General features: G+C 45.4%; 1 protein-coding gene and 1 long non-coding RNA gene across 6 annotated transcripts; one reads left to right on the forward strand and one right to left on the reverse strand.

Annotated features, from left to right (window-relative positions):
- Positions 1 to 48504: 48504 nt before the first annotated feature.
- Positions 48505 to 52600, reverse strand: LOC125555509 (uncharacterized). Of its 5 annotated transcripts, XR_015600098.1 has the most exons (5): positions 51651 to 52597; positions 51498 to 51569; positions 49398 to 49497; positions 49048 to 49156; positions 48505 to 48922 (listed from the first exon to the last, which is right to left on the reverse strand). It is a non-coding gene; the product is annotated as an uncharacterized LOC125555509 (long non-coding RNA). The 5 variants fall into 5 exon arrangements; XR_007304745.2 differs by having other exon boundaries at positions 49398 to 51569; positions 51651 to 52600; XR_007304742.2 differs by having other exon boundaries at positions 49048 to 51569; positions 51651 to 51759; positions 51899 to 52599.
- A 15026-nt stretch (positions 52601 to 67626) lies between these two features.
- LOC147990658 (uncharacterized) lies at positions 67627 to 68989 on the forward strand. The gene is made up of 4 exons (XM_087538338.1): positions 67627 to 68118; positions 68205 to 68572; positions 68666 to 68748; positions 68829 to 68989. Exons 1-4 carry the CDS (start codon positions 67633 to 67635, stop codon positions 68987 to 68989), a joined length of 1098 nt encoding a protein of 365 aa, XP_087394464.1. The 5' UTR covers positions 67627 to 67632.
- Positions 68990 to 72089: the final 3100 nt, after the last annotated feature.

Genomic DNA, 72089 nt, shown 5'->3' on the forward strand with positions numbered 1-72089 from the left:
TTACTTCAAAAATTGCAGCGCTTAAGACAGGGAAAAAATTCTGTAGAAGAATATTATCAGGAATTACAAACTGGCATGATTAGATGTGGTATTGTTGAGGAGAATGAAGCTATGCTTGCACATTTTATGGGTGGATTAAATAGAGAGATTCAGACGATTCTAGAGTATAAGGAGTATACTAATATCACTCGTTTATTCCATCTTGCTTGTAAAGCTGAACGTGAAGTGCAGGATCGACAGGCATTGGCGCGGACTAACTTTTCTGCAGGTCGACCTTCTTCATGGACACCACGTGCATCATCTACTTCCACACGTTCTGCTACACCGGCGCCTCCGTCGGCTGCCACCTCCAACCGTGATACAATTAAGCAGGCACAATCACCACTATCTGCCAAGAGCACACCTTCTGGGCCTGCAAAGAGCTCTTCTTCATCCATGGCATCAACAGGGCAAACACATGATATTATTTGTCGACGTTGCAAGGGTGGAGGTCATTATGCGAGAGAATGCCCATCTAAGCGTGTGATGATTGTTACTGAGGATGGTGGGTATGAGTCCGCTAGTGACTATGATGAGGAGACTTTGGCTCTTATTACACGTGACGAACACGGTGGAGACGATTCTGATCATGAGACGCAATACATGGCTCCTGAAGATGCTGACAGGTATGAATGTTTAGTTGCTCAACGTGTTTTGAGTGTGCAGGTTACACAAGCTGAGCAAAATCAGAGGCATAATTTGTTCCATACAAAGGGAGTTGTGAAGGAACGTTCTGTTCGCGTGATCATAGATGGAGGGAGTTGCAACAACTTGGCTAGCATCGAGATGGTGGAGAAGCTATCTCTCACCACAAGACCACATCCACATCCTTACTACATCCAATGGTTCAACAACAGCGGCAAGGTTAAGGTAACACGTACTGTTCGTGTGCATTTTAGTATCTCTACATATGCTGATTATGTTGATTGTGATGTGGTACCTATGCAAGCATGTTCCTTATTACTTGGTAGACCATGGCAATTTGATAAAAATTCTATTCACCATGGTAGAAACAATCAGTATACTCTTGTTCATAAGGATAAAAATATTACTTTGCTTCCTATGACTCCTGATTCCATTTTGAAAGATGATATTAATAGAGCTAATAAAGCAAAACAGGAGAAAACTAAGAGTGAAAATCAGATTGTGGCAAAAGAATTTGAGCAACAAATGCAGCCTAATAATAATAAACAATCTAGTGTTGCTTCTGAAATTAAATTGAAAAGTGCATGTTTACTTGCCACCAAATCTGATATTGATGATCTAGATTTTAGCAAATCTGTTTGCTATGCTTTTGTGTGCAAAGCGGCATTATTTTCATTCGAGGACGTGCCTTCCTCTTTGCCTCCTGCTGTCACTAACATTTTGCAGGAGTTCGCCGACGTCTTTCCACAAGACGTGCCACCGGGATTACCACCTATTCGCGGGATTGAGCATCAAATTGACTTAATTCCCGGTGCATCATTACCCAACCGTGCACCATACCGTACCAATCCAGAGGAGACGAAGGAGATTATGCGTCAAGTACAAGAACTGCTCGACAAAGGTTATATACGCGAATCCCTTAGTCCTTGTGCTGTTCCTATCATTTTAGTGCCGAAAAAGGATGGTACGTCGCGTATGTGCGTTGATTGTAGAGGCATTAATAATATTACTATTCATTATCGTCATCCTATTCCTAGGCTAGATGATATGCTTGATGAATTGAGTGGCTCTACAATATTCTCCAAAGTTGATTTGCGTAGTGGTTACCATCAAATTCGTATGAAATTGGGAGATGAATGGAAAACAACATTTAAAACTAAGTTTGGATTATATGAGTGGTTAGTCATGCCTTTTGGGTTAACTAATGCACCTAGTACTTTCATGAGGTTAATGAACGAAGTTTTACGTGCTTTCATTGGACGATTTGTGGTAGTTTACTTTGATGACATATTGATTTATAGCAAATCTTTGGAGGAACATTTGGAACATTTACGTGCTGTTTTTATTGCTCTACGTGATGCACGTTTGTTTGGTAACCTTGGAAAGTGCACCTTTTGCACCGACCGAGTATCTTTTCTTGGCTATGTTGTTACTCCACAGGGAATTGAAGTTGATAAAGCCAAGATTGAAGCTATTGAGAGTTGGCCGCTGCCCAAAACGGTCACACAAGTGAGGAGTTTCCTTGGCCTCGCTGGTTTCTATAGGCGTTTTGTGAGAGATTTCAGCACCATTGCTGCACCTCTCAACGAGCTTACAAAGAAGGATGTACCTTTTGTTTGGGGTACCGCACAGGAAGAAGCCTTCACGGTATTGAAAGATAAGTTGACACATGCTCCTTTACTCCAACTTCCTAATTTCAGTAAGACTTTTGAGCTTGAATGTGATGCTAGTGGAATTGGATTAGGAGGTGTGTTATTACAAGATGGAAAACCTGTTGCATACTTTTCTGAAAAATTGAGTGGGCCTAGTCTGAACTATTCTACTTATGATAAAGAATTATATGCTCTTGTTCGGACCTTAGAAACATGGCAACATTATTTATGGCCCAAGGAATTTGTTATACATTCTGATCATGAATCTTTGAAACACATTAAAAGTCAAGCAAAACTGAACCGTAGACATGCTAAATGGGTTGAATTCATTGAGACTTTCCCTTATGTCATTAAACACAAGAAGGGTAAAGAAAATGTTATTGCTGATGCCTTGTCTCGTCGTTATACTATGCTTTCACAACTTGACTTTAAAATATTTGGTTTGGAGACCATCAAAGATCAACATGTTAATGATGCTGAATTTAAAGATGTATTGCAGAATTGTAAGGAAGGGAGAACTTGGAACAAGTTCGTTCTTAACGATGGATTTGTGTTTCGTGCTAACAAGCTATGCATTCCAGCTAGCTCCGTTCGTCTTTTGTTGTTGCAGGAGGCGCATGGAGGAGGATTAATGGGACACTTTGGCGTCAAGAAGACGGAGGATATACTTGCTACACATTTCTTTTGGCCAAAGATGAGACGGGATGTTGAGCGTTTTGTTGCTCGCTGCACTACATGTCAAAGAGCTAAGTCACGACTCAATCCTCATGGTTTATATATGCCTTTGCCTGTACCTAGTGTTCCTTGGGAGGATATATCTATGGACTTTGTTTTAGGTTTACCTAGAACAAAGAAGGGGAGGGATAGCATATTTGTTGTCGTGGATAGGTTCTCGAAAATGGCACACTTTATACCATGTCATAAAAGCGATGATGCTGTTAATGTTGCTGATTTGTTCTTTCGTGAAATTATTCGCTTACATGGTGTGCCAAATACTATTGTTTCAGATCGTGATACTAAATTTCTTAGCCACTTTTGGAGATGTTTATGGGCTAAGTTGGGGACTAAGCTACTTTTTAGTACTACTTGTCACCCCCAAACTGATGGACAAACTGAAGTAGTCAATAGAACATTGTCTACTATGCTTAGGGCTGTTTTGAAGAATAACAACAAAATGTGGGAAGAATGCTTGCCTCATATTGAATTTGCTTATAATCGTTCATTGCATTCTACTACTAAGATGTGCCCTTTTGAAATTGTGTATGGTTTTCTACCTCGTGCACCTATTGATTTGTTGCCTCTTCCATCTTCGGAGAAGGTTAATTTTGATGCTAAAGAACATTCTGAATTGATTTTAAAAATGCATGAGTTAACTAAGGAAAACATTGAGCGTATGAATGCTAAATATAAACTTGCTAGAGATAAGGGTAGAAAACATGTTGTGTTTGCACCTGGTGATCTTGTTTGGTTACATTTGCGTAAAGATAGATTTCCTAATCTGCGCAAATCAAAGCTAATGCCACGTGCTGATGGTCCTTTTAAGGTTTTAGAGAAAATAAATGATAATGCATATAAACTTGAGCTACCTGCAGATTTTGGGGTTAGTCCCACTTTTAACATTGCAGATTTGAAGCCTTATTTGGGTGAGGAAGATGAGCTTTCGTCGAGGACGACTTCAATTCAAGAAGGGGAGGATGATGAGGACATCAATACCATTGTTACACCCACAGCCCCTACTGTTACATATACTGGACCAATTACTAGAGCTCGCGCACGCCAATTAAATTACCAGGTACTTTCGTTTCTTGGTAATGATTCTAATGTTCATGAGATTATGATGCTGCCTAAATTGGATACATTTGTTTTGCTTTCAAATGAAGGGCCTAGCTTGGACAAGGATGAACATTGGAGCAAGAACACGCATGGAGTTGATGGCATGCGCAAGGGGATCAAGAATGGAGTTACAAGTGATGATTTTAGGACTTTGAAGCCGCCATAAGGAGTGCATGAAGCCATGGATGAAATATACAAGATGCCACTTCATAATATTCGTCCATAGGCTATTCTAGGTGCTGCGTCACCTTATTAATGGGCCAGGCCCATGTAATTTCGAAATACTTAAGTATAGGCTATTTTTAGAGTCCGTATGTGTGGGGAAACAAGAGTTAGGGTTGGTTTCGGACCCCACCCTCAAGGGCCACGAAATTCCCCTCTCTTCCTCCATATATACAGCCCTTAGGGCGTCGTTTAGACTTTGGGTTTTGTTTAGAATAAAAGTTCGCCATAGCTGCAACTTCTCGTACTTCGTTTGTGTCCAACGACCAGACCAAGACGTCACAGAACCCCACCTTGATCAATAAAGCTTTCATCTTATATTCGCAATATCCAGATTGCAATCTCAGTTCTTGCTGGTTCTTCATTTGCTCGCAGGAAACAGGCCCTCGTGGTCAGGTTGATCGTGCTCTGGCGTGGTCAATAACCCCTCGGAAGTTGGTTTAGCGATTGCTAAGGCGCGACGTCTCGCACGTTCGTAGTCGGATCGTCAAGGTCGACTCCCACAGAAAACGATAGCCACCATCTCATCGAAGCATCGGGACACCTTTGCCTCTATCAGAAAGGAGTGTACAAAAGCCTTGCCGGGAGTAAGCAATTCGAGGAAATTGTGCGCAAGCAAGGAATGCACCGGAAGAATCAAGGTGTTGGTTTTGAGCGAAAGTTCAATGCCAATGGAGTTGCATGGGAAGAAGATCAATACCCCAAGACAAAGTTTGTCCCTCAACAAGAGAAGTATACTTCTTTCAAGGGGACACAAGCTCAAGATGATCTTCCACCACAAGACTACGAGCAAAAAGGGAAGGACAAGCTTCAAGAGGAAATTGATGCATTTGAAGAAGCTCCAAAGACCTTAGTCAAGTGGATTCCCAAGACTACTTCAAGTTCCACTTCATCAAGTACGACTACAACTCCAAGGATTCCCATCAAGATGATGTGGATCCAAAAGAAGAAGAACTAGAGAGTTCTTGAGGGTGACTCCGCCAACATACTTCACTCTTATCATTTTGGCAAGAACAAGTGCAATCAACTTCCACATCTTGCACTAGTTCAAGGAGTCACAAACCCTCTTGTTGGTAAGACAAGGGACAAGGTAACCTAAAAGTTTTCATGGACATCATCTTTTGTGTGCATCACTCTATGTCTATGGATATCCTTGCTTGTTCCTTGTGGGACTAACCCATGTAGGTATTGAAAGTGCAATTCACTCAAATGGATAGCTCCAAGAGATCTACATCAACATTGAGCATCCACATCTTCAATATCTACATGAAGTCATCATCGACAAAACCCAAGGTTAGTTCATCCCTCTTAGGGGGGATATCACATCTAGGGGGAGCTTTACTCTAAGACTTGAGCTAAAGCAACTCTAAAGATGTGAACACAACAATGCTTTATGTAAAAGTGGTAACCCCACTTGAGCTTAAACGATGAGTATGACCTATGATCAAGTGTTCTCACTTGACTCCTAAGTCAATATACTCATATATAGATGACCTAGTCATCGCAAATTGCTTGATAGATGCTAGAATTGGTTGTGCATGCCTTGTCACATATTTCATTTGCCATCTTATTGTGTGAGCATGCTGGTTGCATATTTTACTCATTCGAGGACATCCACTTGTTGTTTTGATCATTTGGTCTTATTCTTCTTTTGCCAAGTGGATGGACAAGAATGCCTAAGAACCTCCTCTAGCTATCTATGCTTTTCTCGTCTCAAACTCTATTCATGTTGCATCACAAAATTTGATCAAGTCAGATTCGAACCACTCTGTGTGAGGAGCGCTCGGAGTCCCCGATTCGTCATAGACTTAAACTTCCAAAACCTCTTTATGATTCTCGGTCTGACCGATACTCCACTTTCGGTCCTATCGAGATCATTAAGTTGATCTAGGTTTTCGATCTCGGTGCAACTGATTTGAACCTTTTGGTCACACCGAGTTTCAGTAACTGCACGCAGTTATGAATCTCAGTGCCACCGAGTCGTTCCACTCGGTCACACCGACAGGGTCGGGCTATATATAGTCACGGGCAAAATTTGGAAATTTCTCCGAACCCCTTCGCCCGTGCGATAGCCTGCTCTGCCCTCGTGGTCTCCGGATCGTCTTCTCGCCGCCAGCAGCCTCCAGTCGCTGGTCTCCGTCGCCGTCAACGGGAATTCTGCCCCGCCGTTGCCGCCGTAGCAAGTCCCCGCCGAACTAGGGTATGGACTTGATCTTTGTGCTATTCCTCAATCTGATTCCTAGCACATTGTGATCATATTGATTCTAGCCACGTTTGATAAACTTCTATCCAGTCAAAACGCCCGTAGATTAGGTTTGATTCGAAAATTCTAGGTTTAGGTTTTCGCCGAAACCATCTCAGACCCACCGAGTTGAAAAACTCGGTCCCACCTATTTGGCTTATGCCATTGCACAAGTGAGACTCGGTCTGACCGAGAATTACTTATCGGTGTGACCGATTTTGGAACTCTGTGAAACCCTAGCAGTCTCGGTGCCACCGAACTACGACTCGGTCCTACCGAGTTCACTAGTTTAGGTTCCAAAACTGCTTCGGTGTCACCGAGTTTGAAAATCGGTAGATCCGAGATGATTTCAGTGGGAAACTAAAACTAAGTTTTTGGATCATTCTTTTTGCAAAAATCTCTACATTTTGTGATGCTCATCCTTTTCTATCTCATCTATAATCTGTTCACAGGGTCAGCAGTCAGAGCTTGCAGCATGTCTGATCAAAGTGATAGCCAAAATATGTCAGAGCAGCAAGTGGTGATGAGTGAGGGCACTAGTCCCTCCAGCTCATCTGATGAAGGCAGCAGGAGCACTCCTAGCAATTTGCCAAAGGCTGCCACGAGACAAAGGAAGAAGAGGACTTCTGATTCTGAAGATGAAGACTATGTGGCAGAGGAAGAGGCCACTTCTAAGAGAGTTGAGCCAGCTCAAGGCACTAAGCCAGGTCTGAAAATCAAAAGGCCAGCAGGCAGGCAACCAATGTCAAAGGCCAGAATGTCAACTGAGAAGCCCATAGAGCCAGTTGCAGCTGAGAGCAAGAAAAGAAAGGAAAGGGTGAAGAAGACTGTGGCTAGAGTGCTTGGCAAAGCTTCCATCATGGAAGAGGAAGAAGAAGAAGAAGTGGCTGCACCAGCACCCAAGGCACCCAAGCTAATGGGAGATGCCATAAAATCAGGGGGAGCTGCTTCCAAGGCCAAGCCAGCTCCAAAGCCAAAGCCCAAGAGAAATACAAGGAGCATTCTTGCAGCTGAAAAGAACAAGGCTCCAGTGCCTGAGACTGTTGCTGAAGAAGAGGAAGAGAATGTTCTGAGAAAGCTAAAGCCCAAGATCCCACACCACAACGATGCTCATCCTGTGGCTGAGGACATGAAGCTCAGGAGAGATTCAGGGCTGAGGAAGTGGAGAGAAGCAGATCCATATGCTTCAAGGAGAAGGACTGCCGTGGACTACAGGTTTCACACCAAGGAGCAGCAGGATTTTTATGAGACAGTGCTGCTAGATAAGAAGCCCATTGTCTGTGATATGCGATGGGTTGATTGGACATACATCAAGGACAATGAGGAGCACTATCCTGGAGTGCAAGACAGCTTCATAGCTTGTGGAGTAGCTGACTTTGTTGGGCAGAAGCTCACAAAGTGGAACGAGGAACTTATCATGCAGTTCTACTCCACAGCTCACTTTTATCCAGATGGGAGGATCACATGGATGTCTGAGGGTACAAGGTACCAATCCACAGTTGCTGAGTGGGCACAAATCATTAATGCCCCAGAGGAGCAAGATGATGACCTGGATATCTATGCCAAGAAGAAGATGGACCACAACTCAATGTCAAATATGTACAAGGAGATCCCAAATGAAGCACTTGATACCTTCAAGTTTGGCTCAGTACATTACCTTCTGTCAGGACTGCCTACGATCAATTGGATACTAAGGCACACCTTACTGCCCAAGTCTGGAGATCACAAGATGATCAGAGGCCATGCTATCAACTTGCTACATGTGTTTGATGTGCCTCAGAAGTTCAAGGTGATGAGCCTCATAGTGGGAACAATCAAGAGGACTGCAGCAGACCAGAAGAGGAGCTGCGGATATGCCCCTCAGATTCAGGAGCTCATCAACTCAAAGATGGGCACGGGCATATATTTATTGGACAAGGAACATTTGCCCATCCGTCCAGATTTTGAGAACAATGAAGTTGTGATGACTGAGAACGAGCCATCATCTGCCCAAGCATATGCAAAGAAGGAGAAGGCGAGGAAGGAGAAAGCTGCCAAGATGCCTACTCAAGAGGAGGCATCTGAGTATTTCTTGAAGACTAAACAAGAGCAGCTTGGTTACTTGATTGCATCCACGCTGAGGATTGAGCAAAGTCTGGCCACCCTCACTCAAAATCAGCAGAGCCTAGAGAGAATCATGGAACAGAAGTTCTATGACTTGGATGTCAAAGTAACGGAAGTTCAGTCTGCAGTGGAGCAGCTCCAAGAGGACATGCAGGAGAGGAGAGGCAGGACTACTACTCATGCCTTTGCCAGAGTGCCAAGAGGTCCAAGGTCGTCTGCCGTGCCAGTTGCTGACACAAGAGCCACCACCTCAGCACCAGCCACAGCCTCAGTTCCACCAGCTCCAGCATCTACTTCAGCTCCAACTCCAGCGTCTACTTCAGCATCTACCGAAGCCTTCGTCCTTGGAGTGATCCGGACTCCACCACCACCTGAAGATCAAGCCTGAGCGTCGATCTAGTGCTATGCATTTTCTAGGAACTTTTTGGTAACTTGTTGCCAAAGGGGGAGAAGATGTATAGATCATAGGCTTCGAGAGAGAGAGTGTTGCTTTTCTCTCTTGCTTTATTTGGTGGTTTTTCAAACTTGTTTTCTTTTGAGTGCTTGAGATACTATGCTTGTGAGACATTGATGATCATGTGTTTGATCATAAGCTACAGTTAATGCTTGCTTAATGCTATTATCTTATCTATCTTATGTGATCTTTCACTTTTCTTGGTGATGAGTGCATGTATTTCATTCTTATCATTTTAAGCGCTCCACCAAGATGTATGTGACATGGAAGAGTAACCCATGACTCTAACTCCTTGTGCATTTGCAGTCCAAAGCAAATTTTTAAATATGCACAAATTTAGGGGGAGCTCTTACTTATCACATACTTCTCAAAGCGACGATATATTTCATGCTTATTATCATTTGTCGAAGCTTTGATCTATATGTTGTCATCAATTACCAAAAAAGGGGAGATTGAAAGTGCAACTATCCCTAGGTGGTTTTGGTAATTCATAACAACATATAGCTCATTGAGCTAATGCTATTCCAAGATGATTATTTCAGGAAAGCTCAATGATTGGCATGGCATGGATGTGAAAGTGGAACCCTCAAAATGCTAAGGACAAAGCATTGGCTCAAGCTCAAAAGTTCAAGACTCTTCATTTTATATTTTGGTGATCCAAGATCACATTGAGTCTTTAGGAAAAGCCAATACTATCAAGGAGGGATGAGGTGTTGCTTAATGAGCCTCTTGCTTCATGTGCTTAGTGATATGCTCCAAAACCCTCAACTACTTTCCCATATCCACATATGACCTAAACCCCAAGCCAAACTCGGTCCTACCGATTCTTCCTATCCGGCGCCACCGAGTTTCACTTGTCATTAGCCACTGCCAAACCCTAGCAATTCGGTCCTACCGATAGGGATCTCGGTCTCACCGAGATGGGGTTGCAAACTCTCTGTTTCCCTTTCGTAACTTTTCGGTCTCACCGAAAGAGCGAATCGGTCCCACCGAGATTGCAATGTAAACTCAGTGTTTCCCCTTTGTAACTTTTCGGTCTCACCGAGTTCCACTCGGTCCCACCGAAAGAGCAAATCGGTCCCACCGAGTTTGCCTGACCAACTCCCTGGTTAGCTAATTACCAAATTCGGTCTCACCGAGTTTGTGTAATCGGTCTCACCGAGATTACGTTATGCCCAAACCCTAACCATATCGGTCCTACCGAGTTGCATGTCAGTCCCACCGGAAATCACTAACGGTCACTAGGTTTACATTTTCGGTCCGACCGAGCTTATTGATTCGGTCCCACCGAGATTGGAAAACTGTGTAACGGTTGGATTTTGTGTGGAGGCTATATATACCCCTCCACCTCCTTCTCATTTGACGAGAGAGCCATCAGAACACACACACCATTCCAACTCATATGTTCTGAGAGAGAACCACCTACTCATGTGTTGAGACCAAGATATTCCATTCCTACCATATGAATCTTGATCTCTAGCCTTCCCAAGTTGCTTTCCACTCAAATCTTCTTTCCACCAAATCCAAATCCTATGAGAGAGAGTTGGGTATTGGGGAGACTATCATTTGAAGCACAAGAGCAAGGAGTTCATTACCTACACACCATTTGTTACTTCTTGGAGAGTGGTGTCTCCTAGATTGGCTGGGTGTCACTTGGGAGCCTCCGACAAGATTGTGGAGTTGAACCAAGGAGTTTGTAAGGGCAAGGAGATCGCCTACTTCGTGAAGATCTACCGCTAGTGAGGCAAGTCCTGTGTGGGCGATGGCCATGGTGGGATAGACAAGGTTGCTTCTTCGTGGACCCTTTGTGGGTGGTTGCTTCTTCGTGGACCCTTCGTGGGTGGAGCCCTGTGTGGACTCGCGCAACCGTTACCCTTGGGTGGAGCCCTGTGTGGACTCGCGAAACCGTTACCCTTCGTGGGTTGAAGTCTCCATCAACGTGGATGTAGGATAGCACCACCTATCCGAACCACGGGAAAAACATCCGTGTCTCCAATAGCGTTTGAATTCTCCAAACCCTTCCCTTTACATTCTTGCAAGTTGCATGATTTACTTTCCGCTGCCAATATACTCTTTGCATGCTTGCTTGAATTGTGTGATGATTGCTTGACTTGTCCTAAAATAGCTAAAATCTGCCAAGAACTAAAATTAGGAAAAGGTTAAGTTTTTATTTGGTCAAGTAGTCTAATCACCCCCCCCTCTAGACATACTTTCGATCCTACACCCTTCTCCTCCTCCCCTCCATTATATATGGGGGAGGGGGCACCCCATAGACACACAAGTTGATCTTTAGCCGTGTGCAGTGCCCCCTCCACAGTTTTACACCTCGGTCATATTGTCGTAGTGCTTAGGCGAAGCCCTGCGTCGGTAACTTCATCATCACCGTCGACACGCTGTCATGCTGATGGAACTCACCCTCGGCCTCAGCTAGATCAAGAGTACGAGGGACGTCACCGAGTTGAACGTGTGCATATCGCAGAGGTGCCGTGCGTTCGGTACTTGATCGGTTGGATCACGAAGACGTTCGACTACATCAACCGCGTTACTAAACGCTTCCGCTTTCGGTCTACGAGGGTACGTAGACACACTCTCCCCTCTCGTTGCTATGCATCTCCTAGATAGATCTTGCGTGATCATAGGAATTTTTTTGAAATACTGCATTCCCCAATAGTGGCATCCGAGCCAGGTCTATGCGTAGATCTTATATGCACGAGTAGACCACAAAGAGTTGCAGCGATAATAGTCATACTGCTTACCAGCATGTCATACTTTGATTCGGCGGTATTGTTGGATGAAGCGGTCCAGACCGACATTACATGACCGCGTTCACGAGACTGGTTCTACCGACGTGCTTCGCACACAGGTGGCTAGTGGGTGTCTGTTTCTCCAACTTTAGTTGAATCGAGTGTGACTACGCCCGGTCCTTGTTGAAGGTTAAAACATCACACTTGACGAAAAATCGTTGTGGTTTTTGATGCGTAGGTAAGAATGGTTCTTGCTAAGCCCGTAGCAGCCACATAAAACTTGCAACAAGAAAGTAGAGGACATCTGACTTGTTTTTGTAGGGCATGTTGTGATGTGATATGGTCAAGATGTGATTATATAAATTTTTGTATGAGATGATCATGTTTTAAAACAAAGTTATCGGCAACTGGCAAGAGCCATATGGTTGTCGCTTTATTGTATGAAATGCAATCACCATGTAATTGCTTTACTTTATCACTAAGCGATAGCGATAGTCGTGGAAGCAATAGTTGGCGAGACGACAATGATGCTACGATGGAGATCAAGGTGTCAAGCCGGTGAAGATGGTGATCATGACGGTGCTTTGGAGATGGAGATCAAAGGCACAAGATGATGATGGCCATATCATATCACTTATATTGATTGCATGTGATGTTTATCTTTTATGCATCTTATTTTGCTTAGTACGGCGGTAGCATTATAAGATGATCTCTCACTAAATTTCAAGGTATAAGTGTTCTCCCTGAGTATGCACCGTTGCTATAGTTCGTCGCACCGAGACACCACGTGATGATCGGGTGTGATAAGCTCTACATTCACATACAACTGGTGCAAGCTAGTTTTGCACAAGCAGAATACTCAGGTTAAACTTGACGAGCCTAGCATATGCAGATATAGCCTCGGAACACTGAGACTGAAAGGTCGAGCACGAATCACATAGTAGATATGATCAACATAGTGATGTTCACCATTGAGAACTTCTCCATCTCACGTGATGATTGGACATGGTTTAGTTGATATGGATCACGTGATCATTTAGATGACTAGAGGGATGTCTATCTAAGTGGGAGTTCTTAAGTAATATGATTAATTGAACTTTAATTTATCATGAACTTAGTACCTGATAGTATTTTGCATGTCTATGTTGTTGTAGATAAATGGCCCGTGCTACTGTTCCTTTGAATCTTAACGCGTCCCTAGAGAAAGCTAAGTTGAAAGATGATGGTAGCAACTACACGGACTGGGTCCGTAACTTGAGGATTATCCTCATTGCTGCACAGAAGAATTACGTCCTGGAAGCACCGCTAGGTGCAAAGCCCGCTGCAGGAGCAACACCAGAAGTTATGAATGTGTGGCAGAGCAAAGCTGATGACTACTTGATAGTTCAGTGTGCCATGCTTTACGGCTTAGATTCGGGACTTCAACAATGTTTTGAACGTCATGGAGCAGATGAGATGTTCCAGAAGTTGAAGTTGATATTTCAAGCAAATGCCCGAATTGAGAGATATGAAATCTCCAATAAGTTCAGCACACTATATAAATGTTTCCTTACCAAATTCCACTTACCAAAGGCACTTCACTCCCAGGCAATGGCGCCAGAAAATAGCCTTGATGACCCACAAGTATAGGGGATCAATTGTAGCTCTTTTTTATAAGAGTGTCGAACCCAACGAGGAGCAGAAGGAAATGGCAAGTAGTTTTCAGTAAGTTAGTGTCTGCAAGTGCTAAAATTGTAAGTAGCGAGTAGTTTGGTAGCAAGATAATCTGTAACGAGCAAGTAACAATAATTGTAACAAGTATGCAACAACGTAGCCCAATCCTTTTGAGGCAAAGGACAGGCCAAAACGATCTCTTATGATAAGCAAAGCGTTCTTGAGGGTACACGGGAATTTCATCTAGTCAATTTCATCATATTGGTTTGATTTGTGTTCGCTACTTTGATATGTGGGTGGACCGGTGCTTAGGTGATGTTCTTACTTGAAAAAACCTCCTACTTATGATTAACCCTCCCGCAAGCATCCACAACTACGAGAGAAGTATTAAGGATAAATCCTAACCATAGCATTAAATTCTATGATCCAATCAGCCCCTTACGGATAGTGCATAAACTTGGGTTTAAGTTTCTGTCACTCTCGCAACCCACCATCTATTTACTACTCCATAATGCATTCCCTTAGGCCCAAATATGGTGAAGTGTCATGTAATCGACGTTCAAATGACACCACTAAGGGAATCACAACATACATACTATCAAAATATCGAACACATATCAAATTCGCATGATTACTTGCAACATGATTTATCCTGTGACCTCAAGAACAAAGGTAACTACTCACAAACAACAAACATGCTCATGATCAGAGGGGTATTAATATGCATAATGGATCTGAACATATAATCTTCCACCAAATAAACCATATAGTAATCAACTACAAGATGTAATCAACACTACTAGTCACTGTGATGCCCGGATAATTAAGCTACAGTAACTCCCTGCTAACGAAACCATGTCATCATGATTACTGTTGTTAAACTCGTGTTTGTTTGAATCCGGTCCAAATTCAAATTTAAATTAAAGTCAAGTTTCAAAATTAGCAAACGTGCAAACAAAAATGTTCAAGTTGTTGTAAATAATCTTTTGGTAATATTAGTGGGAAATCAGCTTTTTACAAAATGGCTAAATGCTCTAAAAATTATAAAACAGAAAAGTTTAAGAAAAACAAAATACAAAAGAGAAATCAAAAAGAAGGAGAAACCCCCCCCCCTCACTGGGCTCCGGCCCAGCAGGCGACCGACCCAACTGGGCACAGGCCAACCGGCCAGCCCACCCCCGCTCCCTTATCCATCCCACTCCCTCCCCAAACCCTAACCACGCCCACTCTCCTCGTTCCCCCACTCTCTCTCGCCCCCTCCCCCCGCTCGATCTGGACGCTCGCTCGCGCCCAGGGGGCCGGACCTTGCTGCCCCCGACCCCGGCACGTCGACGCCGCCGTCGCCCGTCACCGCCAAGAGCCCTCGCCGCCATCACCGGAGCCCCTCCCCATCGGCCTGCTCCCACATCGCTTGTTGTCCCCGTCGCCCTCCTCGACACACGCTGCCCCATCCCTGCTCCTCGATGTGAGCCTCGCCTCCTCCCCTCTCCCTTGGGCGAAGCCTCGCCATAGCCGCTCCCGCTCCGCAGCACGTCGCCCTCGCGCGTGCCCCCTCCTCGCCCGCGGCCCTCTGCTCTTCCTGCTGCCCGGCCAGCCGCGCGCGCCCGCATCCGCAGCTCCCCGCACGCGCTGCTCGCCATCCCCGCCGCGCCTGCCACCACCGCGCCTCCCCCCGCTGCTGGACGCGCGTCCCGCGCCACGCGCCTCGCCTTGCCGCTCCCCTGCCTGCGCCGCTGGCCTCGCCCCGGCCTCTCGCAGCCCTCCTCGCTCCGCCGCCTCCCACCGCCCGCTCGCGCCGTCCACTGGCGCTGCCGGACGCAGCTCCGTCCGGCCGGCCTAGCAACGGTCGGACCTCCCGCACTGGGCTGCGCCTCCCTGCTACGCTGTCGCCTCTGCCACTTCGCCCGCGGCCACGCTGACCTCCCTCCCGCGCCCCTTTTCGTGTGCGCCGCCCACTCCCTTGGCCGCACCCGCCGGCGGCCACCCCTGTCGCGCCCGTCTTGCCAACACCGGCGCCCGCAGCGCCCTGTCGGGCGGGCTGGCGCTTGTCGCCTGGCCGCGCCCGATGCCCATGGCCCGTTTGCCCGATAAGGCCTTCGTGCCACTGACAAGTGGGGTCCATCCCCAAAATGTTTTTTTAATAAAAAATAAAACAAAATAAATTTAATTAATTAATTAACTGAATCAATTAAGTTAATTAATCCTATTTAATTAATCTAATTAACATGTTAGTTTAATTAAACATTAATTAATTAACCTAACCCTAATTAACCTAATCAGAGAATGACAGGTGGGTCCCACGGGGCCCACACGTCAGGTTGACCAGGTCAACGGTCAACGTTGACTGCTGGCGTCATGTTGACGTCAGCATGCACTATTCTGGATAATGTTGGTTTTAAATAATTAAATAAATCCTAAAAATGATTTAGATCTTTTAAAATTAATATAAAATAAACCGTAGCTCGGATGGAAAAACTTTGTAAATGAAAGTTGCTCAGAACGACGAGACGAACCCGGATACGCAGCCCGTTTATCTGACACGCATCCCTAGCATAGCGAACACACAACTTTCCCCCTCCGGTTCATCTGTCCGAAAACGCGAAACACCGGGGATACTTTCCCGGATGTCCCCCCCCCCTTTGTCGGTATCACCTCCTACCGTGTTAGGTCACAACCGGCACATCTTATTGCCATGTTATGCTTTGTGGTGCTATGTTTGCTTTAGATTTACTATTTCTTCCCCCTCTTCTCTCTGGTAGACCCCGAGACCGATGCTGCCCTTGTGATCGACTACGTCGATGACGACCCCCCCTCCTTGCCAGAGCAACCAGGCAAGCAAACCCTCCTTGAGCATTCCGATATCGCCCATTTCTTTCCCTCTCATGCTTGCATTAGAACTGCTACTGCTTTATGTATGATCCTACTCTGATGCATAGCCTGTTCTTGTTACCTGCTTTCATACCTTACCTGCTTATCCTAAACTGCTTAGCATAGGTTGGTTAGTGATCCATCAGTGACCCCCACCTTGACCCAGTTGCCTCGCTTTATGTTCGATGACTCGATCAACGTGATCGACGTCCAGGCCCCGACACCACACATCACTTTCCCCTTTTGTTGCTCGGACTGGTAAGCACGACTGGTAAGTCAGAGTTACCATCGAGTGCTGAGGGTGGAACCTCATACATCACTCCTGATGAGATCTCTGTAGTGTAGCTATACGGTCGTGGTCATCGAGGGTGATTTCCTCCTTAACCACTTCCGTTACCGCTCTGTCGTGCAACCCCTCAAGTGTGAACCTCGAGGGTGGATCCTCTTACGTTCACCTTGATGATAACATCGAGTGGGATTCACCGGGGGTGATTCCTCGGGTTTTTCCCTTGGTGTTAGACACACAGTTACTATGGTTACTATGACTTTACACTGAGCCATGTTACTAAAGACGGGTCGACCCTGAGGGGTACCCGCGCGAGCTTATTAGCAAGTGATGTGGAGTCGGGTTGACCTAGAAGGTGCCCGCGAGATACTTACGAGGTGTGGCCGGGCATTCTTAGCCCTTGCGGCAAGTACTCGAGACGGGGTGACGGGGTCACATCAATCGTGAGTCTCTGCTCGTTACCGCGTGCTCCTAATCCACTACGATTTGGATATTTGATCTGAGGGGCCTCTGGCCCGATAGCACTAACCATCACGTGGGCATAGTATGGGCGTTCTGCGTCATATACATCAGCCGAAGCTTAATAGACGTCAGCGACTGAGCAGCGCGCGCCGGGTTGGACTGGTAAGCACCTACCTTGTTGAAGGAGGTAGCTAGGTCTGCTCACCGGCCGCGTACGCAACGTGCGGGAGTTCCCGGGGAGATGGCCCATGACCCCTGGGGGCATAGGTTTAGTCCGGTGTGCTGGCGTCTCTATTAAGCCTAGGTCGGGTTGCGACGTATTGTTTGGCCGAGGCCGGGCATGACCCAGGAAAGTGTGTCCAGCCGGAGTTAATCGAGCGTGGTGGGTAAGTTGGTGACACTTGGAGTTGTATCCCGATCGATACAACTAGAACTGGATACTTGTGATGAGAACTGGATGGTGATGAGAATTGGATTGTGATGATAACTGGATAGTATGGCTCTGGGATTGCTTTCTCGCAGGTAGTCGAGAAAGGATCTCTGGCCGAGGTTGATAACACTACTACTACTTTACTTTATGCTACTCTACTCCCTCCTGTTGCTGCAAGATGGTGATTTTTCCAGAAGATGCTAGTCTTCGATAGGACTAGGCCTTCTCTCTATTTTGGCATTTCTGCAGCCCAGTCCACACATACAACCTTCCTTTGATAATGTTGCATATGTAGTGTAGATCATTGCTTGCGAGTACTTTGGATGAGTACTCAAGGTTGCTTTGCTCCCCCTTTTCCATTCTTCTCGGATGTCGCAACCAGATGGTGGAGCCCAGGATCCAGACGCCACCTTCGACGACAACTGCTACTACACTGAGGGTGCCTACCACTACGTGGAGGTCGCCGACGACCATGAGTAGTTAGGAGGCTCCCAGGCAGGAGGCCTTGCCTTTTCGATCAATGTTGCTTTTGTGCTAGCCTTCTTAAGGCAAAACTTGTTTAACTTATGTCTGTACTCAGATATTGTTGCTTCCGCGGACTCTTGTGTATTCGAGCTTATGTATTCGAGCCCTCGAGGCCCCTGGCTTGTAATATAAAGCTTGTATTATTTTAATTTGTGTCTAGAGTTCTGTTGTGATATCTCCCGTGAGTCCTTGATCTTGATCGTACACATTTGCGTGTATGATTAGTGTACGGTTGAACTGAGGGCGTCACAAGTTGGTATCAGAGCCGACTGCCTGTAGGATCCCCCTTTCCAACTCCTTGGCCGAAGTCGAGTCTAGTCACTACAAAAACTTTTACTAACATGGTTGTGTGGCTTATGGGCCCACGTCGCCATTGGGTGGTATTAGGATCTTTTATTCCTCATCTATACTCCGGGACTCTGATCTCTCGTCTATTCGGGTTAAAGATTTTACAAACTCTAATATTAGGTTCTCGTAAATACTTCATCCCGGAGAGCCCTGACATTATCAATGATCGCTTGCTTTGCCAGAAGATTCTGAGGTTACTCTACGATATTCTCCCGAGAGCCTTGTACCCACCGCCTTGGCAAATTCCATACCACCGTTATATCCTTGTTGATAACTGCATACACCTGCCATTCTTACATTCGATCCCATTGATCTTGTTATTACAAGATGCCCAGAACTACTCTCCCTTGTCTGAGAATCCTTTGAGCTTACTGCCTTGCAGTTCCTTGTCACCTGAATACCCCTACGGATAACTTTGTGCACCTATCGAGTATCCGCTTATCCTCAGTTCATTCATGTACTTCAGAAAAGTCTTCGTAATACCATTCATTCTTGTGAAAATCCTCAATAGCCTATTGCTCTTGAGATTCTTGCTTGCTTGCATTATGATTAATCCCATAAGTCCGATAATCTTATTGGCATTCATTGTCATTATCATTCTGAATCTGTTGATTCAATATGTTGTGAATGCTCGCAATCCTCAACCATATCCTAGAATTCATCCTTCCGGCTCAGACGTCACTTTGAACATGAGCTGGTCCTCGACCAATCAAGTTGTCATCGAATGCACTCCTAAGTCTATTCAACTTATCCATTCTTAATCAGAGTGCTTGCTTCTGATCCCTTGATTTGGAAATCATAACTCCTTTACATTTGAGCTCTGAGTTAGTCAGTTGTTTCTATAATCTGATCTCCTTGCATTCTTTCTTCCTCTGGTTGAATATTGATGCTCACATCAGATCCACATTGTGGACCACCAGACCCCTTTTTCGGATTTTATCCGACAATGTTCTTCATATTCAATAAGCTTGTGAGCCTTTCCTCGGATACATAATGCTTTTGGTAAATTGTATCCTCCGCTTTCTCAAGCATGCTCTACTACCGAGCTTGTGTTACTTATTCTCGAAATTTATGATATATGTTCCTAAGATGTCCCGATGGGTTGAACCTAGGCCTTCCTTAATCTGTGTGGACTCAAAAGTTATGCGGGTTATACTCTACTGGCTTTTCGTCAGATAAAATTCAATACAAGAACTTCATCAAGAGCGAGAAGTAGAATGAAAGGTTATGCATTATAGAAGTGGGAGTCGACCCTGAACCTTGTGTTCATGCCCATGGACCCGATGTAGAACTTATCATGGAAGCTGCTCGTAAAAATAATTATTTCTTTGGTACAAGCTCATCTTGTATCCATGAATTGATCCTTGCTATCGTGATTCCGGCCATATTTCCTCCTTGATTCCATTTACTGGATAAGTTAAAATACTTATCCTCTGCAAATCATTTCCCCCGTCCAACCTCTACTCCAATTTACCTTCTGGCATTACACCTAGTACTTGATACTGGGAAGCTTTACACCTCATCACATCATTCCTAGCCTGATCGGCTATATTTTTATCATGTCAACTTTTTAACTGGGCTACCTGGTTTATGCCCGGAGCAACTTCCGATGATGAGCTAAGCTTACGTCGATCTTCCTCATCTTATCATTTCGCCTTGAACAGCAAGCTTAATTTCGAGTTTGTGTCGTACCCATGGTTCGAATAACTTTTCGCTTCATCATTCCTTTGACTGGATGTCATCGCCGATCGATTACATCTTCATGAAATCTCTCAAAAAATGTGTCGTGATCATCATCAACATTCTGAGATTTTCCAGGATATCAATTAAATTAATGAGGAGAAATACAATCCTTCACCTCGATGATTTATGTTATCATCGACAACATTCTTGCCTTCCCCAACACAAACTTACTCATATAATTTTGGAAATACATCCTTTTTGGCATGTCGATGGATTGTGGTTGGGCCCGTCGGCCACACTCTTATCTTTTCCCTACTAAAATTGTATGACTTATTTTCTAAGTTGTTTCCAATGGATCCTTGGTGTATCCAAAGTCTGACCCTTGCTTGAAACCATGTTAATGCTATCTCGAAGCATGTCTGTGGTGATCCGATCTCCAATGAGAACATTTGAAGCATGATACTAAATTTTCTTTATCAATTATCCAAACACTGTTGTATGGGTAATGTCAGGAATTTTCTTCCCCCTTACCTAAATGGTTCTATACTTCTATCCTGTCATGGATATCATGCTCTGCTTGTCCTTGGGAAGGATATACCCCTGAAATATGTGTTTAGACACATTTTTCCTTTCCATTGTTCTTCTTAACCCGATGATCACATTTTCCTTTCCATTGGTTTGTTTGACCTTTCTGGTGATCTATATGATATAAGCAGAAATATTTCCCTGCTTATGTAAACACCTCGGTGTACAAACTGTCAGTAAGACCCTATTACTATTGTGGACGACTTTCCGGTAGCCACCGATGGACGAGAACTTTGCCTATTGGTCCGCCTCGTTCAACGAGCAGGAGAATGGTTCTCTCCGTCCCTCGCCCTTGGTACCGACGATTGTTGCTGACATAACTGACAAGCTACCTCTGACATGCCTTGCTATCATGACCGTTCAAAATGAATAGCGCCTTTCCTTCTTTTAACCCACATGGTGGGCCCATAACCCACAGTTCCACAGGATCGAACCTTGACTCTCCTGTACATCCCTGCTTTCAAAGTTATTCCACATATTGGCTTTGTGTGTTGTCATGAGCCACTGTCCGAGAGATGATCTATTCCCGATGCTCTGAACCCCCTTCTCACACTCTGTTCAGGTATCGATCGTTTGTCCATTCATTTGTAACTTCTTATTGTACCTTCATACTTTGCTCTTGATGTTTATTAAGTTTCAGCTCGAGAGATACTTCTGCCTCATTCCCTGAATTGTTCACAAGATAATCAACCCTTTAAGAGTTAGTTCTCCGAAGTTACTCTTTACTTCCCCACTTAAATCTCGGGACGAGATTTCTTGTAGTGGAGGAGAATTGTGACGCCCGGATAATTAAGCTACAGTAACTCCCTGCTAATGAAGCCATGTCATCATGATTACTGTTGATAAACTCGCGTTGGTTTGAATCCGGTCCAAATTCAAATTTAAATTAAAGTCAAGTTTCAAAATTATCAAACGTGCAAACAAAAATGTTCAAGTTGTTTTAAATAATCTTTTGGTAATATTAGTGGGAAATCAACTTTTTACAAAATGGCTAAATGCTCTAAAAATTATTAAAACAGAAAAGTTAAAAAAAGAAAATACAAAAGAGAAATAAAAAAAGGAGAACCCCCCCCCCTCACTGGGCTCCGGCCCAGCAGGCCACCGGCCCAACTGGGCAGAGGCCAACCGGCCAGCCCACCCCCGCTCCCTTATCCACCCCACTCCCTCCGGAAACCCTAACCACCTCCACTCCCCTCGTTCCCCCACTCTCTCTCGCCCCCCGCTCGATCTGGACGCTTGCTCGCGCCCAGGGGGCCGGACCTCACTGCCCCCGACCCCGGCACGTCGACGCCGCCGTCGCCCGTCGCCGCCAGGAGCCCTCGCCGCCATCACCGGAGCCCCTCCCCATCGGCCTGCTCCCACGTCGCTCGTCGTCCCCGTCGCCCTCCTCGACACGCGCTGCCCCGTCCCTGCTCCTCGATGTGAGCCTCGCCTCCTCCCCTCTCCCTTGGGCGAAGCCCCGCCATAGCCGCTCCCGCTCCGCAGCACGTCGCCCTCGCGCGCGCCCCCTCCTCGCCCGCGGTCCTCTGCTCTTCCCGGTGCCCGGCCAGCCGCGCGCGCCCGCCTCCGCAGCTCCCCGCACGTGCTGCTCGCCGTCCCCGCCGCGCCTGCCACCACCGCGCCTCCCCCCACTGCTGGTCGCATGTCCCGCGCCGCACGCCTCGCCTTGCCGCTCCCCTGCCTGCGCCGCTGGCCTCGCCCCGGCCTCTCGCAGCCCTCCTCGCTCCGCCGCCTCCCACCGCCCGCTCGCGCCGTCCACTGGCGCTGCCGGACGCAGCTCCGTCCGGCCGGCCTAGCAACGGTCGGACCTCCCGCACTAGGCTGTGCCTCCCTGCTACGCTGTCGCCTCTGCCACTTCGCCCGCGGCCACGCTGACCTCCCTCCCGCGCCCCTTTTCGTGTGCGCCGCCCACTCCCTTGGCCGCACCCGTCGGCGGCCACCCCCGTCGCGCCCGTCTTGCCAACACTGGCGCCCGCAGCGCCCTGTCGGGTGGGCGGGCGCTTGTCGCCTGGCCGCGCCCGATGCCCATGGCCCGTTTGCCCGATAAGGCCTTCGTGCCACTGACAAGTGGGGTCCATTCCCCAAAAAAAAATTTTAATAAAAAATAAAATAAAATAAATTTAATTAATAAATTAATTAATTAACTGAATCAATTAAGTTAATTAATCCTATTTAATTAATCTAATTAACATGTTAGTTTAATTAAACATTAATTAATTAACCTAACCCTAATTAACCTAATCAGAGAATGACAGGTGGGTCCCACGGGGCCCACACGTCAGGTTGACCAGGTCAACGGTCAACGTTGACTGCTGGCGTCATGCTGACGTCAGCATGCACTGTTCTGGATAATGTTGGTTTTAAATAATTAAATAAATCCTAAAAATGATTTAGATCTTTTAAAATTAATATAAAATAAACCGTAGCTCGGATGGAAAAACTTTGTACATGAAAGTTGCTCAGAACGACGAGACGAACCCGGATACGCAGCCCGTTTATCCGACATGCATCCCTAGCATAGCGAACATGCAAATTTCCCCCTCCGGTTCATCTATCCGAAAACGCGAAACACCGGGGATACTTTCCCGGATGTCCCCCCCTTTGTCGGTATCACCTCCTACCGCGTTAGGTCACAACCGGCACATCTTATTGCCATGTTATGCTTTGTGGTGCTATGTTTGCTTTAGATTTACTGTTTCTTCCCCCTCTTCTCTCCGGTAGACCCCGAGACCGATGTTGCCCTTGTGATCGACTACGTCGACGACGACCCCCCCTCCTTGCCAGAGCAACCAGGCAAGCAAACCCTCCTTGAGCATTCTGATATCGCCCATTTCTTTCCCTCTCATGCTTGCATTAGAACTGCGACTGCTTTATGTATGATCCTACTCTGATGCATAGCCTGTTCCTGTTACCTGCTTTCATACCTTACCTGCTTATCCTAAAATGCTTAGCATAGGTTGGTTAGTGATCCATCAGTGACCCCCACCTTGACCCAGTTGCCTCGCTTTATGTTCGATGACTCGATCAACGTGATCGATGTCCAGGCCCCGACACCACACATCACTTTCCCCTTTTGTTGCTCGACTCTACAGAGTTACCATCAAGTGCTGAGGGTGGAACCTCATACATCACTCCTGATGAGATCTCTGTAGTGTAGCCATCCGGTCGTGGTCATCGAGGGTGATTTCCTCCTTAACCACTTCCGTTACCGCTCTGTCGTGCAACCCCTCAAGTGTGAACCTCGAGGGTGGATCCTCTTACGTTCACCTTGATGATAACATCGAGTGGGATTCACCGGGGGTGATTCCTTGGGTTTTTCCCTTGGTGTTAGACACACAGTTACTATGGTTACTATGACTTTACACTGAGCCATGTTACTAAAGACGGGTCGACCCTGAGGGGTACCCGTGCGAGCTTATTAGCGAGTGATGTGGAGTCGGGTTGACCTGGAAGGTGCCCGCGAGATACTTACGAGGCGTGGCCGGGCATTCTTAGCTCTTGCGGTAAGTACTCGAGACGGGGCGACGGGGTCACATCAATCATGAGTCTCTGCTCGTTACCGCGTGCTCCTAATCCACTATGATTTGGATATTTGATTCGAGGGGCCTCTGGCCCGATAGCACTAACCATCACGTGGGCATAGTATGGGCGTTCTGCGTCGTATACATCAGCCGAAGCTTAATATACGTCAGCGACTGAGCGGCGCACGCCGGGTTGGACTGGTAAGCACCTACCTTGTTGAAGGAGGTAGCTAGGTCTGCTCACCGGCCGTGTAGGCAACGTGCAGGAGTTCCCGGGGAGATGGCCCATGACCCCTGGGGGCATAGGTTTAGTCCGGCGTGCTGGCCTCTCTATTAAGCCTAGGTCAGGTTGCGGCATATTGTTTGGCCGAGGCCGGGCATGACCCAGGAAAGTGTGTCCGACTGGAGTTAATCAAGCGTGGTGGGTAAGTTGGTGCACCCCTGCAGGGAACAAAACATCTATCGATAGCCTGTCCTACGGTAACGGACACTTGGAGTTGTATCCCGATCGATACAACTAGAACTGGATACTTGTGATGAGAACTGGATGGTGATGAGAATTGGATTGTGATGATAACTGGATAGTATGGCTCTGGGATTGCTTTCTCACAGGTAGTCAAGAAAGGATCTCTGGCCGAGGTTGATAACACTACTACGACTTTACTTTATGCTACTCTACTCCCTCCTGTTGCTGCAAGATGGTGATTTTTCCAGAAGATGCTAGTCTTCAATAGGACTAGGCCTTCTCTCTATTTTGGCATTTCTACAGCCCAGTCCACATATACAGCCTTCCTTTGATAATGTTGGATATGTAGTGTAGATCCTTGCTTGCGAGTACTTTGGATGAGTACTCACGGTTTCTTTGCTCCCCCTTTTTCCCCCTTTTCCATTCTTTACGGATGTCGCAACCAGATGGTGGAGCCCAGGATCCAGACGCCACCTTCGACGACAACTGTTACTACACTGAGGGTGCCTACCACTACATGGAGGTCGCTGACGACCAGGAGTAGTTAGGAGAGTCCCAGGCAGGAGGCCTTGCCTTTTCGATCAATGTTGCGTTTGTGCTAGCCTTCTTAAGGAAAAACTTGTTTAACTTATGTCTGTACTCAGATATTGTTGCTTCCGCTGACTCTTGTGTATTCGAGCCCTCGAGGCCCCTGGCTTGTAATATAAAGCTTGTATTATTTTAATTTGTGTCTAGAGTTGTGTTGTCATATCTCCCCGTGAGTCCTTGATCTTGATCGTACACATTTGCGTGTATGATTAGTGTACGGTTGAACCGAGGGCGTCACAGTCACCCCCTAGCAACAATCTATAGTTCCGGTAACAAGATTGAATATAAGAGATGAACTAGGGTCTGAGATGAGATGGTGCTGGTGAAGATGTTGATGGAGATTGCCTCCCTAAGATGGGAGAGTTGTTGGTGATGATGATGATGATTTGTCCCTCCGGGAGGGAAGTTCCCCCGGCAGAATCGCTTCGCCGGAGGGCAAAAGTGCTCCTGCCCAAGTTCTGCCTCGAGGCGGCGGCTATCTGCCCCGAAAGTATTATTGTGTTTTTTAGGTCCAAACCACTTATATACCAGAAGATGGGCACCGGAGGTGGGCCGAGGAGGGCACAATACACCAGGGCGCGCTATGGGGGCCTGGCGCGCCCAGGTGGGTTGTGCCCACTTGGTAGCCCCCCTCTGGTACTTATTGGCCCAATATTTCTTATATATTCCATAAAAAATCTCTGTGAAGTTTCAGCCCATCTGGAGTTGTGCAAAATAGGTGGCCTGGCGTAACTTTTTCAGGTTCAGATTTCCAGCTGTTGGAATTCCCCCTCTTAGTGTGTTCCTTACAAATTATGAGAGAAAAAGGCATTAGAATTACTCAAAAAAGCATTATTATGGATAAAAACATTGTAAATATCAGTAAGAAAACATGATGAAAAATGGACGTATCAGCTCCCTGATACGTCTCCAACGTATCTATAATTTTTTATTGTTCCATGCTATATTATATCCTGTTTTGGACATTATTGGGCTTTATTATACACTTTTATATTATTTTTGGGACTAACCTATTAACCGGAGGCTTAGCCCAGAATTGCTGTTTTTTTGCCTATTTATGAGTTTCGCAGAAAAAGAATATCAAACGGAGTCCAAACGGAATGAAACCTTCGGGAATGTGATTTTCAAAATGAACATGATCCAGAGGACTTGGACCCTACGTCAAGAAAGCAACCAGAAGGGCACGAGGTAGGGGGCGCGCCTATCCCCCAGGCGCGCCCTCCACTGTCGTGGGGCCCACGTTGCTCAAGCGACGTACTTCTTCCTCCTATATATACCTACGTACCCCCAAACTACCAGATACGGAGCCAAAACCCTAATTCCACCGCCGTAACTTTCTGTACCCGTGAGATCCCATCTTGGGGCCGGAGGGGCCATCGATCACGGAGGGCTTCTACATCAACACCATAGCCTCTCCGATGAAGTGTGAGTAGTTTACTTCAGACCTTCGGGTCCATAGTTATTAGCTAGATGGCTTCTTCTCTCTTTTTGGATCTCAATACAAAGTTTTCCCCCTCTCTTGTGGAGATCTATTCGATGTAATCTTCTTTTGCGGTGTGTTTGTCGAGACCGATGAATTGTGGGTTTATGATCAAGTTTATCTATGAACAATATTTGAATCTTCTCTGAATTCTTTTATGTATGATTGGTTATCTTTGCAAGTCTCTTCGAATTATCAGTTTGGTTTGGCCTACTAGATTGATCTTTCTTGCAGTGGGATAAGTGCTTAGCTTTGGGTTCAATCTTGCGGCGTCCTTTCCTAGTGACAGTAGGGGCAGCAAGGCACGTATTGTAATGTTGCCATCGAGGATAACAAGATGGGGTTTATTTGATATTGCATGAGTTTATCCCTCTACATCATGTCATCTTGCTTAAAGCGTTACTCTGTTCTTTTGAACTTAATACTCTAGATGCATGCTCGATAGCGGTCGATGTGTGGAGTAATAGTAGTAGATGCAGGCAGGAGTCGGTCTACTTGTCTCGGACGTGATGCCCATATACATGATCATACCTAGATATTCTCATAACTATGCTCAATTCTGTCAATTGCTCAACAGTAATTTGTTTACCCACCGTAATACTTATGCTCTCGAGAGAAGCCACTAGTGAAACCTATGGCCCCCGGGTCTATTTTCCATCATATTAATCTTCCGTCAACAAGCTATTTCCTTTTCTATTTATTTTGCTTTCTTTACTTTGCATCTTTATCATAAAAATACCAAAAATATTATCTTATCATATCTATCAGATCTCACTTTCGTAAGTGACTGGGAAGGGATTGACAACCCCTTTATTGCGTTGGTTGCGAGGATTTTATTTGTTTGCGTAGGTGCGAGGGAATCGTGCGTGGCCTCCTACTGGATTGATACCTTGGTTCTCAAAAACTGAGGGAAATACTTACACTACTTTGCTGCATCACCCTTTCCTCTTCAAGGGAAAACCAACGCAGTGATCAAGAGGTAGCAATAAGGATTTCTGGCGCTGTTGCCGTGGAGATTCGCGCCAAGTCAAGTCAAGATTTGACTCCCAACAACGAGCCATTTCTGGCGCCCTTGCCGGGGAGTCTACGCGAAAGTCAACGTACCAAGTACCCATCACAAACCCTTATCTCCCGCATTACATTATTTTCCATTTGCCTCTCGTTTTCCTCTCCCCCACTTCACCCTTGCCGTTTTATTCGCCCTCTCTCTCTCCGTCCTCCTTCCCTTTCTCTATTTGCCTCTTTTTGCCCGTCTCTTGTTTGCTTGTGTGTTGGATTGCTTGCTTGTCACGATGGCTCAAGATAATACCAAATTGTGTGACTTTACTAATACCAACAACAATGATTTTATTAGCACTCCAATTGCTCCTCTTACCGATGCTGAATCTTGTGAAATTAATGCTGCTTTGCTGAATCTTGTCATGAAAGATCCGTTTTCTGGCCTTCCTAGTGAAGATGCCGCTACCCATCTAAACAACTTTATTGATTTGTGTGATATGCAAAATAAGAAAGATGTGGACAATGATATTGTTAAATTGAAGCTATTTCCTTTTTCGCTTAGAGATCGTGCTAAAGCTTGGTTTTCGTCTTTGCCTAAAAATAGTATTGATTCGTGGAATAAGTGCAAAGATGATTTTATCTCTAAGTATTTTCCTCCCGCTAAGATCATCTCTCTTAGAAACGATATCATGAATTTTAAGCAACTTGATCATGAACATGTTGCACAAGCTTGGGAGAGGATGAAATTAATGATACATAATTGCCCTACACATGGTTTGAATTTATGGATGATTATACAAAAAAATTATGCTGGATTGAATTTTGCTTCTAGAAATCTTTTAGATTTGGCCGCGGGAGGGACTTTTATGGAAATCACTTTAGGAGAAGCTACTAAACTCCTAGATAATATTATGGTTAATTATTGTCAATGGCAAAATGAAAGATCTACGAATAAGAAAGTGCATGCCATAGAAGAAATTAATGTTTTGAGCGGAAAGATGGATGAACTTATGAAATTATTTGCTAATAAAAGTTTTTATTATGATCCTAATGATATGTCGTTGTCTACTTTAATTGAGAATAATAATGAATCTATGGATGTGAATTTTATTGGTAGGAATAATTTTGGTAACAACGCGTATAGAGGAAACTTTAATCCTAGGCCATATCCTAGTAATTCCTCTAATAATTATGGTAATTCCTACAACAATTCTTATGGAAATTTTAATAAGATACCCTCTGATTTTGAATTTAATATTAAATAATTTATTACTTCACAAAAGAATTTCAATGCTTTGATTGAAGAAAAATTGCTTAAGATTGATGAGTTGGCTAGGAACGTTGATAGAATTTCTATTGATATTGATTATTTGATACTTAGATCTATTCCACCTAAGCATGATATCAATGAGTCTCTCAAAGCCATGAGAATTTCCATTGATGAGTGCAAAGAAAGAACCGCTAGGATGCGTGCTAAGAAAGATTGCTTTATAAAAGCGTGTTCTTCATTTTGCCATGATAATAAAGATGAAGATCTAAAAGTTATTGATGTGTCCCCTATTAAATCTTTGTTTTGCAATATGAATCTTGATAATGATGGTACTGAATATGATCCACCTTTACCTAGAAGACGTTCCAAAAATTCAGAGTCTTTAGATCTTGATGCTAAAAATGTTAAAAGTGGGATTGAAGAAGTCAAAACTTTAAATATCAATGAACCCACTATTTTGGATCTCAAGGAATTTAATTATGATAATTGCTCTTTGATAGATTGTATTTCATTGTTGCAATTCGTGCTAGATTCTCCTCATGCTTATAGTCAAAATAAAGCCTTTACCAAACATATCGTTGATGCTTTGATGTAATCTTATGAAGAAAAACTTGAGTTGGAAGTTTCTATCCCTATAAAACTTTATGATGAGTGGGAACCTACTATTAAAATTAAAATTAAAGATCATGAATGCTATTCTTTGTGTGATTTGGGTGCTAGTGTTTCCACGATTCCAAAGACTTTGTGTGATTTGCTAGGTTTCCGTGATTTTGATGATTGCTCTTTAAACTTGCACCTTGCGGATTCAACTATTAAGGAACCTATGGGAAGAATTAATGATGTTATTATTGTTGCAAATAGGAATTATGTGCCCGTAGATTTTATTGTTCTTGACATAGATTGCAATCCTTCATGTCCTATTATTCTTGGTAGACCTTTCCTTAGAACGATTGGTGCAACTATTGATATGAAGGAAGGGAATATTAGATTCCAATTTCCGTTAAGGAAAGGCATGGAACACTTCCCTAGAAAGAAAATTAAATTACCATATGAATATATTATGAGAGCCACTTATGGATTGCCTACCAAAGATGGCAATACCTAGATCTATCCTTGCATTTATGCCTAGCTAGGGGCGTTAAACGATAGCGCTTGTTGGGAGGCAACCCAATTTTATTTTTATTCATTGCTTTTTGCTCCTGTTTAGTAGTAAATAATTTATCTAGCCTCTATTTTGGTTGTGTTTTTTGTGTTTAATTAGTGTTTGTGCCAAGTAGAACCGTTGGGAAGACTTGGGGAAAGTCTTTTTAATCTTGCTGTAAAAAACAGAAACTTTAGCGCTCACGAGAATTGCTTCCATTTTATTTGGAAAGTGCTATTTAGTTAATTCTTTTTGCAGATGATTAATTTTAGAATTTTTGGGGTTCCAGAACTTGCGTTAGCTACAGCTTACTATAGACTGTTCTGTTTTTGACAGATTCTGTTTTTCGTGTGTTGTTTGCTTATTTTGATGAATCTATGGCTAGTAAAATAGTTTATAAACCATAAAGAAGTTGTAATACAGTAGGATTAACACCAATATAAATAAACAATGAGTTCATTACAGTACCTTGAAGTGGTGTTTTCTTTTCTTTCGGTAGCGGAGCTCACGAGATTTTCTACTTTAAGTTTTGTGTTGTGAAGTTTTCAAGTTTTGGGTGAAAGATTTGATGGATTATGGAACAAGGAGTGGCAAGAGCCTAAGCTTGGGGATGCCCATGGCACCCCAAGATAATCTAAGGACACCTAAAATCCCAAGCTTGGGGATGCCCCGGAAGGCATCCCCTCTTTCGTCTACTTCCATCGGTAACTTTACTTGGAGCTATATTTTTATTTACCACATGATTGTGTTTTGCTTGGAGCGCCGTGTATTATTTGAGTCTTTATTTTTTTAGTTTTCCACAATCATCCTTGTTGTACACACCTTTCGAGAGAGACACACACGATTCGGAAATTGTTAGAATACTCTATGTGCTTCACTTATATCTTTTGAGTTATATAGTTTTTGCTCTAGTGCTTCACTTATATCATTTAGGGCACGGTGGTGGATTTGTTTTATAGAAACTTTTGTTCTCTCATGCTTCACTTAGATTATTTTGAGAGTCCTACAAAACAGCATGGTAATTTGCTTTAATTATGTTAGGCATTCAAGATTGATTTTTTTTCTTATGAGTGTGTTGAATACTATGAGAAGTTTGATACTTGATAGTTGTTTTGAGATATGGAGATGGTGATATTAGAGTCATGCTAGTTGAGTAGTTGTGAATTTGAGAAATGCTTGTGTTGAAGTTTGTGATTCCCATAGCATGCATGTATGGTGAACCATTATGTGAAGAAGTTGGAGCATGAATTATTTATTGATTGTCTTCCTTATGAGTGGCGGTCGGGGACGAGCGATGGTCTTTTCCTACCAATCTATCCCCCTAGGAGCATGCGTGTAGTACTTTTCTTCGATAACTAATAGATTTTTGCAATAAGTATGTGAGTTCTTTATGACTAATGTTGAGTCCATGGATTATACGCACTCTCACCCTTCCACCATTGCTAGCCTCTCTAATACCGCGCACCTTTCGCCGATATCATACACCCACCATATACCTTCCTCAAAACAGCCACCATACCTACCTATCATGGCATTTCCATAGCCATTCCGAGATATATTGCCATGCAACTTTCCACTGTTCCATTTACTATGACACGCTCCATCATTATCATATTGCTTTACATGATCATGTAGTTGACATTTTAGTTGTGGCAAAGCCACCACTCATAATTCTTTCGTACAAGTCACTCATGCATCATTGCTATCCTGGTATACCGCTGGAGGCATTCATATCGAGTCATACTTTGTTCTAGTATCGAGTTGTATTCATTGAGTTGTAAATAAATAGAAGTGTGATGATCATAATTCATAGAGTATTGTCCCCCCAAAAAAGAGAAAGGCCAAAAAAAGGAAGGCCAATATATATATATATATAAAGGGACAATACTACTATCCTTTTTCCACACTTGTGCTTCAAAGTAGCACCATGATCTTCATGATAGAGAGTCTCCTCTGTTATCACTTTCAAATACTAGTGGGAACTTTTCATTATAGAACTTGGCTTGTATATTCCAATAATGGGCTTCCTCAAAATGCCCTAGGTCTTCGTGAGCAAGCAAGTTGGATGCACACCCACTTAGTTCTTTTTGTTGAGCTTTCATATACTTATAGCTCTCCATCAAGGTCTTTGGAGACTCTGGAACTTGCCTGAAGTGCTGCATGGAGAGCTCCTCCAACAATGAAGACTCCTCTTCAAGTGGGAGTGATGAGGAGGACAGTGACAGCAACGACGAGAGCGTCGAGCGAGGGCACGTCGACCTCGTCTCCGACTGACCGCGTCGCCCCTCCCTCCGCCGTGCGCTCTGCCGAGGGCCTTCCTCGTCAAGCTCTCCATCGACGCGTTCTGCGTCCCTTCCTTTTTGCCTTCACCTGCCGCACCTGGGAGGAATGGGGCAAGAACGGGGATCACGGGGCACTTATCTTTTTGGGACAATTAAAGTTTTACCCCTAGTTGGTTCCTACCCACGGGTTTTGCCCTTACTTTTCGAGCTTGCTCAGTTTTGCCCTTACTTTTTCCGTCGTGGTCCCTCGAATGCCCTTTGACCGTTTGACCAAAACTTTGAAAATTCATAACTAATTCATATGAACTCAGAAAAATGAAAATAAGATATCAAAATGTTTAGATAAACACTACCTTTATGTGCATATCATTTGCATCCAGGACAAAAACACCCTTTAAACTACCTGAGGTAATTAATGTTATTAACATTATTAAAAATAAAAAGGTATAAACCATATTTTTTTCACGAATAAAAATTACATGCAAATGTAGGTGATGTTTTCTGAACATCGAGATATCTTATTTGCATTTTTTCGAGTTCGTATCATCTTTTTATGAATGTTCTAACGAGTTTGATCATTATTTGGAAACTTCATAAAAAATTGATACGAACTCTGAAAAATGCATATAAGATATCAGGATGTTCAGAAAACATCACCTACATTTGCATGTAATTTTTATTCATGAAAAAAATATTGTTTATACCTTTTTAATTTTAATAATGTTAATAAAATTAATTACCTTAGGTAGTTTAAAGGGTGCTTTTGTCCTGAATGCAAATGATATGCACATAAAGGTAATGTTTATCTAGACATTTTGATATCTTATTTGCATTTTTCTGAGTTCATATGAATTAGTTATGAATTTTCAAAGTTTTGGTCAAACAGTCAAAGGGCATTCGAGGGACCTCGACGGAAAAAGTAAGGGCAAAACTGAGCAAGCTCGAAAAGTAAGGGCAAAACCCGTGGGTAGGAACCAACTAGGGGCAAAAATGCAATTGTCCCTATCTTTTCTAGTTTGTAAGCCTGCAGGCACTCGTTAGATTTCAAAATTTGTAATCCCCTTGCTCGTGTACCCATTCCGTATGAATTGCACTTGTTTGCAATGTATGAATGAAAGGAAGGGTGTTTGCCGGGTATTGTTTGCGCATGGGCGAGGGCCACACTGAGGAACGCGTCCTCGTTATCTTAAGATAAACATGGTCTCCCAGCAACAGGCCTTGTCGTCCTCCTGCTCTATGGCCTGACTACGCTCACGCTCTCGGCGGAGGTAGGGGCCGAGTAGGATTAGGCCTTTCGCTCGCCCTCTTCCCACCGCACTACAACCAAGTTCCGGTCCAAAGTAGAGCTTTCGGACACGGGACGGAGGGGGCAAGATGGTACGAGAGCGAGCGAAGCCTTATACGTTCAAGGTTCATACAGGTGACGGAGTGGGGGGAGAAAAACTTATCTGATGTTGCAGCCCCCGGCAACCTTGGCCTGCCGCGGTTAGATCCTTGTGTCTGCAGCCCCCGGCAACCTTGGTTTGCCGGGGCCGGAGCATCGGCACGTTATTTTTCCTCCCAATAGCTCAACAGAAATGTCCGTGTACCCTGCAAACCAAAGAAGACGAAAAGGAACAGAGTGACGCACACTCGACCTCTATGCTAGGGGTTAGCCGCCGCTAAGCACTATCAACCCTAACCGAGGGAGAGACTCAACCTAGCATGCATGCTATAACTTAGGGCGCCAACGCTTCATTTATGCTCAGGGTTTGCGCCTGGCTTTGTACAAAGGGTTACATGCCTTGCCGGCAAGGCTTGTACAAAAGGTGGTTTGCCGGGGGGGAACCGCGCCTTATGGGTAGAACTTGCGAAGATGTTCGATGTTCCAGGAGTTGCTCATTGGAATGCCATCTTCGGTCTCCAGGCGGACTGCGCCAGGCCTGGTGACTCGTATTACCCGATAAGGGCCTTCCCACTTCGGCGTCAACTTGTTGGAATTCTTGGCCTATTGAACATTCCGAAGAATAAGGTCACCTTCCTCAAAGCTTCGGGCATGAACCTTGCGGCTATGGTAGCGGAGCAAGGCTTGCTGGTAGCACGCTTCTCGTATAGCCGCCCGAAGACGATCTTCCTCAAGGAGCATCGCGTCATCTTGCCACAGCTGCTCTTGCTCAAGCTCATCATAAGCGAGCACTCGAGGTGACCCGTATGTGAGTTCCGTGGGGAGAACTGCTTCTGCCCCGTAAACAAGGGAGAAGGGTGTCTGACCGTTGGCTCGATTTGGCGTTGTTCTGATTGACCAAAGAACCGCTGGCAATTCATCAATCCAGCGTCGTCCGCACCTGCGTAGCCTGTCAAAAGTCCTTGTCCGGAGGCCTCGCAACACTTCAGCATTCGCCTTCTCAACCTGGCCGTTGCTTCGTGGATGTGCAACAGAAGTAAAACAGACCTTGCTGCCGAGGTCCTGGATGTACTACATGAAGGCGTGGCTCGTGAACTATGTGCCGTTGTTGGTGATGATCCTGTTTGGCACACCGAAACGGCGGACTAGCCCCTTGAAGAATTTGACGGCTGATTGTGCTGTCACCTTTCTCATTGTCTCCACCTCCGGCCACTTTGTGAACTTGTCGATTGCAATGTACAAGTACTCAAAGCCCCCGACAGCACGGGGAAAGGGGCCTAGTATGTCGATCCCCCAGACCGAGAATGGCCAGGAGAGAGGGATTGTTTGGAGCGCTTGAGCTGGTTGATGGAGCTTCTTTGAATGGAACTGACACGCTTCACACTTGGTTACTAGTGTCGTTGCATCCTGGAGGGCAGTGTTCCAGAAGAAACCTTGCTGGAATGCCTTGCCGGCAAGGGCCCTTGACCCTAAGTGGGAGCCACATATGCCTCTATGTATCTCTCCCAACAACTCCAGTCCTTCCTCCCGGGGAATACACTTCAATTTCGCATTGTTTGGTCTTTTTCTGTACAAGATGCCGTCGATGAACTGATACATGGCAGACCGACGGGCTACTTTCTCCGCTTCTTCTGCTCCTCAGGGAGTTCCCCTATTTGGAGGAATCAGACGGTATGTTGTGCCCATGCCGGAGCCTGAGGCTCAACGGCAAGGACTAAAGGCACTTCCTCTGCCATGGGAGCAGCCGTATCTACAGCCAGGGCTTGACGCCCTACCGGAGTCGGTTGCCCCACGGCTGGCTCAGTGCCCATGGCAACATCCTTGGCGGCGGCTCCTGGGAGCTCGGCGGGAAAGTACTTGTCGGGGCCTGATTTCCTTCACTTGTTTTGCTCTGTTGATGGTTCAACGGATGGTTGAGTCAGCCGAAGCACAGAAGTACCTGGTTCCACAGGTAGTTTGAAGGCAGCGCGCTTCGACAGGTAGTCGGCGATGTTCTCCACTCGGGGAACATGCTCCGCCTGCATACCATCAAAGCGCTCCTCCAGGTTCCTCACCTCATCCATGTAGGCCTCCATCAATGGGCTTTGGTAATCTTTGTTGACTTGCCTGACAACAAGCTGCGAATCACCCCTGACAATGAGCTTCTTGATCCTGAGGTCTGCCGCGATCCTGACACCAGCAAGCAACCCCTCGTATTCAGCAGTGTTGTTTGTGGACATCTCCCTGGGAAAGTGCATCTGGATTACATACTTGAGGTGCTCTCCGGTGGGTGTGACGATCAGCACACTAGCACCGGCGCCATGCAGTGAGAAAGCCCCGTCAAAGTACATAATCCAGTTGCGAATTGCCTCCTTGCCGGGGAGGGTGGTCTCCTAGATCTCTTCGTCTAGCGTCGAGGTCCACTCGTCAACGAACTCCGCCAAGACTCTGCTCTGGATTGTCGAAGTACTTTCAAACTTCAAACCAAAGCTCGACAGCTCGACAGCCCACTCCACAATCCTCCCGGTTGCGTCTGGGTTATGCAATATCCGTTGCAACGGGAGGTGGGTGACGACGGTGATCTCGTGTGCCTGGAAGTAATGACGCAGCTTCCTCGAGGCCATAAGGAGGCTGAAGAGAAATTTCTGCACACCGGAGTACCTTGACCTAGCCCCCGGCAAGAGGGAGCTGACAAAGTAAACCGGGTGCTGCATCATTTTCTTCTTTGGCAGCACTTCGTCTGGTTGCGCAGGCCCTGCCCCGCTAGCGTTGGACCCTGCTGGGGGCCTTTCCTCTTCGTCGACCTCCCTCTGCGCCACTAGTGCGGCACTGACCACTTGGTTCGTTGCCGCCAGGTATAGCAGCAACGGTTCTTGGGGTTTGGGTGCAACCAGTATCGGTGTAGAGGAGAGGTATTTCTTCAAATCCTGCAGCGTTGCTTCGGCCTCTGGGGCCCATTCCATTGGGCCCGCCTTTTTCAAGATTTTGAAAAAGGGAAGGGCACGCTCAGCAGACCTAGAGATTAATCTGCTCATGGCTGCAATGCAACCAGTGAGCCGACGCACGTCCTTGATCCGCTTGGCTACCCTAATCTGCTCAATAGCCTTGATCTTGTCTGGATTCGCCTCGATCCCACGCTGTGACACAAAGAACCCGAGAAGTTTGCCGGACGGAACGCCGAAGACACACTTCTCAGGATTCAACTTGAGGTTGATCTTCCGCGGATTCGCAAACATCTCTTCCAGATCTTGTACAAGTGTCTCCCTGTCTTTGGTTTTGACCACTATATCATCCATATAAGCTTCCATATTTCTATGTAGCTGGGGCTCAAAACCAATCTGGACCGCCCTTGCAAACGTCGAGCCAGCACTCTTCAACCAGAAAGGCATCCGTAAAAAGCAATACATGCCACATGGGGTGATGAACGTTGTCTTCTCTTCGTCTTCTCTCGCCATGAAGATTTGGTGGTACCCCGAGTAGGCGTCAAGGAATGATAGGAGATCACACCCGGCTGTGGAGTCAACAATCTGGCCAATGCGCGGCAACGGGAAAGGGTCCTTGGGACAAGCCTTATTGATATCTGTGTAGTCAATACACAGGCTCCACTTCCCATTCGCCTTGTGCACTACAACAGGATTGGCCAACCACGTCAGATGGAGTACTCCTCTCACCAAGCTTGCCGCTTCCAACTTACTGATCTCCTCCGTAATGAACTCATGCCTTTCCAAAGCTTGCTTCCTGACCTTCTACTTGACGGGTCACGCATGACGACAGACAGCAAGATGGTGCTCAATCACCTCCCTGGGAATGCCGGGGATGTTGGATGCTTGCCATGCAAACACATCGACATTCGCCCGCAGGAAGGTAACGAGTGCGCTTTCCTATTTGCTATCCAGGCTGGAGCTTATGGTGAAAGCCCCTCCCATGCCATCCTCCTCGACAGACACCCTCTTGGTCTCTGGTGGCATAGCTCTGAATTTCTTGCTCTTGCCGGTGGAGCCCTCTCGCACGTCCTCGATGGGAGCACAACACTCCGAAGAGGCGCGCCAGAGATGTCGATGGGAAACGACACCTATGGGGTCACTGGGATCCCTTCTGTGGTTGGCAGGCGTGGGGTTGTGCAAAGAGCGGGTCTGGCGGTCAGCACATGAATCGTTTACCCAGGTTTGGGCCATGGAGATGCGTAAAACCCTAGTCCTGCTTTAATGTATATTTAGGTGTTCTTGTGTTCTTGAACTAGCTGCAGTGGCTCTATAGTCCAAAAGATCTGAATCCCTCTCCAGTACGCCTCGGGCCTCCTTTTATAGAAAAAAGGGGTCGCCACAGTGGCACACAGGAGGTGGAAAGGTGTACAGGGGCTGAGTCTATCCCCTGGCATCGTCGGACAAATGCATTTAATGCGCTGCCGATGTGCCCCTCTTGCTTTATTGGGGACGGCAAAGAAGCTCGTCCCAGTTGTCGTCACCTCGCCTGGCTCCGACGCGCGTCCAAGCTGACGAGGCATTGTAGCGCCATGTTGGCTGGCTGCTGGGCTGGCGTGGTGGTGGAGCCTTCACGAAGATCTGCATGCCACCACGCAGCTGCTTGCTGAGTTGGTGTAGAGGCCGCGCGCTGCCACGCAGATGCCTGCTCAGCTGGTCGAGCTGGCAGCTGTATGGGAGCGGCGGTAGAGTCTTGGTGGACGCGAGCCTGGCTGCGGCCCTGTAGGCGTCCTTCGCAAGGGTCTTTCCGAGGGCCCGACAAGGGTCTTGCTGCGGCACCATGGTCGCCCCCGGGAAGGATCTCGCCGGGGGTCTCGTGGATCTACTTGGCAAGGATCTCGCCAAGGATCGTCGTCTTCTGGTTTTCATCTGATCTTGCGTGTCTATGATCTCTACAAAGATCTGCATGCCACCACGGATGTGCCTCCCGAGCCTTGGTTCCAATATGGCGTGGGAACCCCTTGGGCTCAAGGGTGGCGCGCTCTGCTGGCGTCAGGCAAGTTGCCTCGGCAAGGATCTTGCCGAGGCTGCGGAAGCCACCCCGGCAAGGGTCTTGCCGGGGGAGTCCACCTCGCCTCCTTCTCTCTTTGTGTCTCTGGTCTTGGCGTTGCTTTGGTTGTCTTGTGCTCCGGCATCCCTCCTCTGCCCTGCTTAGTGTGGTCGTGGGTGCGGCTCTGACTGCCCGTGCATAAGTAAAGGGGTGCAAAAGGAGATCCCCTACTTTTTTACACCGACAGGGGGAACCCGAGGAATCACCCTCAATGGATTCCCACTCGATGTAACCGTCAAGGTGGACTTGGAGGAATCACCCCCGATGATCCACACTTGAGGGGTTGCAGGACAGAGTCGTTATCAGGAGTGGTGAAGGAGGAATCACCCTCGATGACCACGATCAAATAGCTACACTACATGGTTAACATCAAAAGTGCTGACAAGGTATCACCCTCGGCACTCGATAATAACTCTGCATAGTCGTACAACTAAGTGGCACTCGATAATCACCCTCGAATGGTGATTTCAATAAAGCGATGCGTTCAGCCGCTCCAATCTAGAGGTTTTCCTATGTGGAATTACAATGGGGAGGATGATGCATCTCGTTGTCTACGCAAGGGTCCAGACAATTTTGCCGCCCTGGCCACCATCTTAGCTGACCTTTACAAAGGGGAGAAGGAAGACTTTACTCTCTTGAAATGTCGGCAAGGTTTTTTCATGTATAACCCCATCGACTGGGTGAGTTTTTCGTTGATTATTTTACTCAATCTCTTTCCTGAGCTATGTTAGTCGAATTTAATCCGACTATTTTTATAGGAGTGGAGAAAGGTCGTCGAGGGGGTCTACAGCCCCGCTCCGCAGCCAGAGGACCATGTTCGAAACCTGGATCCCGGATTTGAAGAAGATTCAGATATATTTATAGAACTTAAGGAGGGGGTCTTTTATCAGGCGAGCTACGACGGCACGGAAGTGGCCATTATAGCCGATTACCCCAGCCTTCTTCCCTCCTCCCATGTAAGTACCCAGGAAACGTCTCCTCCAAAAGAGTTTTCCCATTGCGCCTCACCCACCGCACTGTCTCACGCTCCGAAGGGGCGGCGCTGGTCTCACCGAGCTATATCATAGGCGTCCTCTAAGAAGGCGAAGCCCGCGCAGGGCGGGTCTTTGAAAAGAAAGGCAAACGGTGATACTACCAGGCCCCCACCTTCACCAAAGAGGTATAGTTTTTAACACGCACTCGGCGGATAGACCAAATTGTGACGTTTTCCGTTGGGCCATATTTTAGGAAGAGCATACGCCGGACTGTATCCGGGGACCTCGCCGACCATGCATCGACCAATCCAGCCCCGGACCCTGCTACAAGGACTAGGGTTGATACGGGCACAATGCCGGATTGTCATCTCTAAGAGGATTCAGATAATGTTTCCATCACCAATTCTGAAGTGGAGAGCGCAATGAATCATCGGCGGCGGAAAGAGGCCATGCGCGACCCAAGTTTCACCGAAGAGGCGTTCAATGCCCTCAGCTCTGCGGATGCATATATCCGGGCTGCTCGGGATGGACTTGCCGGAGCCACCCACCAGCTTTCAAAGGATATGCGGGTAAAAAACTTTGAGTAGATTCAATAATCATATGCTAGTAGCCCCCGAGACTTGAAGCAGTTGGCCCAACTGATTTAAGGGTCGTTATATCATCAGGTACTCACGGCAAAAAACACGCTGTCCAAGGAGATTGAAGAATGAACTGTTGTCACCACCGAACTGGAAAATTTGAAGAAATCCAAGAAAGCACCTGATGGTGAGCACAACAGTGTCCAGAAAATATGATTCTGCGCCAACAATGATTTTTAAATATGCACTGTTTTGTTTACAGGTGCAGGATCGGCAGATCAGTTGGAGGAGATGCTGAAGGCTGCTCAGGCGGAGAAACAACATGCCGAAGGGCAAGAAGCCGCTGGTCAACGTGTATTAACACAGACCATTAATGAGAAGAACAAGCTACAGGATGCAAACATCAAGCAAGCTGGAGAGCTAAAGGACGTACGAGCCCAACTGTCGGATGCCTTGAAGGAGAACAGAAAGTTGTAACCTAACTTTCATGTGGTCCCCTGATGGAAAGGTTTACGAGATTGTTCCTATAGGTTTGTTAACTAGGCGGCCCGAGGGAGAAGTGTCCGGATTTCAAGGCGACTTGCTACAAGAGTTATCCAAAGTGCATGAGCGAGCTCGGAAAGCCATGGGGAACATGGCTAAGGCTTTATGGCCATCCGATTCTCCTCCAAAAATTATGGAGGAGCTCGTGAATTTATTAAAGGGAGCTCGGCGCCTCTTTGAACTACGGAAGGCATCAGCATGTCGAGAAGGCGCACAAGAAGCCTGGGCCATGGTGAAAACGCGGTATGCTGGAGTTGATCCAAATCATATGGCCCGGGTCAGACCTCGGGGACAAGATGGACAAGAAATTCTAGTTAGCTTGGTGTATGACCAAGTAAAGACAGCCGCCAGATTTTCACAACAGGACTGTAAACTAGACAGCCTGATAGATTGTATAGATAAAGAGTAGGCGTTTGATTCCATGCAACAATGTACTTTATCACCAAACTTATCTCTGTCCGAACTGGAAAAAATTGTCATGGCAAACCTTCCGCTTCTACCTCCGAAACCCAAGGGTTGGAGTGTTTCTGAATACTATACCTGTCGGAAACACCAAGTATGTTCGGAAACTAGGCTATCTGGTCATAGTGCTTGAACAGACAAACTGTATTTGGGGAGTTATGTTATATTACTTTTTAACGTAAGAAACATCTTCCAGAGAGAATAGTTCCGTTAAGGGTTCCTCTCCCTGGGTCAGCATGCATTATTTATGCATGCCTAAGCCATGACGCGAAAGAATCACAGGATTTTTTATATTTTGAGAGTTTATATTGCAACGAAGGAAGTTCGTCGTTTGTCAGCCGACCAATTATTCCCTTAAGAACGCTAGATTTCGGCTTCACCCGTCTGAGGTACATGTCCAGATGACCCGGTTGTAACATTCGTAGAGGTGCTCCTTTTATGCCCTAGCCGAACAAGCGGGAACGTAGGGCATAAGCACAGGAGCCAGGCAACCCAACATGGCAAAAACTTAAGTCATAGAGGTGCATATAATGGCGAACACAGGACGTATATGAGCAAACATCACATATATATGGTGAGCTTTATGCTCGAAATAACAATAAGCATCTATTGAGAGAAGCCCCCAGTTATGGTGGGGTGTGTACATTTAAGGATGTATACCCCTCAAGTGTGCGGCTTACCTGAACACACGCTAGAAATCATATAAAACCAAAAAAGGAAAATTTTGAAAAGGAGAAAAAGGGAACTAACAAAGGTATGTGTCCGGACTTAGGCATAGAATCTTCGGAGCCTAGCAATGTTCCATGGGTTCGACTCTAAGCGATTATCCGATGCATTGTGAAGGCGATAGGCTCCTCCAGTGAGAACTTCATCTATAATGAAGGGACCCTCTCATTTGGGTTTGAGCTTGTCCTTTTTCTTCTCTGGTAGGTGTAGAATGAGTTCGCCGACATTGTAAGTCTTTGCCCGCACTTCTCTGCTTTGGTATCTTTGAGCTTGTTGTTGGTAGAATGCGGAACGGGCTTTTGCGACATCGCGCTCCTCCTCCAGGCCATTTAAGTCCTTCTGCCGATCGAGCTCGGCCTCTCTCTCCTCATACATGCGCACTTGAGGTGAGTCATGAATAATATCACAGGGCAAGACATCCTCTGCGCCGTACACCATGAAGAACGGTGTGTGTCCGGTCATGCGGTTGGGCGTGGTCCGTAGCCCCCAGAGTACGGAGTTGAGCTCCTCGACCCAGTGTTTATCCGACTCCTTTAGGGATCGCACTAGTCTGGGTTTGCTGCCACTCATTATCAGGCCATTGGCCCGTTCAACTTGACCGTTTTTTGGGGGTGATACACGGAGGCGTAATCGAGTTTAATACCTAGATTAGCACACCAATTTTTCACCTCATCGGCTGTGAAATTAGAGCCGTTATCCGTAATAATGTTATGTGGGACACCATAACAGTGTACAACACTAGAGATGAAATCTATCACCGGTCCGGCTTCAACTGTTTTTACTGGTTTGGCCTCTATCCACTTAGTGAATTTACCCACCATAACCAGTAAATATTTCTTCTTATGGCTTCCCCCTTTAAGAGGTCCGACCATGTCCAGCCCCGCGAAAGGCCAGGTAATGGGGATTGTTCTTAGGGCTGTGGGCGGCATCTGGCTTTGATTGGCAAAGAGCTGGCACCCATAACAGCGTTGTACAAGGGCATGTGCATCTGCTCGGGCCGTGGGCCAAAAGAAACCTGCACGGAAGGGCTTGCTTACGAGGGCCCAAGCTGCAGTGTGATGGCCGCCGAGGCTAGCATGTATTTCGGCCAAGAGCTGCCGCCCCTCCACTTTGGAGATACACCTTTGAAGGACTCCAGTAGTGCTCTTCTTGTAGAGCTCTCCTTCATGAACTTTGTAGGCTTTATAGCGTTGAACTACGCGACGGGCCTCGTTCTGGTCATTGGGGAGCTCCTACCTAGTAAGGTAGGCTAAGAAGGGTTCAGTCCATGGAGCAATAACTGCCATGATTACATGGGCGGAAGGCGTTCGTTCAGCCCAAGCCCCCGATGATATCAGAATCGTGTTCGGCATCCGGGGGTGCGGCCGGTGCCGGACTAGTATTTCCGCTCTCGTCCTGCCATACCACGGATGGCTTGAAAAGCCTTTCCACAAAGGTGTTAGGCGGGACGGGGTCGCGCTTAGTGCCCATGCGAGCAAGGATGTCCGCTGCCTGATTACTGTCTCGAGCCACATGGTGAAATTCAAGCCCCTTGAACCAGGCCGATATTTTGAGTACAGCGTTGCCGTAGGCCACCATCTTCGGATCTTTTACATCGAATTCTCCATTGATTTGAGATATCACGAGGTTTGAATCCCCTCGCACCTCAAGGCGTTGTATGCCCATAGAGACGGCCATCCGAAGTCCATGCAGTACAGCTTCATATTCAGCCGCGCTATTGGAGTCCGTATACATGATCTGTAATACGTAGCGGACTGTGTCCCCTGTGGGGGATGTTAGGATGACACCAACCCCCAGTCCGGCTAACATTTTAGAGCCGTCGAAGTACATCACCCAGTTGGAGTATGTGTTGTACTCTTTAGGGAGTTCGGCTTCTGTCCATTCGGCGATGAAGTCAGCCAACACCTAATATTTAATAGCTCGACGTGGCTTGTATGTTATTTCAAATGGCAAGAGTTCGGTAGCCCATTTTGCAATGGGGTCGGTGCCGTCTCGGTTGTTTATGATGTCGTTGAGTGGAACTTTAGAAGCCATCGTGATCGAGCACTCTTGAAAGTAGTGTCGCAGCTTCCGTGATGCCATGAAGACCGCATAGGCTATCTTTTGATAGTGCGGGTATCGGGATTTGCATGGTGTAAGGACCGCCGATACATAATACACTGGTTTTGGAGTGGGAATTTGTGTCCCTCTTCCTCTCGTTCGACGACGAGCACATCGCTCACCACCTGGTGAGTTGCGGATATGTAGAGCAACATAGGCTCGTTGACGTTTGGTGCGGCAAGGATTGGGTTGTTTGCTAACAAGGTTTTTATTTCTTCCAATCCGGTTGTTGCCGCATCCGTCCACTCAAAGTGGTCGGTGCGTCGGAGCAGGTGATAAAGTGGCAGTGCCTTTTCTCCTAGTTTGGAGATGAAACGGCTCAATGTGGCCACGCACCCCGCTAGCTTTTGGACTTGTTTTAAGTCTGTTGGGTTGCCAATTGTGACAGGGCCCGGATTTTTGCTGGGTTTGCTTCAACTCCTCTATTGGACACGATGAACCCAAGCAGTTTTCCGGCTGGAACGCCGAAGACACATTTTTCCGGATTGAGTCGGATATTGTATGTCCGGAGGTTTTCAAATGTGAGTCGTAGATCGTCCACCAACGATTTGACATGCTTAGTCTTGATGACGACGTCGTCCACATATGCCTCCGCCGTCTTGCCAATTTGTTTTTCCAGGCATGTTTGAATCATGTGTTGATAAGTGGTGCCGGCGTTTTTGAGTCCAAAAGGCATAATATTGAAGCAGAAAGGCCCGTGCGGAGTAATGAATGCCGTTGCGGCCTAATCGGATTCCTTCATCTTAATCTGATGGTATCTGGAGTATGCGTCGAGGAAACACAGTGAATCGTGTCCTGCAGTTGCATCGATGATTTGGTCAATGCGGGGCAGTGGGAAGGGGTCCTTAGGCAGGCCTTGTTGAGGTCTTTGAAATCGACACAAAGGCGCCATGATTTGTCCTTATTTGGCACCATGACCAGGTTTGTTAGCCAATCCGAGTGTTTGATCTCCCTAATGAACCCGGCTTCAAGTAGTTTGGCTAGCCCCTCCCCCATAGCTTGTCGCTTGGGTTCGGAAAATCATCGCAGCGTTTGCTTGACTGGCTTGAACCCCTTTATTATGTTGAGGTTGTGTTTGGCCAGTCTGCGTGGGATTCCTGGCATATCCGAAGGATGTGCCAGGCAAAGATGTCCCAATTCTCGTGCAGGAAAGCTCTTAGAGCGGCGTCGACCGTCGGATCCAGCTGTGCTCCAATGGCTGCTGTTTTATTAGGATCCATCGGGTGAACTTGGAATTTGACTATTTCGTCTGCTGGCTTGAAAGAAGTGGACTTAGGCCTTTTATCGAGGATTATGTCGTCTCTGTCCACTGTGGAACGCAGAGCGGTGAGCTCCTCGGCAGCAAGGGCCTCGGATAATGCCTCGAGGGCCAAGGATGCAGTTTTGTTTTCGGTGCGGAGTGCTATGTCCGGATCAGTGGTGATAGTGATAACTACGTTGGGCTCGGGCATTTTGAGCTTCGCGTACCTGTAATGGGGTATGGCTTGAAAGCGTGTGAATGCGTCTCGCCCCAACAGGGCGTGATATCCGCTATTGAAAGGTGCCACATGGAAGATTAATTCTTCGGACCTGTAGTTTTCCGGCGTGTCGAATACCACATCAAGTTTAATTTTCCCCGAGCATCGCACTTCTCGACTAGGGATAATGCCTCGAAAGGTTGTACTGCTTTGCTCGATGTGGCTCTTGTCTATTTGCATTTTATCGAGCGTGTATTTGTAGATGAGGTTCAGTCCGCTGCCGCCGTCCATGAGCACTTTAGTAAGCCGAAAGCCCTCGGCAATTGGGTTTAAGACCAAAGCGGCTGGTGTGCGGACTGATCGAGCCCTTGGTTCGTCGTTGGCGGCGAAAGTTATCACCGTATCGTTCCAAGGATTTGCTGCGGCTATTTGTTCGATTTCGGCGAGGTCGTGAAGTGCCCTTTTACGCCGATTATTTGAAGAAAAGGTCTCGAAGACCGTAAAGACATTGAGATCATCATCCTCTGGAGAGTATTTCTCTGAGGTTGTATTGGTGAGGATAGCCTCACCGCTCTTGGCCACCTGCCGGAGTACCCAACATGCCCGAAGGCTATGTGTTGGTTCGGAATTCGGCGTCATGTGTATCTGACAGTGTTTGTCGAGCCATTCATCAAGGACAGTTCTGTGTCCCGTTAAGGGCTTAATTTTCTTATCCGCGGGATGATGATCGGGTCCCCGCAAGTGTGCATCCTTTTTGCCCGTCCGGTGGGTGGCTTAAAGGCGGGTGGTTCCCACAGGGCTGTCTGGGCTTTCCAGGCACTTTCCATTGCACAATATTTCTGTACTATGTGCGCCAATTCTACAAAGTATAGTATGCAGCGTTGGTTGAGGGCATTGAAGATCCCCTCGTTCGTACAGTTGTGGCAGAATACAAACTGCGTCGTCGTCGCAGCAATCTTTGATCTTGTTTTTAACAAGGAGGAATCTGGCCCAAAAGTGATGGACTGTTTCCTGAGGTTGCTGCCATACGTACATTAGGTCGCATATGTCTGGAGGACCGGAATTGCTTGTGGTGGGTGTGCGGGCTTAAATCGGAACCCTGACCCACTATGGAATCCGGAGATTGAAGAATTTCTGGGGTTACTAGACCCGGATCCGGAGTGTCCTGGGAGTTTTAAGGCTCAACGCCTGGTTTTATGTTCGGAGGACAGGAGATCTCTTCCCGAAGATGGGTATCCGGCTCGCAAGGCTCGGAAATTCGAACATAGCTTGTTCTCAGCATAGGGGGAGAGGTATCATTGGCTTGTTCCTCCACAATCGCCATTAGATGGGTGATCGATGGGGACCTGATTTCCCTCTGATCGGGTTTAAGCCCAATCCGATCATAGTCTGTTGCGACCCCCCGGGCGGTGATGCGATCTAGCAGTTCGTTCAAAGGCGAAATATCTGCCGGATCCATCTTGTCGGAGTGTTCGAGGCCGATGCAGGGATGATTTTTGGCAAATTGGGGGAACGCCTTTGTCTTAACGGCCGAGCGGGCACCCATGGTAAAACTGCCGAGCTAGAGGATCTGTCCGGGAACTAGGGCCCTTCTAGAGGTGATTTTGTCATTGATGACAAGGCGAGCCATCGATCCTTCTGTTGTCGACACAGAGGAACTCTCAATGAAATCACCAATGTCGGTGTCAAAACTGGCCGATCGGGTAGGGGGTCCCAAACTGTGTGTCTAAGGATCGAAGGTAACAGGAGACAGGGGACACGATGTTTACCCAGGTTCGGGCCCTCTTAATGAAGGTAATACCCTACTTCCTGCTTGACGGACTTTGATGAGTATAGGGGTTACAAGAGTCGATCTACCTCGAGATCGTAATGGCTAAACCCTAGATGTCTAGCCTGTATGATTTGTGATTGCCTCTACGGACCAAACCCTCTGGCTTATATAGACACCGGAGGGGGCTAGGGTTGTACAGAGTCGGTTTACAGAGAAAGGAAACTATACATCCGATCGCCAAACTTGCCGTCTACGCAAAGGAGAGTCCCATCCAGACACGGGGGAAGGCCTTCTATCTTGTATCTTCACGGCCCATCAATCCGGCCCATGTCACATAGCCCGACCATCCGAGGACCATTAATCCAGGACTCCCTCAGGGAGGATGGTGGTCGCCGCTCCTACGGCAGCGAGGCCCTGACTGTGCTTAGTGAGGTGAGGCAGGTGGAGCGAGCGAGGTGGAAAGGGGGAGGAGCGAGTGGGAGGAGAGGTATCCCGAGGCACGCTCGTGGCAGCCTTATCCCTCGCGGTGGCGCTGTAGCAACGAAGACGGCGAGGTGGTCCGGCAGAAACGGGCGCCCGACTTGGGTCGGGGGGAACAGGGGGAGGAGATAGTTGGCCGGGGAGGGGGAGTGGGTCACTAGGCCAGCTCGTGTGCACTACTAGGGAAAAGGCTACTAGTAGTGCGGATAAATTGGCTACTAGTAGCGTGGTTACCCGCGCTACTAGTATCGCGCTACAGCTAAAATTTAGTAATAGCGCGGGTGTCACCCGCGCTACTACTAAAAAGTTAGTAGTAGCGCGGGTGCCACCCACGCTGCTACTATTTGGAACCCGCGCTACTAATAACAGAATAGTAGTAGCGCATCTATTATACTACACGCTACTAGTATCCTAAATACTAGTAGCGCACATTTTCCCCCACGCTACTACTAACAAATTAGGAATTAAAAAAATAAAAATTAGATGCAGTATTCATGGTTGAAGATCAGAGACACATCCAGTGCAAAATAAATTAAGGTCACGGGACCATTTAACACTTGCACCGTTCATGGATGCAACAATGAACATCTCAACTGGAAGAGATCACAAGATTCCATTTAACAGTAAACACACACAACCAAAGGTGGGTACCTTTCCTAGTGTTCAACCAGCAGCCTAAACATACCACTTCTCTAGATGTATCTACCAAGGCTCGGAGTTCAGACGCCGGTGGACCCAAATCCTCCCTCCCCCCAAACGGTGGTATCGAAGTCCTCCACCTCGGTGACCTCTAGTTTCACAATCACCTGGACGATCATCTATGCGACGTAGTCGCCGAGCTTCGCGGCGAACTCCACCTCCAAGTGGTTGAAGAGCATGACGCCCACCGGGCAGCGGTACTCTGCGCCAATCACCCCTGCGGCCACGACGGAAAAGTGAAAACTTGTTAGTGCTCGTCAGCGTCCAAATCCAGTAGGGTATTTTCTTACTTTTTAGCACATGGACACGAATCAATAGTAACAGCCGGAGGCTGGTCCTTACTTGTTGCACGAGACATGAAGAAGGGCGCGTCCCCTCCTTGTTGCACGAACGAATCAAAGGAAGACACTGCCGCGAGCCGTGAAGAAGGCCGGGTAAATAGCTCATGTGCCTGAAGTTGTAAGGAATCTTAATACAATGAACTCATAGTAATGCATAATAACAAGAAAAAAGAAAAAACTAACCATGAATCCTAAAGAAAAAGATCATTCTATGAGTCAGGTTGACAGTTTTGAGACACATGAAAGGATGATGTTGGTAACCGTATTCATTAACAAGAACAATAGGCCGAGATTTCTCAAATGACATTTGCTTCACCAACAATGATTAATGACGAGGCATGTAAGATTTACCTGAGCAGCATCAGCCTACCCTCTTGTCCTTGCAAGAACTTGAAGGCCAAGGTTCTTAGCTTTCTCCCTACTAACTAGCACAAGTGCGGCAGCACCGTCGCTATATATTAAAAGATGAGAATGGCAGTACAGTTACACTTCCAAGTAAACATTGCTTTACATAACTTATATTAACCATGGGGAAAGCCTATAGTTACATAACTTATATTAACCATGGAGAAAGCCTACGAATTAATATAGCTTCAGTACACTCTTAAGATGATACATTTACTACGAAAGATATACAACATAGTTTGGCTGATGCTGGATACCAAAGGTAATCTGATACAGACACATTTCAATCACAGAGATCAATATCTACTAGCTTAAATTCAAATGCTTTAGTCAAGATTGTGATATCATACTGGTACTAAGAGACAATATTTCATACAGAAGAAGAGTTTTGTGGCCCTCAAATAATGCACACACTGGAATAAGTTCTTAGTTTCTTTGATGGTTTGACTGCCACTTCATCCAAAAGATTTATGTACAGAACAAAGAATAATTAAAATTGAATTTCAACAGACATATATTTCCTTGCATGTTGTGTTGTACAGTAGCTACGGGAATAAATATACGAAAACGAAAAAGTGAGTGATTTCTATTAACAAGACATCACCTATGTAATATTGTATTGAGACAGACAAGCTAAAATATTAGAACAATTTTGTATAGCAATAACACCAATAGCTCATCATATTAGTAAGTGAAGAATTGTGGGGCACAAATTACTAAGCTCGATGGAGTCAAAGAAATGAGCATGCTTATCCGTGAAGAACAATTAGCGAGTCATTAATCTCTGAGCTCCTAGTTGCTTTAGAAGATTTATAGTGTACAAATGGTGGTATGTTTTAACTGAATTTTCAGCTCCTGGTGTTTTTGTTACAACAAGGATGTAGTGCCCAGCTAAGAGTTTCGAGAACAATTAAGAGGTAAAATCTATTGTTATCGATCTCAAGCACTACTACTTTTTCCAGGAGCTACAAACAAATGAACCTGCTACACAAACTCATATTATGTCTTGCATTAATATTCTCCACGTGTTACACATATACACCATCAACTATTTGTCATGGAAAGCATTAGGGATAAGGTACAGTTTCTTAGCGGCTCACCATAAAAAGCTAGAAACTGCTACAGTTTGTAAGCATGCATAGATGTGTTATATGAGGACATTTTACATCAAGAGCTTGATGAGACAAGACCACCTAGGAAGATAAAACATGGACATAGCATGTCTGGCACTTATGCATAGTCAACTTGCAAATGTCTATCATTTCTCCCTTGCGGGTTTCCTTAAAAATACTTCTACGGCTTCTTAACAACCACCAGGCAGTAAAATTGCCCTATGGATACATATTTTCCTACCATTTGGTAAGACAATATGAAGATGATATACTGTGCAGTAGTGAACTTCAGAACATTCATAAACATTTGGACCTATAGACCATCCATATATAGCCCATTGCCCCTGCTCAATAGCTTCAACTCCAAGCCATAGTTGAGTCAGTTGTATCCAACATGCTATCTACATTATGGTACTGCCAATTGCTCTACAAAAGACCTACGCAGTTCATAGCAGATGGGAGAAATATCTCGTCTTTGATGCCCTTGTACATACATGGTTTCGTACAGCTGTACCAACCCGTTCGTGCCCAGGTGTGAGCGTTCAAATTGGGCAGTGAAGTGCAGCAGTGAACTGTCTGAATCTACGAACCAGTAACTTATCTTCACGGTCATAACCTGTATAGAGGATATTTTTGTTCTGTTTCATGGTTGGATACCATTGGAGGTCTGAATCTGATTACGATGAGTTCGAGTAGAACTTAAATGATAATGGATGATAGAATACTACTCCTATATATGTTTCAGTTTGCAGATCTCCTGTGATACTAATTTTTCAAGTTCAGTCAAACAATACTGAACCTGTGAACAACCATATGTTTGATTGGAGCTCATTTACTATTATTTTTTTTGTGTTCTTAAAATGTTCCAGACCAATCTGCTAAGCTATAGAGTTCTGTAAACATGCCATTCAAAAGCACACTCCAATGCAATTACCTTGGTAACATTTCCTCCTGCAGATTTTTCTTGCCCCAATTGAACTCCCTTAGCAGCTTTCTTCTTCTTCTTCTACAAGGACGAAGACCAGATGAACTTTAGCATTCTTGTGATAAACATGGTACATAGTAGATTCTGGAAGTAGTCAAATACCTCCAAGTCTGACAGCCACCGGTTGCGATACGCGACATCAAGCACGGTCTTCTCAGCTAGCCCATATGCGATGTTGAGGCACTTTATGACATTGTCTTGGCCGGCAAACCTTGAGAAGGAGGGAATTCATGGAGGATTTGACAGAGGAGTCACTAAAGTCTTGGTGTCACTCAAAACAGAGGCTCTGCTATGCTCTGCTCTGCTAATAGAGAAGGCTTTTAGCCATGGCGACAGCAACGCGTACGTACCGGGAGAGACCTCAGAGCAACAGCTGGTCCTCCTCCACGGACCATGCCGTGGACGGCTTGCCGCCGCACCATGCCGCCACATGAACCATCCAGGCCACTTCCGCCATCTCGCTGTGAGGCACTTGCTGCAGCGCGTCGAGGTATGTGGTCGGTGGCGTCGGTGGATAAGCGCCGCCCATCAGAGAGTCAGTGGCTCTGACTTAGGCGCAGCCCAGACCCGGTGAAACGGAGAACGATTGGCTCGGCACGTCCGTGGGGAGCACGGGTGGCGAGTCGGCCATGGCCGGTTGGTACACCACCAGCGATCTCATCAGTAACCGGCGGTGGGCACGGCCTCGGCGGGGGCGGTCCCGAAGCAGCAGGCGAGCTCGGCCCGCCGGGGGAGGAGGGGGCGGGACGAGAAGGAGTGGAGGAAGCGGATGTGCTGGGCCCCCGAAGTGGCGGGGAAGCGGCGGCGCGCGGCGAGGAGGACGCCCGAGCCCCCGGTGCCGACGGAGGTGGAGCCCGCCATGAGGAGGAGTGACTGGAGGGACGAACGTGGTGGCATGGCGAGATGGAGTGGGGGCTAGGGTTTCGGGGCGACCCGCTACTACTATGGTCTGTCCACTTAGTAGTAACGCGGGTTTGTAGCCCGCATTACTACTATCAAATTAATAGTAGCGTGGGATTTATACCCTCGCTAATACCAATTAATAGTAACGTCTTTTTTTAACAAGCGCTACTGAAGGTTTTCCTTAGTAGTGATGGGCCGAGGCCCAGAGGCAGAAGGCTTTTTTTTCTCATATCTCTGTTTTCTTCTTTTATCTATTAACAGAGATAGAAATTGATTATTTAGGGTAGCCAAAAGAGCTGAGAAAATGGTGGGACTTAGCCTATTAAATAGTTTGCATTTTGAGACAGTGCCACAAAAAGTTAGGAGGCCAGAGGAATCCATTTGCATTTTTCGCAAATAAATTAGCACTTTAAAAATACTAAAATTACATTGTATTAATTGCTATAGTCCATCTTAGCTCTTAGGTGATGTTGTTTTCCCTAACAATTAAATGTTATGGAATTTTGGCTAAATGATGAACTATTTTGCAGCAGCTTTTGTGCAACTCCATATTTCACTTGCAAATTAAATTTGATTTCAAAGTTGAAATTCAAATGATATTCGAATCAAAGGTGATCAAGCACTATTTAGAAAAATGATTAGATTAATCACAGAGGGTTACAATTGCATGACACTAGGGGTGTTAGAAATATAAGCCATAGAAACTAGAAAACAAGCAAACTATGCATTGAAAACAGAATCTGCCAAAAACAGAACAGTCTGTAGTAATCTGTACTCCAACCATACTTATGTAACACCAAAAAATCTAAAAAATTAGGAAAATGTAGGAAATTTGTATATCAATCTTGTGTAAAAAATTCAGATCAAAAGTTTCTGTTTTTGCATAGAATCAAATCAACTATCATCCACACTATCCCAAAGACTTTACTTGGCACTTTATTAAAACAAAAGCTATAAAACTTGATTACTAAAGTAGCTTAATCATGTGAACACATAAAAACAGTAGGGGTAAATGTTGGGCTGTCTCCCAACAAGCACTTTTATTTAATACCTTTTTAGCTACGCATAAAGATTTCAATGATGCTCACATAAAAGATAAGAATTGAAACATAACAAGAGCATCATGAAACACATGGCAAGCACATTTAAGCCTAACCCACTTCCTACACATAGGATTTTGTGAGCCAATAACTTTTGGGAGCAAGAATCAACTAGCATAGGAAGGCAAAACAAGTGCAACTTCAAGATTTTAAACACATAGAGAGAAAACTTGATACTATTGCTATATGTAATTGCATATGTTCCTCTCTCATAATAATTTTTAGTAGCATCATGAATGAACTCAATAATATAACCATCACATAAAGCATTCTTATCATGATCCACAAGCATAGAAATTTTATTGCTCTCCACACAAGCAAATTTATTCTCGTTCATAGTAGTGGGAGCAAACTCAACAAAATAACTATCATGTGATTGAAAATTAATATCATGATGACAAGTTTCATGCTTATCAATACTTGTTATAGCATACATGTCATCACCATAATCATCATAGATAGGAACTTTGCTGTCATAATCAATTGAAACCTCTTCCAAAATAGTGGATTTGTCATTAAATAAAGTCATGACCTCTCCAAATCCACTTTCATCAATATAATCATCATAAATAGGAGGCATGTTTTTATCATAATATTTTTTCGCATAAAAACTTGGGGGACTAAAAATATCATATTCATCAAATATAGCATCCCCAAGCTTATGGCTTTGCATATTGTTAGCATCATGGATATTCAAAGAGTTCATACTAATAACATTGCAATCATGCTCATCATTTATGCCAAATATTTTTATTGAATTCTTCTTCTATCAATTGAGCACAATTTTCCTTTCCATTATTCTCAAGAAAGACATGATAAAGACGAATAATATGAGGCCACCTCAATTCATTTTTTGTAGTTTTCTTTTATAAATCAAACTAGTGATAAAATAAGAAACTAAAAGATTTGATTACAAGATCTAAAGATATACCTTCGAGCACTCACCTCCCCAGCAGTTGTGCCAGAAAAGAGCTTGATGTCTACTATACACAACTTGTTCTTGTAGAGTCGTGTTGGGCCTCCACGCGCAGAGTTTTGTAGGACAATGGCAAATTTCCCTCAAGTGGATGACCTAAGGTTTATCAATCCGTGGGAGGTGTAGGATGAAGATGGTCTCTCTCAAACAACCCTGCAACCAAATAATAAAAAGTCTCTTGTGTCCCCAACACACCAAATACAATGGTAAATTGTATAGGTGCACTAGTTCGGCGAACAGATGGTGATACAAGCGTAGTGATTATAGTAGATATTGATTTTTGTAATGGGAACAATAAAAAACAACAAGGTAGCAATTGATAAATGGAGCACAAATGGTATTGCAATGCTTGAAATGAGGCCTAGGGTCCGTACTTTCACTAGTGTAATCTCTCAACAATGCTAATCTAATTGGATCATATAACCATCCCTCAATGTGCGATGAAGAATCACTACAAAGTTCTTATATAGCGGAGAACATAAGAAGAAATTGTTTGTAGGGTATGAAACCACCTCAAAGCTATTCTTCCCAATCAATCTATCCTAGAGTTCGTACTAAAATAACACCAAGCTATTCTTTCTGATCGATCTAACCAAGAGTTCGTACTAAAATAACACCATATGATACACATCAACCAACTCTAATATCACCTAGATACTCCAATGTCACCACGAGTATCCGTGAGTTGATTATACAATATGCATCAAACAATTTCAAATTCATAATACTCAATCCAACACAAAGAACCTCAAAGAGTGCCCCAAGATCCCTACCAGAGAAACAAAGACGAGAACGTGCATCAACCCCTATGCATAGATTACCCCAATGTCACCTCGGGAATCTGCGAGTTGAGTGCCAAAACACATATCAAGTGAATCAATATGATATCGCATTGTCACCATGGGTATTCATAGCAAGACATACATCAAGTGTTCTCAAATCCATAAAAGTATTCAATCCAATAAAACAAAATCTCAAACAGAAAACTCAATTCACAACAAGATAGAGAGGGGAAAACACCATATGATCCAACTATATTAACGAAGCCCGCGATACATCAAGATCGTGGCATCTCAAGAACACGAGAGAGAGAGAGAGAGAGAGAGAAATTAAACACATAGCTACTGGTACAAACCCTCAGCCCCGAGGGTGGACTACTCCCTCCTCATCATGGTGGCCGCCGGGATGATGAAGATGGCCATCGGTGATGATCCCCCCCCTGGCGGAGTGCCGAAACGGGGTCTAGATTGGTTTTTCGTGGCTACAGAGGTTTGCGGCGGCGGAACTTCTCATCTAGGGTTATTTCTGATGGTTTCTCTATTTATAGGATTTTTTGGCGTCGGTTTCACGCGAAGATGAGCCTCGAGGTGAGCACAACCCACCGGGGCAAGTCGAGCCCCTCAGACGCGCCCTGGTGGGTTGTGCCCTCCTCGTGGCTATTCTGGCCCTCCCACAAACCTTCGGGGGGTCTATTTTGTTCCAAAAAATAATCAAAAAGTTTCAGTTCATTTGGAGAACTTTCATTTCTGCACAAAAAACAACACCACGGTAGTTCTACTGAAAACATCGTCAGTCCAGGTTAGTTCCATGCGAATCATACAAAAACCATATAAAATTGTTGTAAACATGGCATGAATACTTCATAAATTATAGATACGTTGGAGATGTACTAAAGGTCTTCATACATAACGATCATCTCTACTCCTTCTCTCTCTCTCTATGAGGTGATTCATCTATTCTATTCTTCCTTCTAGGTGAATCGTCTCTTTTCTTGTGAGGTGTCGTACACTCATTGGAATAGTGTCCGGGTCTTCCACAATTGTAGCAATTACGGTCACAACTTGATGGTCTTGTTCATATTGTCTTGAGTTGGAGCTTCTCTCTTTGCTTCTATTCTTGTAGAACTTGTCGACATTCTTCACCATTAGAGTTATGTCCTCATTGGATACTAGCTTGTCACTTGATGTTGTAGGAGCATCGCTTGAGGCTTTGTATGCACCACTTGACTTGTTGTGGAGCTCCTCCATGTCCTTAACTAATGTCTCATGAGCAACAATCCTTCCAATGACTTCTTTGGGCTTGAGATCTTTGTAGTTGGGCATCATTTGGATCAATGTGCATACGATATCATATTTTCCATCCAAGGCTTTACAGATCTTCTTGATGATGAACTTGTCGGTCATCCCTTCACTTCCTAATCCGGCAATCTCATTTGTGATGAGAGCGGGCCTAGAGTACATTTCGGTGACTCCTTCACCATCCTTCATATTGAACATGTCAAGTTGACTTTGAAGCACATCCAACTTAGATTCCTTGACGGACTCGGTACCTTCGTGCATATCAACCAAAGTATCCCAAATTTCCTTTGCATTCTCGAGGTGGCTAATCTTGTTGAACACCTCAGGGCGCAAACCATTGAAGAGAATGTCATATGGTTGAGTGTTGTGTAACATTTTCAATTGTTCCACGGTTGCTTCACGATCCGGTTCCTTACCATCATCAAAGAATTCACCTAGCAAGCCAACACGCACGGCGGGGTTATGGCCAGGAATATGCATTTTCATCTTATGTTTCCAACTATCAAAGTTTGTACCATCGAAATACGAACCTCTATGGTGATACTTACCCTCACTAGACGTCGTACTCTCTTAGGTTGTGAAACCAATGAGATGGAGACCAAAGCTCTAATACTACTTGTAGAATTGAAAGTATCTCTAGAGGGGGTGATTAGACTACTTGACCAAATAAAAACTTGTCATTTTCCCAATTTTAATTGTGGGCAAGTTTTAGCAATTCTACCAAGTCAAGTACACCCTACACATGCAAGTCTAAGAGTTGAGCAGCGGAAAGTAAAGACTTTGCATATGAATGTAAAGGAGGGATCAGAGAAATCAAACGCAATGAAGACACGATGACTTTTGTCGTGGTTCCGATAGGTGGTGCTACCGTACATCCACATTGATGGAGACTTCAACCCATGTAGGGTAACGGTTGCACGAGTCCACGAAGGGTCCATGAAGAAGCAACCTTGTCTCCCAATCTCTTGGTTCAACTCCACAATATCTTGGCGTCTCCCAAGTGACACCTAACCAATCTAGGAGACACCACTCTCCAAAAGGTAATAGATGTTGTTGTTGATGATGAACTCCTTGCTCTTTGATACGTCTCCAACGTATCTATAATTTTTTATTGTTCCATGCTATTATAATATCTGTTTTGGATGTTTTATACACATTAATATGCTATTTCGTATTATTTTTGGGACTAACCTATTAACCTAGAGCACAGTGCCAGTTTCTGTTTTCCTTATTTTTGACTTTTACAGAAAAGGAATATCAAACGGAGTCCAAATGGAATAAAACTTTACGGTGATTTTTCTTGGACCAGAAGAAACCCACGAGACTTGGAGAGGAGGCCAGAAGACCTACATGGTGGCCACAGGCCATAGGGGTGCGCCCCCAGGGCTTGTGGACCCCCTGTAGACCGTCTTGACCTAATCTCAGCACTATAAATCCTCAAATATTTCCCCTATACTAGAGGGCACACCAAAAGTACTTTTCCGCCGCCGCAAGCTTCTATTCCCTTCAGATCCCATTGATACGTCTCCAACCTATCTATAATTTTTTATTGTTCCATGCTATTATATTATCTATCTTGGATGTTTTATATGCATTTATATCCAATTTTATATGATTTTTGGTACTAACCTATTAACCTAGAGCCTTGTTTTTTAGTTCCGCAGAAAAGGAATATCAAACGGAGTCCAAAATGACCTGAAACTTTACGATGATTTTTTGGACCAAAAGAAGGCCACAGAGTACCGAAGATGCACCAGAGGAGTCCCGAGGCCTCCACAAGGGTGGAGGGCACCCCCCACCCCCTAGGGCGTGCCCTCCGACCTTGTGGGCCCCTCATGGACTCCCCTGACTTGTTCTCGATGCCAACACCTCTTATATATATATCCCTAAACCTCCAGAACAGAACCTAGATTAGGAGTTCCACTGCCGCAAGCCTGTGTAGCTACCAAAAACCAATCGGGACCCTGTTTCGGCACCTTGCTGGAGGGGGAATCATCACTAGTGTCCATCTTCATCATCCTTGCGCTCTTCATGACGAGGAGGGAGTAGTTCACCCCCGGGGCTGAGGGTATGTACCAGTAGCTATGTTTGATCTCTCTCTCTCATGTTCTTGATATGGCACGATCTTGATTGACCGCGAGCTTTGCTATTATAGTTGGATCTTATGATGTTTCTCCCCCTCTACTCCCTTGTAATGGATTGAGTTTTCTCTTTGAAGTTATCTTATCGAATTGAGTCTTTAAGGATTTGAGAACACTTGATGTATGTCTTGCATGTGCTTATCTGTGGTGACATTGGGATATTCACGTGATCCACTTGATGTATGTTTTGGTCATCAACCTGCGGGTTGATAGAGGCGAGGGTGTCCCGATCTTTCGATGAGATGATAACTATCGATTAGGTGGAGACGACTTTGACGATCCGACTACAAACGTGCACGACGTTGCGCCTTAGCAATCGCTAAACCAATCTCCTGAGGTTACTGACGATGCCGGAAGCACGATCAGCCTGACCACGAAGGTCTATTCCTGCAAGCAATCGAAGAACGAGCAAGAATATGATAAAGCAATCTGAATATTGCAAATATATATGAGGTATTGATAATGGTGGGGATCCGTAAGCGGTCTTGGTCTGGTCGTTGGACACAAACGAAGTACACGAAGTTGCAATGGCTAACTTTTAACTAAACAAATCCCAAGTCTAAACGATGCCTTAAGGGCTTTATTTATAGGGAAAAGAGAGGGGATTTTGTCCACCCTTGGCAAGGTGGGACTAAAACACCTCCTAAGTCGTTTTCCCTACAATATGGACTCTAAAAATAGATTACATGGGCCTGGCCCAAAATAAGGTGGCGCAACACCAATAATAAGCTATGGACGAAATTTATGAAAGGCCATCTTGTATATTTCGTCCACCATCTTGTATGTCATCATGGTGGCTTCAAAGTCCGGAAATCTCCACTTGAACCTCCGTTCTTGTTCTGTTAGCACGCACCTTCATCTCCGTGCTTGACCATGCTCCAATGTCCAACCTTCTTGTCCATGCTAGACACTTCAATTGCAAGCAGCACAAATGTATCTAAGTTAGGCAGCATCATATTCTCATGAACATTAGAAACATTACCAAGAAACGAAAGTACCTGATAATTTAATTGGCGTATCTGAGCTCTAGCAACTGTTCCAAGAGGTAAAACAGTAGGGGATATGGGTGTAACTGTGGTAGCCATGTCCTCATCATCCTCCCCTTCTTGAAAACAAAGCCGTCCTCGGTGTTTCTTAATCTGAAATCTGGCTAACAAAAGAGACAAGGTGTACACGTTGTATATGTATATGTCGTCCATTTTCACTGATCTCAGTTGGGGCACATGTGACACAGTTATACAAGAGCACCCTTCAAAAGTCGTGAAATATAAAGCCAATATATTATCGCAAGAAGTCAAAGGCATGAAAAAATTGCAACTCAATTTGCACATATAAGTGAAGCTCTTATTCATATCAAAAGATTGACAATGCTTATCATTAAACCATCCCAACAATGATGAACCATCACCAAGATTAGAGGTCATATCAAAATGATTAAACATTGGCACAATTATTTACAAACGTATTTGATCCAAATCTGATTTATTCCCTGATTCACTTGATTCTTTTGCATCGATAGTTAATTCAATGGGTTCACTCAAAATTGTTTGAACACATGGCAAAGTCAAAACATCAACATAGTCCTCTAAAATAGCTGGTGTGATCAAAGTTGTGGGTAGCTCACCGCATGGTGCATTTAAATTGACAAGACATTCATCATACTCATGTGGTGGTGGAATATTAGTACCTTTGTCATTACCTCTTATGATCAACTCAGATGATGTAGGCACTCTCGGTGATGATGTGTCACATGGTGGAGGTGATGTAGTCCTCACAACAACGGATGTGGTTGTCATAGTATGCCTAGTAGTTGAAGGGACAATCGTATCAACTCTTGGAATGTGCATCTCGTGCATGTTCTCCTTGTGGGCAACACGTCATTTTTTTTCCTGTTCAGCTTTGCAAGCAAGATGAAACAAATGGTCCATAGGATAACACTCTTCATGAATTAGCATCTCCTGAATCTCACGATTTAATCCTCCCCAAAATCTATCCATAAAATCTTCTTCACTTTCTTCTAAAGAGGAATGCAGGAAGGTAGTTTGTAAAGTATAATATTTCGTTACGGTGTCACTACCTTGTTTCAAATGTTGCAACTTTTTAATCATGTCACGAGTATAATAAGCGGGAACGAATGTATGTCGCATGGCAAGTTTCAAATCATCCCAAGTAGTAGGTATATCATTAGGGTGTAGCCGACAATATTCACTCCACCAAACTATAGCATAACTAGTGAAAGAACCAACCGCAACCTTAACGTTTTTACGTTCATCAAAATTATGGGAAGCAAATATATTATTTATGTCGAATTCCCATTCAATATATAAAGCAGATCTAAAACGACCATTAAATGATGGTATAGGAACAGTAACCTGATCATGCGCATTTGGATGTTTATGCACCTCTCGTGATCGTTGTGGAATTTGCAAAGGTGGTGGCACGTCTCCCGCGATCGACAAAGCCCATGAATTGACCCTAGATCCTGTCATGATTAGTAGAAACAAGAAACAAAATCCAAAAATAATGTTCCTATAACTACTAGGATGTGGTGGTAAAATGCTCACAGTAAAGCAAATATCAATGTCTTACAAGTTCTTACCATGCAGCAGGCGGTGATCGGCAACTAGCGGTGTCAAGTAACTCCAAAAGTTGGGTAAAGCGATTGCCAGGTGAACGTATGTATACACGGTGTAGAAATATGTGGAGCTGGGATGGCGTTATATATGTGAAAAGAAATGCTACAACCACGTTAATTAATGCAAGTTGAATAATCGCTCAAAGTAGTCGAGTGCTGGTTCTAGGCTAGACTGTACTAGAGACGTGAGCCTAAGACACAGACGAAATTCATGATATGCCGCGAACACCAGCCGTATTGTTCTTTTAACCACACCTTTTTACAGCAACAAGACACGCGGTACAAACCTTCTTTTTTCTCTTTTTCTTTTATCAGTTCTCCAAAGAAATCCAACCAAGTGAGGCAACCTCTTTTTTTTTACCACAGCCAAAGTACTACTACGTACTAGTAGTCTATATCACAAGGAACACTGGTTTTTTTTACCAAAGTCCCACGTGGCAAACTAGGAAAGTAAAAATATGGAAGCCGATCAAATTTCCCTTTTCCTCTCTCTTCAAACAATCCAGCCGTCTTTTCTCTATTGTTTTAAGTCACCTCGCCAGTAGAACAAAAACCAGATCTGCACCCTCCTGAAATCAAGGATCTGAACCAAGTTTTTTTTTCGAAACGGAAGGATCTGAACCAACTTACGTAGGCAACAAACACAAATGTCCTTCCAACCGTGAAAACAGATCAACTCTGGATTTTCCTGTCCTTTTTTTGGCGATTCTTTTCTCTTGCTTAACAAACCAGGAAACTTTCCAAGTAATACCATGTCCTCCTTTTCTTCTTTTATTTTCGTCAAGAAAACTGCCAGAAATTGGAAACCACCAACCGATTGTTTTTTTTCAACAGAGACAAACGAATCTGAACACCTCTTTTTTCTTTCCTTGCTGCGATCTCCACCCCTCCTGTAATGCAACCTGCTCTTTTTTTATTTAACAACAAACGTGCCATGCAAGGACACCAAATCAGCCACCAAACAATCGGATTGGCACTTCCCTTTTACTTTACTTCTTTCCTTTTTTTTTTTCTTGGCCGGTCAGAATTGCCTTTTTTTTCAATCGCTTTGATTTCCTTCCAAATCAAACAAACTAAGGTGGGAGGATCACGTCCCAAATCCCAGCAGACCTGATCTCGCTCCCTAAATTGTCTACTTCTTTCCAAACAATACAAGAGATCTTTTTCCTCCTCTACTTCTTTCCAACTAAGGTGGGAGTAGTATTTTTCTTTTCCGTCCGTCAAACTTTCAAACAGACTAGTTTCCTTTTGTGGCGAATAACAGCAGATTTTTGGGAAAATGAAGCAATCAGAATTAATTCCCTTCTCCTTTGGCCGCACCACACTTGAACTTTTTCTTCTTTTTTTATGCGCCAATCCAAACCTTCCAAATAAAGCACACCACGTCACCTTTTCCTCTTTCTTTCTTCTTCCCAAGTATTTCTTTCACTTTTTTTTTGCGCTGAACACACTTTCCAAAGCAAGCCACGTCCCTCTTTAAATAGAGAGAAACCCAATGCTAGAATTCTCGTACGGGGTAGTACTAAACTTTCCAAACAGATCTACCCCTAAAACTTCCAAAGAATCAGATGGGCACTCTTTTTTTACTTCCCTTTCTTTCCTCCAAGAGAACTTTCAGAATGTGAAAATAGACAACAAGAGAAAAACACAGCTTTCCCAACCGGTTGTACTTCCTTTTTTTTCTTCCAAGCGTGGAAACAACCACCTCTCCTTGATTTATGTCCAGATTTATTTCCTCCTTCCCAAATAAAACAACATATCTCTTTCCTCCTTTAATCTTTCTTGACTTATTCGGATCACCGCTAACAATTCATCGGTCAGTTTTTTTTACTTCCAAAATCCAACGTGGCTGACTAGTACTTTCCAAATAACCCAACCAACGTGGGAGGGAATCACGTCCCAATCCCAACCGATCTGCTCCTCGTTTTTTTTCTAACTGATTCGGTCTCTTTCCTTTCCAACCGATCCGAGCTTTCTCTCGCTTCTTCCAATTTTTTTAAAGAAACCGTGAGAGATTGCTAGCAGCGATGGATGTGTGCACCTAACCTTTTTTTGGCTTCGGTCTCTACTTGCAAAACGAATCTGCTCTCTCTTTCTTGTAGGATCTTTCCTCAACCTTTTCTCTCCACGAGACGAATGATGCTCCAAGACGGCGATGAACAATGATAATGGATGGATGGTGGTGGTGGCAGTGAACAAAATAAGTGGCAGCGGATGATGACAAGGAACTGGATGATGGTGGTTGTGGAGACAGCGTGAACAAAACGTGACTAGAACCCGAAACTCTAAAAGTCTAGACACTAAAAACCAGCAACTCGACACACGATGCAACCAAAATTTCAACCATGCAAAAACTAAGTGATAATAGCGAAAGGCTCAGACTGTTTGGGATACGGATGAACTAATCTAACTCTCTTTTTTTGTGGCTTTTTCTTGGACTCTAGGTATGAAGAACAAATGCAACCAGACTACGAAAAACTGGAAAATCTCACCGAGCAACCTGAAAACTGATACCACTTGATAGAGGCGAGGGTGTCCCGATCTTCCGATGAGATGATAACTATCGATTAGGTGGAGACGACTTTGACGATCCGACTACAAACGTGCACGATGTTGCGCCTTAGCAATCGCTAAACCAATCTCCTAAGGTTACTGACGATGCCGGAAGCACGGTCAGCCTGACCACGAAGGTCTATTCCTGCAAGCAATCGAAGAACGAGCAAGAATATGATAAAGCAATCTGAATATTGCAAATATATATGAGGTATTGATAATGGTGGGGATCCATAAGCGGTCTTGGTCTGGTCGTTGGACACAAACGAAGTACACGAAGTTGCAATGGCTAACTTTTAACTAAACAAATCCCAAGTCTAAACGATGCCTTAAGGGCTATATTTATAGGGAAAAGAGAGGGGATTTTGTCCACCCTTGGCAAGGTGGGACTAAAACACCTCCTAAGTCGTTTTCCCTACAATATGGACTCTAAAAATAGATTACATGGGCCTGGCCCAAAATAAGGTGGCGCAACACCAATAATAAGCTATGGACGAAATTTATGAAAGGCCATCTTGTATATTTCGTCCACCATCTTGTATGTCATCATGGTGGCTTCAAAGTCCGGAAATCTCCACTTGAACCTCCGTTCTTGTTCTGTTCGCACGCACCTTCATCTCCGTGCTTGACCATGCTCCAATGTCCAACCTTCTTGTCCATGCTAGACACTTCAATTGCAAGCAGCACAAATGTATCTAAGTTAGGCATCATCATATTCTCATGAACATTAGAAACATTACCAAGAAACGAAAGTACCTAATAATTTAATTGGCGTATGTGAGCTCTAGCAACTGTTCCAAGAGGTAAAACAGTAGGGGATATGGGTGTAACTGTGGTAGCCATGTCCTCATCACGGGTTCTATGACCTTGTGAACTTATGCATAGGGGTTGGCACACATTTTCATCTTGACTCTCCGGTAGAAACTTTGGGGCACTCTTTGAAGTTCTTTGTGTTGGTTCGACTAGATGAATCTGAGATTGTGTGATGCATATCGTATAATCAAACCCGCGGATACTTGTGGTGACATTGGAGTATCTAGGTGACATTAGGGTTTTGGTTGATGTGTGTCTTAAGGTGTTATTTTAGTACGAACTCTAGGGTTGTTTGTGACACTTATAGAAATAGCCCAATAGATTGATCTAAAAGAATAACTTTGAGGTGGTTTCGTACCCTACAATAATCTCTTCGTTTGTTCTCCGCTATTAGTGACTTTGGAGTGACTCTTTGTTGCACATTGAGGGATTGTTATATGATCTAATTTTGTTATCATTGTTGAGAGAACTTGCACTAGTGAAAGTATGAACCCTAGGCCTTGTTTCTAAGCATTGCAATAGCGTTTTCGCTCACTTTTACCACTTGCTACCTTGCTGTTTTTATATTTTCAGATTACAAAAACCTATATATACCATCCATATTGCACTTGTATCACCATCTCTTCGCCAAACTAGTGCACCTATATAATTTACCATTGTATTGGGTGTGTTGGGGACACAAGAGACTCTTTGTTATTTGGTTGCAGGGTTGTTTGAGAGAGACCATCTTCATCCTACACCTCCCATGGATTGATAAATCTTAGGTCATCCACTTGAGGGAAATTTTCTACTGTCCTACAAAACTCTGCGCTTGGAGGCCCAACATGAGTCTACAAGAAGAAGGTTGCGTAGTAGACATCAAGCTCTTTTCTGTCGCCATTGCTGGGGAAGTTAGTGCTTGAAGGTATATCTTTAGATCTTACAATCAAATCTTTTAGTTTCTTGTTTTATCACTAGTTTAGTCTATAAAGGAGAACTACAAAAAAATGGAATTGAGGTTGCCTCATATGCTTCATCTTTTTAATGTCTTCCGTGAAAACAAGGATTCCGATAATTGTGCCAAAGTGTTAGAAGAAGAATGCATTAAAATGTTTGGCACTAAATCTTTGTATGATGAGCATGATTGCAATGTTGTTAGTATGAATTCCTTGAATATCCATGATGCTAATGATATGAAAAGACCCAAGATTGGGGATGCTATGTTTGAAGAAAATGACATGTTTGAGAATTTGTTTGCTGCAATTAATGTTTGTCCCAAGCTTGGGGATGCTATGTGTCGCGGTTCTAAGTCTGACAGTAGAATGGGGGGTAGGAATGTAGAGGCAAGATCCTAGCTATGGAGTTGTACACGCAAGATTTACGAGTTCAGGCCCTTCTCAGAGGAAGTAATAGCCCTACGTCTTGGAGCCCAGAGGCGGTCGACTGGATTATGAGCGTGTGAGTTACAGGGGGTGTGAACCCTTGTCCCAGAGGAGGGGGTGGCTTATATAGAGTGCGGCAGGACCCCAGCTCCCCTCTGTTACATAGGATTCAATGTACATAAAGAGGTGGCATTACAGGTAACGCCTGTATTGAAGTGCTACAAATGATCATTAAATATATGAGTAAATACCCGACCGTTGCTGCGTAGAGCGGCTTAGGTCTTCTTATATGTCGAGTGGTTTCATGGTCGAGTGACCTAGATAAAGAGAGGTCTCCGAGTGAATGGTAGGTCGAGTGGACTTCACTCGACACCTTTGCTGGATCCCTTCTTCCAATTCTTGAACTTCTTTGTTCGTTGGACAAGGACCTTAGGTAGGACGTATAGGTCAGGCCTATTACCCTACCCCAGGTTCGTGTCCTCATCATTAGCCCCCAAATGGATCGAGGTTTGAGTGAAAAAGAAGGATGGAGTTGACCTTGCTTCTGCTCTGGCTTTGCCTTGTCTTCATCTCCCGGTAGAGGCCAATTGTTAGAACTTCAGCTTCGTTTCAGTCGCCTTGATCGATTCAGAAATTGCCGACTAGCTTATACAATGACATCCGTCGAGTGACATCTTTGACATGAAATATTTGGCGTGATCGGTTGTAGAGGATCCCGGATTTCACGGGATTCGAAATTTTGGTGGAAGCGCGCCAGGCGGAGCGCTCCGTGGTAAGTGGAGTAGATAAATAGGACGTTTCGATTTCCGCGCCACATTTTTCGCCACGTATCTCGTGTGCGACTGTTGGGGGGATTTGACAGGATCGCTCGGGCCCACGCGTCAGCCACTTGGAAGCAGGCCTTTAAAAGCGGCGAGGCCGAGGCATTTGCACTGTGCGTGTACATCTCCCTTCTTCTTCCCCTCGCATCTCCACTTCGTCCAGCCCAACCACTCTCGACGCCACGGCTCCGCCGCTATGGGGAAGGATAAAACGGCGGCGCTAGAGCGTGTGAAGAAGGCGACAGGGGCGGCGAAGAACAAGAAGATGAATCGGGGGTCTTCATCGCGCTCGGGGCTGCCGTCGGGTTGGATCCAAGGAGACTGGATCCGATCTTTGCTTCGGCAGGAGGACTTGGATGATATAGCCGAGTTAGGGCTGATCGTCCATAAGTCTGCGCGTCTGCCGAAGGGGGAAATGGAGCCGCAGCCGCGACCGGGTGAGTGTGTTCTGCTCGCCACTCATGTCGACCGCGGCTTCTCGCTTCCACCACACCCCTTCTTTCGAGGTTTCCTGAATTTCTTTGGTGCCCAACTCCACCATTTTACTCCCAATACCATCACATATCTTGCTACATTCGTCTCAATGTGTGAGAATTTCCTGGGGTGCCGACCGCACTGGGGTCTTTTCAAGCACATTTTTACCATCTGATCCCAAACTGTGAAGAAAGCGAACTTGAACGATGAGAAGACCCACGTTATCCAGATGTGCGGGGGTCTGGGCGTTCAGAAGAGGAAGAGGAGTTCCTTTCCCCCGATGACTCTTCCGGAGTCGGTCAGGGGCTGGCAGTCGACTTGGTTCTACTGCCAGGATATCGCGACCCCAGGCCAGTCGACCGGGCTCCCCCCTTTCTCCTTTGACCGCGTTCAAACTCCATCTTCATTGAAAGTGACCGCTGCGGAGAAGGCGGAGACAAGCATGTTAGTCGAGAAAGTAGTCCAACTGATCAACCAAGGTGTCACCGATATGGACCTGCTCGAGGTGTTTCTCAGTCGGCGGATCCAACCTCTCCAAGCTTGCGACCACTCCATGTGGATGTACTCCGGGGCTGGCGACACTGCTCGGGTTCATCCGGAGGAGGTGGAGACCAAAACAGTGGCCGAGTGGTTGATGGGTATCACCGGAAACAAGGACAACCCCATGGGTGCTAGGAGAGTCGACCCTTTCAGCAACAGCAACCTGCCAGACAAGGTCTAGTCATCATAACTGAGTTTTTGAACGTATTTTCCGACTGATTGTTGATCCGACTGACTTATGATCGGTCCCTTGTTTTGCAGATTTACACGGAGATGTATTCAATGCCTAATGGTGAACAAGCTCTGGAGCACGACCAAGAGGGCGAGGACAGTGCCGAGGAGAGCGGCGAGTGGGAGTTCTCTGCTGATGATGATGAAGACGAGAGCGACGAGTCGTACGATGAGGAAGTGGCCGACTCACCGCCTCGTTCTGAACATCGATCGAAATTGCGCCATGATCTCGCGAGCAAGCGCGGCAAAGCTGTGGCGTCGAATGCCCCATCTCACAAGCGCGCTCGGTCCTCGACTCCAGAATTGACTGAGAAGGTCGCCAAGCAGTCCAAAATTAATCCTTCGAAGGCTCGGAAGACCTTGCCTAGAATCAAGATGGATGTCCCTGTTGCCTCTGGGTAAACGTTCTTCTCATATTTTCTTGTTCCGACCGATTTCCTGTTCCGACCGGTTTTTCTTGTTCTGACCGAGTGGATGATGAACCTGTATAGCCCGACCTCTGCTGTGACTGATATGGATGTTGACAAGACTCCAGCCGACGCGGAAGCTGACGACGCTGTCACCTCCAAAGCCAGTAAGTCTGCTCGATTCGAATTCATTAAGTCGACTTGATGGTTTGTCAGTTATCCTTATGGCTTTCTCTGTTTACTGCAGTTCCACGAGACGTTGTTGTTCTCCCGGACGATGAAGAAGATGTACCGCTGAGAGGGAGGAGGAGGAAGGACAAGGAACTGGGTGGGAAGGCGCCTGAAGTCCAGGTTCTTCGGTCGACTGTGACGCCTGGTGTCGTGGTTCTAAGTCTGACAATAGAATGAGGGGTAGGTATGTAGAGGCAAGATCCTAGCTATGGAGGAGTTGTACACGCGAGTTTTACGAGTTCATTCCCTTCTCGAAGGAAGTAACAACCCTACGTCTCGGAGCCCGGAGGCGGTCGACTGGATATATGCGTGTGAGTTACAGGGGGTGCGAACCCTTGATGAGGACATCAATACCATTGTTACACCCACAACCCCTACTGTTACATATACTGGACCAATTACTAGAGCTCGCGCATGCCAATTAAATTACCAGGTACTTTCGTTTCTTGGTAATGATTCTAATGTTCATGAGATTATGATGCTGCCTAAATTGGATACATTTGTTTTGCTTACAAATGAAGGGCCTAGCTTGGAGAAGGATGAACATTGGAGCAAGAACACGCATGGAGTTGATGGCATGCGCAAGGGGATCAAGAACGAAGTTACAAGTGATGATTTTAGGACTGTGAAGCCGCCATAAGGAGTGCATGAAGCCTTGGACGAAATATACAAGATGCCACTTCATAATATTCGTCCATAGGCTATTCTAGGTGCTGCGTCACCTTATTAATGGGCCAGGCCCATGTAATTTCGAAATACTTAAGTATAGGCTATTTTTAGAGTCCATATGTGTGGGAAAACAAGAGTTAGGGTTGGTTTCGGACCCCACCCTCAAGGGCCACGAAATTCCCCCCTCTTCCTCCATATATACAGCCCTTAGGGCATCGTTTAGACTTGGGGGTTTTGTTTAGATTAAAAGTTCGCCATAGCTGCAACTTCGCGTACTTCGTTTGTGTCCAACGACCAGACCAAGACGTCACAGAACCCCACCTTGATCAATAAAGCTTTCATCTTATATTCGCAATATCCCGATTGCAATCTCAGTTTCTTGCTTTGTTCTTCGTTTGTTCGCAGGAAACAGACCCTCGCGGTCAGGTTGATCGTGCTCCGGCGTGGTCAATAACCCTCGGAAGTTGGTTTAGCGATTGCTAAGGCGCGATGTCTCGCACGTTCGTAGTCGGATCGTCAAGGCCGACTCCCACAGAAAACGATAGCCACCATCTCATCAAAACATCGGGACACCTTAGCCTCTATCAAGTGGTATCAGATTTCCAGGTTGCTCGGTGAGATTTTACAGTTTTTCGTAGATTAGATCGAGTCTGTTCTTCATACCTACAGTCCACGAAAAAGCCACACAAAAAAAATTAGGGTTAGTTCATCATATCCGAACCAATCTGAGCCTTTGCATAATCTTTTTAGGGTTTTTGCTTTGTTGAATTTGCGGTTGCATCGTCGTGTCAAGTTGCTGGTCTTAGAGTCTAGTCTTTTAGAGTTTCGAGTTCTGGTCATAAGTTGTCACGCTGCCGCCGCACCATCATCATCGCCCATCTACCACTTTTGCTTATCCGCCACCGCTCTAAATCCATATCCATATACCACCACCAATCCGTATCCATATACCACCACCGCTACCATATACCACCACCGCTGCCATATACCACAACCATATATCCACCACCAATCCGAGTTCTTCTCATATTAGGTTTGTTCTTGAGATCAATCTAAATTCCGATTCATGTTTCCTTGCCTGCGTAGGTCTCGAAAAAAAAAGAGTCTGGAGACCCCCGGGCAGTTTTTAGGCCAAAATTTTCACGGGCAAATTTTTTTCCCTATCCTATTTTTAGGCTTTTCTGAGTCTTTTGAGCCACGTGCCATCATAGTGATTTTTTGTCGCACTTTTTCGTCGTCGCTGCCCTGATTTGCGAAAAAAAGTGAAAAAAAAATTTCGTGCCCATCCTATCAGTTTGACGAGGGAAGAGTTTTGAGACACTCACCATTATAGTGATTTTTCGCAAAAAAAAGAGGAGCGCAAAAAAAAGAGCTAAAAAAAGAGAGTTCCAGAGTGTGCTTTTCCCTTATTTACGTGCAGCGCCGTGATTTTGTTAGTGTTCTAGGCTCGCGTCTCTAGCACGGTCTAGCCTAGGACCAGCACAGTACCGTCGTTGAGCGTTTATTCAACTTTGCATCTCTGAATTGATTATTGCTGACCCTTTTTGCTACCATACTATAAGCCTTCCCAGCTCCACATACATCTACATCGTGCGTTTGACTCCCCCTGGCAATCGCTCTATCCAAGCTTTTGAGAGTTTTGACTACAACGATTGCCGATCACCGCCTGCTGCTGGGTAAGAACTGGTAAGAATTTGAGATTTGCTTGACGGATTTGTGACACCCGCCACCACCACCACTTGTTAGTAGTCTGTAGGATCATATTCTTGTGTGTTTCTATTGCTGCTAACCATGCCAGGATCACAAGCCGACGAGACTGACTGGGAGAACTTGACGAACAAGGAGCTTCATGATACGTTTCAGCAAATGATGAGTGGACAGGTGCAAGATGTGATAAACAGATTTGAAGAGGCCATGGAGAAGATAGATGGCATGGAGAAGACGTTTGAAACAAAGCTCGATAACAAGTTTGCTGAATTGCTTTCGCGTTTTCCACCACCACCACCGGCTGCTCCTGCCGCACCTCTGCAACAACAGCAACAACACCGACTACCTCCACATCGGGAAACAGCCCTCCGCCAAGCGAGCCGTGTCCCTCTTCAGTCGGGCCAAACTGCTGGTGCTGCTGTTGATACTTCTGTGGCTCCTATTGCTGATGTGGAGGAGGATGATTATGTGGGAGATTATGAGGATGAGGTTGATCAAAATCAGAACTACGTGCCACCACCGGCACAGCAACCACCAGGTCGTCCACATGCAAATAATGGCAATGGTAGGGCTCACCCTCAGGTACGAGATCATGACCATCTCCCTAAACTAAAATTGAATATTCCACCATTTGAGGGTAGATATGTTCCTGATATATATCTTACCTGGGAGTTAGAAACTGAACAACGATTTACATGTTTACAATATCCCGAGGAGAGACGTGTTCCTGCTGCTGTTTGTGCTTTCACTAGTTTTGCATGTGTTTGGTGGTCTGAGCATTGTAGATTATATCATATTCCGGCTACTTGGGCTGCTTTGAAAACTGCTATGCGTACTCGTTGGGTTCCACCATATTATCAACGTGAATTACTTCAAAAATTGCAGCGCTTAAGACAGGGAA

This window comes from Triticum urartu, chromosome 1A, assembly GCF_056163025.1.
Source record: "Triticum urartu cultivar PI428250 chromosome 1A, HENAU_Tu73, whole genome shotgun sequence".
NCBI lineage: Eukaryota > Viridiplantae > Streptophyta > Magnoliopsida > Poales > Poaceae > Triticum > Triticum urartu.

Excerpts from the sequence above, each read along its gene's own strand:
- LOC147990658 (XM_087538338.1), top strand. The coding sequence starts at position 67,633 with ATGTGCGGGGGTCTGGGCGTTCAGAAGAGGAAGAGGAGTTCCTTTCCC. Across the intron at positions 68,119-68,204 it reads ACAGCAACCTGCCAGACAAG|ATTTACACGGAGATGTATTC; the intron begins GTCTAGTCATCA and ends CTTGTTTTGCAG. Across the intron at positions 68,749-68,828 it reads CGCTGTCACCTCCAAAGCCA|TTCCACGAGACGTTGTTGTT; the intron begins GTAAGTCTGCTC and ends TGTTTACTGCAG.